Below are 71,925 nucleotides of genomic sequence, written 5' to 3'. Positions count from 1 at the left end.
TGGTGGGCTGAATTTGTGCCATGAGGTACTCCAACCTGGGTGACAAAGTGAGACTCTGTCAAAAATAAATAAATAAAGTAAAACAAAAATAAATAATTTTTTCTTTTTTTCTTTTTCTTTTTTTTACAGGGAGGCAGAGGCCACCATCACAGAAACTTAATGGCTCCTCACAAGTGACTAGGGAGGCCACAGAGAAGAAGTCAGGCAGATCACCCTATCTCAGTCTCACTCTCCCTGGAGCCAGACAGTCTTTCATGTTTGGGTTTCTCTGGGCCTGTGCTTAATCTTCTCTCTTCCTCTCACTTGTTTTTGTTAGTTTACTTGTTTGTTTTATTTTATTTTTTCAAAAATTTTTATTTATTTGTTTTTTTGAGACAGGGTCTCACTCTGTTGCCTAGGCTGGAGTGCAGTGGTGTGATATCGGCTCACTGCACTCTCTGCCACCTAGGCTGAAGTGATTCTTGTGTCTCAAGCTCCCCCGTAGCTGGGATTACAGGTGTTCGCCACCACGCTCGGCTAATTTTTGTATTTTTAGTAGAGATGGGGTTTTGCCACGTTGCTCAGGCTTGTCTTGAACTCCTGGCTCCCAAGGTGTTAGGATTACAGGCGTGAGCCACCGTGCGCGGCCCTCTCACTTGTTTTTATCTGTCTCTTGGCACCTGTCATCAGATGATAGCCCAGTCTCCAACTTCCCCAGTGCGGCTGATTACGAATTGCATGTTAGTGGGAGGAGAACCCTGATTGGCTCATCTTGAGTCATGTGCTCTCTACAATCCAAACAACTGTAGCCAGTGGGCGGAGCCAGCTACTAGAATGAATGTCACCGTCAACCAGGAAGGGGGTCCGGTGGGGACTGTATGACCTGAGCCTTAGGCATCTCTTCTGGAAAGTGCGATGACAGTGCTCACCTCAAAAGGTTACGTGACCGTGAGAGGAGCAAAGGCATGTGGAAGGCCCTGGTCAAGTCTATGGCACTGGCACACACCCCTCCTTGCTGCTGCTTCCCCAGCTCCAGGCGTGCTGGCACGCTTTTCACCCCCTGCCCTGCGGGGAGAGGTCCTGAGCTGAGGGAGCCGGTAGTGGACTGCTTGGGTCAGTGCGGCTTTGTTTAGGCCCTAGAAGCTGTAGAAGAGGGCGGCAGGGTCAGCACCGGGAAGATGAGGGGAGGAAGACCAGAAAGCCAAGATCTGATCTGATCGATCCCGCCAAGTTCGCCCCGCCCGCCCAGCCCGCCTGCCCACGGCCCGCCCGCCTGCCCGCCCAGCAAGCGGCGGGCAGCAGCAGCGGCGGCGGCGGCGGGCGGCCCGCCCGCCCGCCCGCCCGCCCGCCCGCCCGCCCTGGCGGTTTCTTTCTTTTCTTCTTCTTTTCTTTCTTCTCTTCCTCTCATTCTCTCTCTTTCTTATCTTATCTTTCTTTCTTTCTTTTTTTTTTTTTTTCAGAGACAGAGCCTCGCTTTGTCACCTATGCTGGTGTGCTGTGGTACGATCATGGCTCACTGGATCCTTGACCTCCTGGCCTGAAGTGATTCTCCCACTTTAGCTACCAAAGTGCTGAGATTACAGGCATGAGCCACCATGCCTGGCCAGTGATTTCTTTTGAATGGTTTGTGTGCTGTTTGAGCAAGATTTTATTGGGCCCATAATCAAAGAGATTTTCTTCCCCCAAATCACATAGCAGTAAATGGGGGGAGAATAGATTCAAATCCATCCTGTTGGATTACACCACATTCCATTGTCTCCTGTGTTAGTGGGAGAGGCTTTCCCCCTACTCTAGATGTTTCTTTGGTGAAGGTGGCTTAATTAGTGTAACTCTGAGTCCTTTCTACCCCATTTGTTTTTGCTACCCTGGGGAGATGGAATGACTTATTATCTGATTGGCAAATTTAAGAAGAATAAGTCATGTCTCTGTGGTACCTTGTCTTCCTTGGGAGTGATCTGACCTGGATGAGACCATGAGGGCTCTCCCGTGCTATGTGTCTTGACTGGACAGGGCTCCTGCAAAGAAGTCTGCCCTGTTCTCTGTGTGTGTGAGGCACTTAAACCTGGAATTCATTCTCCTGACTGTCATCACTTACTCTAAGCTACATCCTCCAACTCTGCTTCTGTCAGTAATAATATCAACATTTTGATCTCCATCTATTTGTTTTATTTTTAAAAAATTCTTCAGATTAAGTCAAGAAGAGGGCTGCCACTTATTGAGAACCCCCTGGAGATCCCAACAATATTGCAATGGTTACTAACAATATAAATAATAATAACAGTCAGAAACAGTGCTTGTCTATGGAGATTTTACTGTGTGCTAATAGCTTTACATGGATTATCTCAAGAAACACTTGCAACAATCTTAGGAAATAGAAGCTATTTTTTCTCTACTTTACTGTTGAGGAAATGGGAGTTTAGAGTAATTTGGCTATTAAGCAACGTGCCCAAGTCACACAATTAGTCTGAGGTAGAACCCAAATTTTACTAGGCATGACCGAAACCATGCTCCTAACCACTGGGGTATATAGCCTTCTGGAAGCAAAAGGTCTATGGAGATGATGTCATTAGGGATGACTCCCTAGAGGAGGAGGGGACAGAGGCCCTGAGCTGAATCTTGAAGGCTATGAAGATAAAATACGTTGAGCTGTTAGTTTACCAATTCTGTTTTGCTTTGTTCACTGGCAGATCCCAATGGTATGTGCTCCATAACTCTCGGGTGCCTCTCCCTCAAATTTAGATATCATATCATTTGTTTAAATTGCTGAATAAAGTAATTAGTACCTGGGAGCCTGCCTGCCTGGCAGAATATATTGGTGCAGCTAACGAAGTTTATGCCTTCAGGCCGTGCAGTAGAATTTGATTTAATTTGTCCCAAGGTTAGGGAAGACGATGGGAGACTTTGGCATCTCCTCCATCTCCGTCTTGGAGTAATTCATTGCCAGTGTGGAGGGAGGCAGCATTGGGCCGTTTTAGCACTAATGGGAACTCCAGAAGCTTTCCCAGTGGAGTCTGACTTGCTTTATGGATGGAGCTGAGCAGCTACCAACTTCCCTTGCAAGGGAGATGCTGTCTTTCAGAGTCACAGGGACCATACCTGGGGAAGGGACTGTCTTAAGCCCATCCCATGGCGGCGGCTCCTGCAATGGCTTTTGCCTACAAGATTGTGAGGTCCTTGGGGTAGGGATTTTATTTTATTCACTGTCTCTGTTCCAGACAAGGCATTAGGTGGGACTCTGCCATTCACCTTGTCCTGTCCCTGTGATGACGATTCTGTTTGAGAGGGAGAACAAAACTAACCCTTTCCCTTCCCCAAGGCCTCTGCCACAGCCAGCCAACATCCTCCCTGCCTATGGTACACCTTTACCCGTTGCTCCATGCTGTTCTCCCAGACAATGCCCTTTCTCTCTGTCTTCAACTCTCTGAATCCTTCCTACCCTATTAGTCTCAGTTTTACCCTTCCTTCCTCTAGCCTTTTCTTCCCTGGATTGCGCTAGATGGTGTGGCGCTGGGAGACAATGTAATGCAGAGAGTCAGGACTCAAGCTCTGGAGACAGATGGTCTGGGCTCAAACACCGGCTGTATTGCATATTTGCTGTGTGATCTTGGGAAAATGACTTAACTTCTCTTTGGCCTGGTTTGCCCATCTCTCAAATGGGAGCAGATAGGGTCTTTTGAGGATAAATGAGTTAATCTATAGGTAAAGTATGTAGAGCTGTGCTGGTACATGGTATGTGCCATCTAAGGGTTAAACCATAACAATGTTGCTCTCTCCCTCCATGCTCTGCGCCCTCTGGGGACTTCCCACCTTCAGGAGGCTGCTGGGGTGTGCACCTGGTCTTCATCCAGTGACACCTGGGCCAGCACATCCCTTCTCCTGCCTTTGGTTTCCCCAGGAAGCTGAGTTAGGTGCGAGGCTGACCTGTCCCCTTCTTGGCCACACAGGCAAGTTGGGTTGGCTGGCAGGCGGGATGTCTGTGCCCTCCATCAACTTTCACGGTCTGGGTGCTCTGTGGCAGATGCTGGCCTTTGCAAATAGAGAGAAACCTTTTAGAAGTGTGCTGTTCAAGGGAGGAGCCTAGAAACACCAGGGTCCCTGCCCAGAGAAGGGGTGAAGGAAGAAGAAATGATTGAAGGTCTTAACTTGGTGGCAAAGTGCCTCATCTCCCAAGTACAATGAACTGGGGGAAGAGGATAAGGAGAAAAGACCAGCAGACTTGGGGGTGCCATCCTTCTCCGGGTCTCTGCAGAGCTCTCAGGGGAGGAGAGTTAAGGGCTGCTTCCAGGGCACAGCTAGGACCCAAGGGGAAGAGGAGACACAAGTTTTGGCTCAATAACAGGTTGACTGTTCTAGTAACTAGAGCGGGCCATGTCAGGGTCTTTGTAAGGTAATGAGCTGCCCATCACTGGAGAAGTTAAGTACAGCCTGTGTGGGATTTGTTGTGCTGACACATCTTAAGAGCTTACTATGTTCTAAGCCCTGCATTAAGTCCTTTATCATCTCATCTAATCCTCATCACAACCTCATAAGGGTGGGTAAAATATAATATGATTAGCCTCATGTTATAAATAAAAAAGTTAGAACCTAGAGGGTTTGTGGGACATACCCAAGTCAGGCAGGCCACCGAGAGACCCTGGCTTGACCACCTGTTATATATTACTGGGTACATTGCATTTCATTCCTTTAAATTTCCATATCTGAAAATTGGAGATCACAAAGTACTGTACAAGGTAAATACCCAGCAAATACGAGCTACTGTTATTCTCAGACAAGGTCATCTCCTCAGGTGAACACAGCTGGTTTCAGCATCTTTTTTTCTCTGGTCAGGTCACTGTGGTCCTGGGTTGAATCAGACCCCAGTCTCTTCTCTTATTTGCAGCTGAAAGTCTTGGCTGTGCCAACAAACATTTCCTTAAGGAATATTCTTGGGCATGTTTGTAGGTATCCACGAAAAAGGTACCTTGATCAGAGCAGTGCAGGAAACAATGAGTTAAACAAAACCAGCCTGGTTATTTCTTGCAGGGCTTCTCAGAGCATTTAGAATGCTAATGGGCATTGTGAATCTCCCAGAGAAGGCTAAAGTGTGCAGCATTTCCAAAATTTATTTAATCATGAACATCTCCCATCTTTTTATTTTTGGTGTGATTGCCCAGGATTGTGTGCTGACTCCCTAGCCAATAACTTCTGCAAAAGCACATGACTCTCAGGCTATTGGTAAAAGGGCAGGGAAAGTAATCAAGAGAGGAGGCTGTCAGGCTAGCTGGCACCCAGGCTGGTTCACAGAAGTTGCCAGGAGAATGGCCTTCCTTAACTCTTGGTCAGAGGTTTCTCTCATGTGGTGACAGCAGCCGATAGGCAGACAGGTGCTTGATGTGAACTCACTGACAACTGCTTATGACAGTGGCAACCATTGGTGGTAGGAGAAGTAACAGCAGGTACCATGACCAAGACATTCTTGATCACATGGGTTTCATATATCCTTTCTACCACTCAGGTCTGCCCCCGTGTGCTTTAATTCTTTAGCCCTAATTGCAATGCTCTCCCAAGTACTGTTCCAGGATCTCCTCTCAGGTTATAAGAATGTCAGGATCATCTGATCTTTTCCTCATTGTCATTTCTGGGTCACCAAGATTCTTATCACCTGAGGTATGTTTTTCTTGCTTACCAAGGGGTTTATTTATTCTACTGATTCAATACATCCTATGTCTACCAAGAAAAAAACATAATAGATCAAATATTCCCAAGCATGCATAACCACAGCAGAACCTCTTACAAGGTACACTTCCCTTTCTTATTATCTAACCTAATTATTTCTCTCTGTTATAGCACAATACATTGGTCCATTTGGGAATCATGTCTTAAAGACAGCTAGAGGAAAGGGGGTGAGGGGCTTTGCAGGGTGGGAGTGGAGGGCTCTGTCTCCAGGCTTCAGCTCTGGCAGTGCCGAGGGTTACTTGGTGTGGGGTGGAGGGAGTCAGCTTTCAGCCCAGGAAGGGTCCAGCCAAATGGTTCTGACCCTGTGGCCTCTAGGGCCTTTTAAGAAAGAAAAATGAGTCAGCATCAGCTCTGGTGTAGTTTGCTTCCCTCCTAATCGGTGCCAGGGCCCCAGATACCAGGGCTGTAATTACTTATGCTGTCGAGAGAAGGGAGTTCTTAAAGTGATTCATCATGGAGGCGACAGAAAATGACAATTGCTCATCACTTAAAACAATGAGCCTGCCAGATGCTGACCATGCAGGTGCAGGCATGTGGGGTGGCAGCATTCCATCTCTATAGGACTTCACTGGCAGAGTTAATGAACAATTAGCCCCTGAGGGACATTGCCTCCAGGGAGAGGCACCCATGGTTGGGGCTGTGACTCCCATGCAGGCTCTTCTGAGAGGTTTTAAAAACATGTATCACACCCTTACTCTATCAGGCACTGTGATGTGTTTCATGTAGATCATGACATGAGGTGGAAATTCTCTCTCAGGTGTGCTGAGAACCCCAGGGAGGCAGGGGTCCCCATAGCTGGACCATCCTGAAGGGCCAAGAGAGCCAATTGTCATGGCAACTGGCCAGCTAAACTCATGTACCCACTCCCAGGACCAGGGCGGGAGTTGATGGCTTGACCTAATGTTTCAGAGGCAGCAGTGAGCTTTGGGACTTTCTCTGCCCCTGCACTTTACCCCTTGACATCCCCTAGGCATCCTTGACTTCTTACCTCAATGTGGCAGGTGGAACATTCTTTTCTGTCTTTTCTCCCATCTTTGTTTTCCTCTGGTTAGACTCTTGTCCAAGAAAACCCCTTCTGCGCATCACGACCCTCCCCAACCTCTTGTGCATAGACACACACTTCTCCCATCTCTCCTCCTCAAGACGCATTGCAGTGCAGTTGGGTAGCACTGCTGCTGGAGTCTGACTGCTTGTGTTCAAATCCCAGCTCTGCTTGTTAGCTGTATGACCTTGAGCTAATTATCTAGCCTCTTTGTGCCTTGGTTTCCCCACTTGTAAAACGGAAGTACTTTAAACATTAAAAAGATTAATGTACGCAAAGTGCTTAAAATGACTTTGTGTGTCACTGTTACTTACCTCCTTTAATTAATATCTTGAGCCTCTACTGTGTGGTAGTGGTGAGACTGATGCCAGGATATACACAGTGGTCATCCTCACAAGCACAGCTCTGCCCTCAATGCACTTAGAGTCTTCTTGAGCAAGCCGACGGATAATCACACAAATAATTATGTACTTAAAATCGTGACAAATGCGACGTAGAGGGGATACAGAAGCTGGGGGGACACGACCTTGTGTGGGAGATCCGGAAGGCTTTCCTAGGGAAATAATGTTTAAGCGGAAATTTGCAAGATGAATAAGGGGTCACTAGACAAAAAAAGAATAGAAGACAGTGTTCCAAGTATACACACACACACACACACAAAAAAAAAAAAAAAAAAAAAAAAAGAAAAAAGTAAAGCATGTCCATAGGCCCTGGCTGCAAAGAAGCATGGCATTTTTGCAGAGCTGAAAGGAAGACCAGTTTGGACAGGCCACACAGATAGAGTGAATGAAGTTAGGGCTAAAGGCTTATTTTCTTCTTCTGGTCTTTCCTGGCCTCTGTCTGCTCCTTCCCTCTCTCCTCCCAGGGAAGACAAGTGATTATTCTGACTAGTGAGTTTGAGATGAGGTGCTGGGTATTCTGGACTCCGTTAAGGGGTCTCTTGGCAGTAAGCGTTCTGCCCCTGCAGGGTGAAATCTACAGGTCTACTGTTCCTTGAGGCTGGACGTGTGAGGATGCTTGATGATGAGGGTGGACTTAGGAAACCCATTGTTGACACTTAAGCCACAGTCCACAACAATACACTTTCAACAACGCAGCTGATGTCTTGATCTCCATCTGCAGGACTTCATAAGTTCTATATTAAGGCAGGGTAAGAAAGGGGTGTCATCTATTGGGCCCTATGGGAAGGGGCCAGATCGTGCGAGACCTTATCAGCCATCCGCTCTTTCTCCACTCTCTGGCCCAGAGTCAGGTGTTTCTGTTTGGAGGCATGATCAAGTGCTGAATATCAAATATTTTTAATACAACTTTTTTTTTCTTTTATACTTGGTGGGCTAGGGGTTGGGGGGAAGGAGTCCAGAAACCTCTTTAATATCAAAAGGTCTAGGGATTCAATTATACTTTTCTCTGACAGAAAGTCAATTTTAAAGGAATACATCAACAATTTAAATGGTAGTGCTGCTTTTTTTCTGCAGTGAGAAATTTTGAATTCTCTAGCTTGGTCTCTTTGCGCCCAGCCAGCTTGGTAGATTTTGGTCCAAAGCATGAGGGACCCCGTCACCCATTTACCCCCACTTGAATTGCAAATGGCATGCGTCTTTCAATTCTTTTGCAGCTCACTTTTGAAAGGATACACCTTCCATCTCATTTTGTCCTCAGGAGAACCTTGCAAAGGAAGGAATTTTTGTCCCATTTTACAGATGAGGTAACTCATGCTTACACGGGAAGTAACTGGCCCAGGGCCACACAGTGAAACATGGAGGGTCCAGGAATCGAGGCCAAGTCTCTGTGATTTCAAAGGCCCTGCTATCATCTGCTGGAAGCCTTATCATTTTATTAGTCAGGGTTTGCTCATTACTAGCCCATGGGAGGAAAATGGAGTGACTGGGAAAATAAGAGACAAAACTGCAGTTGCAGGAGCCTCAGGCCAGGAGCCATGGACACACTCACTCTCACCTGCTAGCCTCCTTTACTCCCATAATGGGGAGTCATGTTCCACTTGGTGGAGAATGGGGCCACACTTTGTCCCCGGTTCCTATTGTCAGTTCTGAACAATCACTCACCTCTCAGCTTAAAGATTCCTTCCTCAGGGAAGCCTTCCAAGATTACAGGTTTAGGCCTCTCTGTCATTCCCCTCCACGGCACTGATCTCAATTCTTAATGATTGATTAATCTTGTTACTTGATTTGTCCTTTGAGGTAAGTATGACTCTTCCATGAGACTCCAAACCTCATGAGGACATCACCTGATACAACCCTGGCATTCTGTAGGTAGCTCTTGAATGAATTTGTTGAATAAACTCAGCAAGTGAAGAAGAGGGGGAAAAGTGTTTTAGGCAGAGGGGATAGCACTTGTCAAGGCCCAGAGGACGGAACGAATCTGGCACTCTAAAAGCAAGCATGTTGAGTCCAATTAGATCAGACTGCAAGGGGAGGGGCACTGGAGGCATCATGCTACCTGACTTCAAACTATAGTACAAGGCTACAGTAACCAAAACAGCATGGTACTGGTACCAAAACAGAGATATAGACCAATGGAACAGAACAGAGCCCTCAGAAATGATACCACACATCTACAGCCATCTGATCTTTGACAAACCTGACAAAAACAAGAAATGGGGAAAGGATTCCGTATTTAATAAATGGTGCTGGGAAAATTGGCTAGCCATAAGTAGAAAGCTGAAACTGGATCATTTCCTTACTCCTTATACAAAAATTAATTCGAGATGGATTAGAGAATTAAATGTTAGACCTAAAACCATAAAAACCCTAGAAGAAAACCAAGTAATACCATTCAGGACATAGGCATGGGCAAGGACTTCATGTCTAAAACACCAAAAGCAATGGCAACAAAAGCCAAAATTGACAAATGGGATCTAATTAAACTAAAGAGCTTCTGCACAGCAAAAGAAACTACCATCAGAGTGAACAGGCAACCTACAGAATGGGAGAAAATTTTTGCAATCTACTCATCTGACAAAGGGCTAATATCCAGAACCTATAAAGAACTCAATCAAATTTACAATAAAAAAACAAAGAACCCCATCAAAAAGTGGGCAAAGCATATGAACAGACACTTCTCAAAAGAAGACATTCATACAGCCAACAGACACATGAAAAAATGCTCATCATCATTCACCATCAGAGAAATGCAAATCAAAACCACAATGAGATACCATCTCACACCAATTAGAATGGCAATCATTAAAAAATCAGGAAACAACAGGTGCTGGAGAGGATGTGGAGAAATAGGAACACTTACACTGTTGGTGGCACTGTAAACTAGTTCAACCATTGTGGAAGACAGTGTGGCGATTCCTCAAGGATCTAGAACTAGAAATACCATTTGACCCAGCCATCCCATTACTGGGGATATACCCAAAGGATTATAAGTCATGCTGCTATAAAGACACATGCACACGTATGTTTATTGTGACACTATTCACAATAGCAAAGACTTGGAATCAACCTAAATGTCCATCAGTGACAGACTGGATTAAGAAAATGTGGCACATATACACCATGGAATACTATGCAGCCATAAAAAAGGATGAGTTCGTGTCCTTTGTAGGGATATGGGTGCAGCTGGAAACCATCATTCTCAGCAAACTATTGCAAGAACAGAAAACCAAATACCGCATGTTCTAACTCATAGGTGGGAACTGAACAATGAGATCACTTGGACACAGGAAGGGGAGCATCACACACTGGGTTCCATTGTGGGGAGGGGGTAGGAGGGAGGGATAGCATTAGGAGATATACCTAATGTAAATGATGAGTTAATGGGTGCAGCACACCAACAAGGCACATGTATACATATGTAACAAACCTGCACGTTGTGCACATGTACCCTAGAACTTAAAGTATAATAATAATAAAAAAAAGATGATTTAAACCCAGTTAAGGCTTTTGGATTTCCTCCCAGGTGCAATGAGAAGTCTTTGCAAGGTTTTAAGCAGGGGAGTGATGAGATAGATTTTTGTGTTAGCAAGATTGTCTTGGCTGGAGCAAGGGGTGAAGCCGGAAGCAGGGATTTCAGGAAGGAGGCTCTTGGAACAGCCCAGGAGGGAGGGGAGGGTGGCATAAACATCAAGGGCTACTGTTAGTGGTGTGGGAGGGAAATGACACATTTGGATGATGGGATGGGTAGGACTTGGTGTAGGGGGTGGGTTAAGAAAGGTTGGCTGGGCACCATGGCTCACTCCTGCAATCCCAGCATTTTGGGAAACTGAGGCAGGTGGCTCACCTGTGGTGAGGAGTTCAAGACCAGCCTCGCCAACATGGCGAAATCCTGTCTCTACTAAAAATACAAAAATTAGCCAGATGTGGTGGCTGGTGCCTGTAATCCCAGCTACTCCGGAGACTGAGGCAGGAGAATTGCTTGAACCTGAGAGGCAGAGGTTGCGATGAGCTAAGATCATACCACTGCACTCCAGTCTGGGTAACAAGAGCAAAACTCCAGCTCAAAACAAACAAAAAACAAACAGAAACCAAAAAAGGTGTCAGGAAGAGGCTTGGGTTTCTAACTGAGGCAACAAAGCGGTAAGGCTGTAGTTTTGAGTGGACGGTTGTTGGTCCAGGCTCATTCACAGTGGCAGGATTGCAGCCAGTTCCCACAGGGCTCCTGACTTCACACATCTTAAAGAGGTTCTGAGCTGGGCATGGTAGCTTATGTCTGTAATTCCAGTGACTCTGGAGGCTGAGGGGGAGGATTGCTTAGCACAGGACTTTGAGATTGGCCTGGGCAACATAGCCAGACCTCATCCCCCAACCGAAAAGAAAAAAAAAAAAACAAAAAATTCTGAGTCACCCTCAGCAGGTAGAATTTATCCTATTACAGATAGAAATTCTGGTCCAACTGTCTGGGCCACCTGAAATCCCAGCTGGGTCAGCTGCCAGAGCTCAGGAAGCCTTTTCTGGGCTGCCACTCAGAGAAAGGCACTCTCATGTGGGAAACCAGAGGGCCAGCGCCTTCTCAGTCTGAAAAGCAAAACTGAGTCCACATCAGGCTTAGGACGTCTGAAGAGCCAGCTCTGGTTTGTTCATACAATCCCAGATGTGAACACCAGGGGGCTGCCTTGAGTCTTGAGAAATAAGCATAGGCCACAAAAGGAAGCTGGATTTCCTTACCTTTGTCTTGAGAAGAGGTTAATAGGCTCGTGGGACTTATTATCTAGGGCAGGCTAGGATCAAGTGACTGATTTATGGATTGATTGGCAGACACTCACCCAACGGATACTTATCGAGGACCTGCTATATTTCGCTCTGCAGTGCCCTGAGGGTTTGAGGTCTTGGACTTGCTACCAACCTACCAGGTAACCATGGACAAGCCCCTTCTCCTTCTTGGATTGATAATCATAAAAGCCACACTTTACTGAGTCATGAACATGTTCAAGATGCTGATTGCTCACCACTCACAACAGTCCCTTGAGGTAAGTATGGTTACACCCATTTTACAGATGAGGAAGCTGAGTTTGGAGAGATTTAGTAATTTACCCAGGGCCATATGGAAGCAAGGTGGAGCTGCAGTTCCAACCCAGTGCCAGAGGTCAAGGGAGAACGCACTCTCCCATGGGGCATCTCGGTGGTGAGGTGCCAGGAAAGAGTTTTAAGTAGGAGGATGACACAGTCAAACCCTTGTATGGAAGATGGATTGAATGTGGGGTGACCAGATGGGAGGCGTTATAGTGGTCCAGGCTGGAACTAGGGCAGGGACTGGAGAGGCGGGGCTGGATAGGAGTTACATGGCAAAGGATGAATCCCCAGCACATGGGGTCGGAGTGGACAGAGCAGTGGGAGATTCTGAGGTTTTCAGTGGTGTGGCTGGAAGGATGATGGCAGAGACAAGGAGCAGTGGAGGAAGAGCAGGTTTTGGGGGCAGATGAGAGCTTCGCAGCCTAGAGGTAGCCCTATCCTGGCACTGCGGAACAGTCTCTGTTCAGACAGCAGTGCCTGAGAGGGCCCAAGTCGTCCGTGGTGTGGAATTCTATTTTTCTTAATGGTTTCCCAGGCAGGGGCCATATCTTCCTGTTTAGTCTTTAAGAATTACTTAAAATGGAGTGTGTGTGTGTGTGTGTGTGTGTGTGTTTATTTCTCAGCTTTTAACCTTGCCAACTTGTGCCTCTTAAATACTAATTACCTCTTGGGTGCTGACAATTCTGCTTTCTTAAAACAGCCTCAGCAGGCCTCTCCTGCCCACGAAAGGCCAAGAGTGTGGCTGTCTCTGTGCCGAAGGCCTCTGGACAGTGCAGGGCGAGGCTCCAGGATTAGACAAGGTGACTCAGGGTTGGCAGCCACTGCGTCTCCACAGCAGAGCTCTGGTGCTCCCGGCAGGAGATGCTGCAGCAAGCTGCTGGCTGTGCTGCGTTCCTGTCCCCCCAGGCCTAATGAGAAGAGACAGGCCAACCACAGTGCCTGCGGGGGGCGGGTGCTCCATGGGGACCAGCAGGCTTTTCCCAGGACAGGCTTACAGCCGCATTGCTTCCTTAGTGCTGGAGGGGAAATGAGATTCCTCCTGGGGGGTAGTGTCTACCCTACAGTCCACCCAGTCCTCAGTCGCCAAGCTCCCCTCTCCTAGGACCAACCTTGGGCAGAGCAAAGGGATGTGTGTGTGGGAGAGAGGGAGGTCCTTTGAGAGGTGGGCAAAGTCACGGCCTATGCTTTAAGTTACCAGATATGTATGTGAGAGGTGCTGAGCACCACTCAGCCTCTCCCCCACCCTCCGCACCCCATGCAGCATGGTTAAAATTAGTGGTTAAAATCTTTTGGTAATCAGGCAAACCTTGTTTGAAATGCCAACTCCTCTTCTTCCTAGCTGTGCGATGTAGGCGAGTTACTCAGCCTCTGCAAACCTGAGTTTCTGTAAAATGGAGATAACAACAGAGCTGGCCTTCTAGAATGGTAGTTGTGGCTTGACGAACTTGTGTTTGTTTGCTAGGACTGCTGTAACGAAGTATTATAAACTGTGCTTAAAAAAAACCCAAGATTTTAGTGTCTCACAGTTCTAGAGGCTGGAAGTTCAAGATCAAGGTGTTGGCAGGATGGGTGTCCTCGGAGGGCTGTGAGGGAGGATGTTTTCCGGGCCCCTCTCTTTGGTCTATAGATGGCTATGTTCATGCCATGTGGCATTCCCTCGATATGCTCGTCTGTCTCCAAATTTCCCCTTTTTCTAAGGGCACTAATCATATTGGATTAGGGCTCACCCTAAATACCTCATTTTAACTTGATTATCTCTGTAAAGACCCTATTTCCAAGTAAGATCACAGTCACGTCCTGGGGGCTTGGAATTTTGGGGAATGGTGGCATACATTTTAACCCATGACAGAGAGAGATGACATGCAAAACACTTAGTAGGGCACAGAATAAGTGAGCTATAAATTATTATTGTCCTTGCCATAATCCTATCCCTAATCTCCAGCCCCCTTCTGAAATGTGCTCTGTTTCAGCTTCATTATCCTGTCTGTTCCCCAGAGCTTTCTCCCCTGTCCTTTCCCACCCTAACCTCTATTTTCTGTTTTCCCTGATCTGAGTATTCAATCCTCATCCCCAAGATGGAAAAGGATCACTGATAATGGTGTGACAAAAGTTTAGATCACTGGGTGTGTGGACCACATGTCAAGGCTGCTGGTCTGAACCTAGGTCCTGGCTGATAACTGAAGCCCATCTCCTGCTTCTATGATGGTCATCCTCTGGGACTTGCTTACCTTAGTCTCCAGAGAAAGATGTGGCTGAGAAATAAAAATAAAATTTGAAGCCCCATAATTAAGTGACCAGACCCCCTCTTGGCCAAAGGAACCTCAGAGAAACTGTAAAAACTGAGTACCCATCCAAGACAGAATGGGATGGGGAGCCAGACATACCTTGTTATATCCCCTCCCTCACTGCCGTTAGACTCTTCCCTAAAGGTGAAACAGAAACCAGCCCTTGTGAAAGACTTGTCAGACTCCTTCCTTTTTGCAGTTCCGACACAACCAACCAGCATTCCTTCCTGATAAGAGACCGTGGTCTGGGCCGGGCGTGGTGGCTCACGCCTGTTATCCCAGCACTTTGGGAGGCCGAGGCCTGTGGATCTCCTGAGGTCAGGAGTTCGAGACCAGCCTGGCTAACATGGTGAAACCCCGTCTCTACTGAAAATACAAAAATTAGCTTGGCATAGCGGCACGCGCCTGTAATCCCAGCTACTAAGGAAGCTGAGGCAGGAGAATCTCTAGAACCTGGGAGGTGGAAGCTGCAGTGAGCTGAGATCATGCCACTGCACTCCAGCCTGGAGGACAAGAGTGAAACTCTGTCTCAAAAAACAAACAAACAGACAAATAACAACAATAAAAAAACCAAAACTGCTGACCATGGACTGGCTGATTTACAGAGGCTATGCACAGGATGCTTCTGCGTCCTTTCTATGACCTTTTGACATACAGAGCCTAACTTTACTGCATTTAAAAGTTAAGTCTCCACCCAAAGTGATATGGTTTGGCTGTATGTCCCCACCCAAATCTCACCTTGAATTGTAATAATTCCCACGTGTCATGGGAGGGACCTAGTGGGAGGTGATTGAATCATGGGGGTGGGTTCTTCCCATGCTGCTCTCATGATGGTGAATAAGTGTCAGGAGATCTGATGGTTTTATAAAGAGGAGTTCCCTTGCACATGCTGTCTTGCCTGCTGACATCTAAAATGTGACTTTGCTCCTCCTTCACCTTCTGCCATGATTGTGAGGCCTCCCCAGCCATGTGGAAGTGTGAGTCAATTAAACCTCTTTCCTTGATAAATTACCCAGTCTCGGGTATGTCTTTATTAGCAGTGTGAGAATAGATTAATACACAAAGTGAACATGGATGTATGTACCATACATGCTTGTTTATTATGCAAGCATATGCCCCCCCAACATGAATAGTCATAGCTCCTCCTGTAACCCATTAAGTGTGTATACTTATCCAACCCATTGTGCATAAATTACGGTTCCACCCTTACCTCCCTTGTAGTGCTTGCTTTCGGTTTCTACTGGAGGCTAAATTTTCCCACCTGTGGGATAGCCAGCCCACAGGCTGCAACCCTTTATAAGAAATAAAGCTCTTCTTTCCAAATTTATGAATCTTGTGGTTCTTCAATTGATATGGATAATGGCTAAGAATTTGGACTCCAATACCCTTGCTTCCTAGCTTATGGATCAGCAAACTCAGCCTGTGTGTGATATTTGGTCCACTGCCTGATTTTTGTAGATAAAGTCTTATTGGTACTTCATTACATCCTTTCATTTATATATTGTCTATGATTGTTTTCATGCTACAAAGACAGAGTTGTATATTTGCATCAGAGATCAACCATATGGCCTGCAAAGCTGAAAATAATTACTATTTGGTTTATTATGGAAAAAAGTTCACTGACCCCATCTTAGCTTTATGATCTTGGCAACTATCTTTACCTTTCTGTACCATGCTTTCCATTTATTAATTAGAGGTGGTGATGGTACCTTCCTTATGGAGGTGTTGTGTGATTAAATGTGCTGATACATACAGTGCCACATAGGCTATTAGTATTATTATCATACAAGCCACAGCCAAACTCCACTGGCCCGGAGCCATGTGCCCTCAGCTGGGATTGTAATCAGGGCCAAAGGCTTGACTTCACAGCCTTGCTGGAGGAACTCAGCCTCTCTAAACCTAGCATCTTCCTGACCTCCACCAGCAATTTCTATTACTAGTTTGCATAGATGGGCCTGCAGTGCCTCTGTTTTTTATCTCCAGCTGCCCCACAAGATCTCACACTTGTTCCAGTTTACACCATCTCATTCAACAACGATTTGTTGAGGACCTATTAGATATGCAGAGAGTCTTGAGCTGGGCATTAGCCAGGCAGGAGATAAATACAACATCATCCCTGCCCTCATCACATTTATTGTCCTTCTTCCACTCCTTGTGTAATAGGATGCCTGGTAGAGACTCAGACCTTACAGTGTTTGTAGGTGAAAAACTTACTGTAAAAATTTTAAGCAGTTTCTGTCTTTAAGGGTGGAGACTGAAATTTACCTTTAGGGCAGACTGTCCCTTTGTTCTTGGCAGAACCTTTTGAGTGGGCCCTTGTAGTTATGTAAATGAGAAGCAAGTGCTTACCCTGGTTCTCCAAGACCTAAATGCAATTGCTTCAGACTGAGATGTTAGGTGTACTGCTTAGTAATGGAAATCAGGTGGGTATTTTAGCGGAATCAAGCCTCTGCAAATTAAGTTTCCTTTAGAGAAATATTTCCTTTCTAATTCTGGATCGAGACTGCCCCACACCTGTAAATTGTCACATTTGTACTTAGTTGGTGAGATTTTTTCGCAGCAGTTGTTCCTAGCTGTAATCTCGGAGAGCCAGACTCTGGGAAGTGTACCAGGGGATTCTTGTGGGGTTGCCTTGTTATGGACTTCATGCCAGATGTCTCCCTTCTGGGTAAGTGGGGGTCAGATTCAGTGGGGGTTCCCATCTGGGGACAAGATGTGAGGATTTGGGAGGCAGGTCTGGACTCCAGAGTGGGAAGGCTGGTCAGCAGCCAGGGAGGGAACCAGTCCAGTAAGACGTTTTAAGGTGGGAGTTGGGTCTGTGGGTTCAAAGAGTGGCCACTTCTAGTAGCAGTTCTAAATTATTCTTTCGGTTGTACTCCCCTTTCATGAATCCTAAACCTTCAGTTTGGGACTGGGGGGTGGTGGATTGGGAAAGGTAATAACCCACGGTTTAGAAGGAACAGCCAGTTTTGAGTGAAGGCCTCAGATGTGGACATCAGTGGTGGATCAGGAGAGGACAGTTGGGCTCAGTAGCGTGGTGTATTAGTCCGTTCTCACACTGCTAATAAAGACATACCCAAGACTGGGTGATTTATAAGGGAAAGAGGTTTAATTGACTCACAGTTCTACATGGCTGGGAGGCCTCACAATGACTGCAGAAGGTGAATGAGGAGCAAAGTCACGTCTTACATGGCAGGAGACAAGAGAGCTTGTGCAGGGTAACTTCCCTTTATAAAACCATCAGATGTTGTGAAACTTATTCACTATCATGAGAACAGCACTGGAAAGACCCGCTTCCATGATTCAATTACCTTCCACTGGGTGCCTCCCATGACACTTGGGAATTATGGGAGCTACAATTCAAGATGAGATTTGAGTGGGGACACAGCCAAACCATATCACCTGGTGACCTCACCAGAGCCCACAGCAGCAGCAAGCAGACAAGCCAAGGGGCTCATTCTGGAGCATTCAAGGCCGTACCTTTGAAAACTCTCAGAATTAGCTGGAGGACACGTTGAGGGGTACATTTCTAGCAATGAGGAGATGGTTTCATGGAGTATGCAAAAACAGCCACTTGTCAGTCTTCATTATTTTCTTGTTAAACAAAAGCACCTGGTAATTATCTGTACTTCCTTTCATCTTAGAATAGTTCACTGTCACTTCCCCCACCAGTTGACATTTGGGATCTGTGTAAATTTAATATATGTTTGGCCTATTGATATTGGACGGGACAGAGCACACTAAAATAAAACTGCTTGTTTAAGATAACTGAACCCTTTGGTACTTAGGAGCAGGTGCTGAAAATCCCAGATGTCAAGAATTCACAGTAAGGAGATAGGAGAGGACTCCCAGGATAAGCATCCCTGAAATAGGGGCAATGGTTATGATGGCAGGTGGCTCTCTTAGTAATTTGCTGTTGTGGTAGTGAGAGGGACTTGAAACCAAAAGTAATTGTGCAAAGTTGCAATGGTAGAAGCTGGCGTTTCTCTTTCCACCCAAGCATATTCTTAATGTCCACTTTTGAACTCAGTAACATCTGTCTTCTAGATCCCACGATGGGTCATTCACTAAAATCTCTGGGGCTTCCATGAGCTAGATGCCCCTTCTGTGTCTACTAGTGCTAGTACCAGGAATGATCTCCATAGGGGAAGTTGGAGCTGTGTGTTCCCACAGGAGGGAACTAGCTGTGTGTAGTGGGGAAGCAGATTAGAAGCAAGTCCCCTCTGAGAGGACCTAGATAAAAAATGATCGCAGAGAAAAGAGCAAGAAGAGACTCTAAGGAGAAAAACATTTAGTGCATGAACAAATCACTTTGCACACCTTCGGAGCCCTTGAAGGCACCATCACCTTTGCAAAGGGCCTGCACCAATCAAGCAGCTCTTTATTAGATAATTCAGGTCAATAGCCTGCTTTTACACAACTTGGGGTCAGATGCCTCTTGGTACATAATGTGTGGCAACTCATACCTGTATAGGTGATTTTCATAGACAGTCCCTTCCCCTGGAGGGGGCTTAGTGCCCGCTCCAGGACTCTGAATGTCCCTATTCAAGAGGATCCCAAAGCATAAGAGGAGAACAAGACTAACGGGCTACAAGTCACGTGGTTTGGAGAGAGCAGTGGCCTAGTGCAGTGGCTCTCAGGACTGGCTGAGACGGTGAATCCTGTGCTCCTGAGCTGGGATGCCTGCAATTCTAGAGGAAGGGAAGCTGGGCAGGGCCAAAAGGAAGGTTGACAGGTCTCCTTGGCCCACAGGACTGCTGCAGGGCCAATATCCTTTTTCTGGAAATAATGCAGACAGACAGACAGACCCTACAACTTTTCCTTTGAATAGGAATTGAATTTTCCAGGGAAGGACATTTAATAAGTTTCACTCAGGAAGTCTGTTGCCAATAAAGACTTAACAAAGTTAATTAGACTAAACAGCAATTATCATGTCTCCTCATTGTTCAATTATCTGCTGAACTGGTGTTTCCTGATTAATTTTCTGATTAAAATGTATTAAACTGAAAAGACCAGCAAACAGGCCCTGACAGATTCCTAAAGAAAGAGGGAGGCTGCAGTTGCCTGTGCAGGGCTCTAGGCACTGGGGCCAATGAGGTTGCCTTTCACCTTTTCAGTTAGGGGCCAAGGGCAGGTCAGAGGGGCCAGCGAGGTGGGAGTGATGTCTGTCTACCTGCATCCCCACAGACACACCTATCAGCATCTCCACTCAGAGTCATCCTCCCAGACCTGGACTTCCTCCTATATGGGAATGGCATCTTGGCAAATGGTGCCTATAGGTGGGTGGCAAAAACCTGGAAGCTGCCCTCAGTCTTTCTTGACCCCCTCCCACCATGTCATCTCCCCCTTCCTTAACCAGCTAAGCATGATGTATTAGTCTATTCTCACACTGCTATGAAGAATCACTGAGACTGGGTAATTTATAAAGGAAAGAGCTTTAATTGACTCACAGTTCCACATGGCTGGGGAGGCTTTGGTAAACTTACAATCATGGTGGAAGGCAAATGGGAAGCAAGGCACATCTTACATGGCAGCAGGAGAGAGAGAACACACAGGGGAAATCACTGCTTATAAACCATCAGATCTCATGAGAACTCCCTCCCTATCGTGAGAACAGCATGGAGGAAACAGCCCACATGATCCAGTCACCTCCCACCACGTCCCTCTCTCAAACATGGCAATTACAATTCCAGATGAGATTTGGGTGGGGACGTGGAGCCAAACTGTATCAGATTGATTGTAATCATTTCCTAACAAATGTCCTTAACTGTCTTCCAGCAAAACCTCTCTCCTGGCTAACCCTATCTATTAGTCTTCCTGGAATCTGCACCCAGGCCTCTGAGCATTGCTGGAGAAACCCCGTAACTCTGCTGACTGGTCTCACTTTGAATTTGTGACCACAAATCTCAGATGGGCATCTGATGCTGCCCAGCAATGCCACAATCTTTCCTCCCTACCTCCCCTTCCCCACTCTGAGAGGGTAGGCAGTCTCTCTCTGCTCAAACACTGGCCCTCCCTCCCTCACTGTCAGCTGATGACCTTGCCTTATACTTCACTGAGTCTTAGAAGCAATCAGACAAGAACTCCCGTGTCTTTCTATCGCGAAATTGACAAACCTCCTTCTATTACAACGAAGACGTGTCCCTACTTTTAACAGAGGCCGACCCCTCCACTCGGGCTCTGGATCCTGTTCTTTCTCCCCTTCTCAAGGACTTTGTTCCTGTAAATATCCTTTCTCTTTCCTGCATCATCAGTTTCTCCTGTCTCAACTGGATCATCCCATTAGCATACAAAATGCTGTAGCACCTCTCATCTTTAAAAAAGAAGAAAAGAAAAAGTCCCTTTGAACAGCATATATGTACTACAGCTATTCTTTTGAACGTCTGCTACATTTCACAATCATAAAAGTGTAAAACAAAAGTTCCTTCCCTTGACCCCATGCCCCGCCCTAGTGTTGTTCATTTTTTATGTGTTCTTCACAATAAAACTTCTCAAAGGATTTGCTTGAAGCCACTGTCCTTACTTCCACATCTCTCACTCTCCCCTCTGCATACCAGAACTTGGCTGTTGTCTTCACAATGCCACAGAAATTGCTCTTATCATAGCCAGCAATGACCTATACCTTGCCCAATGTAACAGTCCTTTCTCTTCTGACCCATTTATCCTGCAAACGCATTATTCTCTCCCCCTGGCCTCCCTCACTGCTACTTCTCCTCTATTTGCCCTCCTTGCCCTCTCCTCCTCCTCTACACAATGTCTAGACTCTGTGGATTCTGGACCCTCTTTTTCTCCTCTTGCCATGTTTTTTTATAGGTGATCTCCTAAGACCCACAGCTTTCAACATCTTCTATAAGTTGAATGACTCACAGCTTTACGTCTCCTGCCTAGACATCTCCCTGGAGCTCCAGTGTGAATGTCCAACTTAGAGCTCAACATTTCCATTTGGATGTTTAATAGTCAGGTATAAGAAAGGGGAAAGAATCCCCCAGATTCTGAGAATGGTTTCTGCACTGACATCCATCCTCCTGGTCAGTTGATCGTCTGACCCTCTGACTGTGTCTGGCTCATGCCACCAACTGGGCTGCTCCCACTTTCCATCTCATTGGAGCGCTGCCAGAATAAATTGCATAAAGCATCACATGGTGTTTAAGGCTCAACTTTGTTTTAATTTAAATTTTTTTTTTTTTAGACAGAGTCTCACTCTGTCACTCAGGCAGGAGTGCAGTGGCGCGATCTCGGCTCACTGCAACCTCCGCCTCCTGGGTTCAAGCAATTCTCCTGCCTCAGCCTCCCGAGTAGCTGGAATTACAGGCATGTATCACCACTCCTGGCTAATTTTTGTGTTTTTCAGTAGAGATGGGGTTTCACTATGTTGGCCAGGCTAGTCACAAACTCCTGACCTCAAGTGATCTGCCCGCCTTGTCCTCCCACAGTGCTGGGATTATAGGCGTGAGCCACTGTGCCCGGCCTAAGACTCATCTTTGACGTGAATTGGATTGAAAGGGAGAAGTCACCCCTGGGGAAGCTGGTCACCTAGGACCACCCCAGAGCCCTGGACACACAGTGGGTTTTCTGTGAGTGTCTCTGGGGGTCACTCATTGAGCTGCAGTCAGTGACAAATCAACTGGGGCTGGGTGGTCCAGGGACCTTCAGCTGGGATGATGTGTCTCTGCTTTTTGTGGTCCCATCTTCCAGTGGGCTAGCCTGAGTTCCTTCAAAGGGCAATTTGTGCTTGGGTCTTACGTTATAAAGGCGACTAGGTGATGACGTGAGTCAGTGCCACTGCAAGAAAAGTTGAATGTTACTCCCAGTTTCCCTAGAAATAAGAGGCATGGAATAGCATGCTGTGTGGGGCCACAGGGGGAAGCATCAGTGGTGGTCAGGAGGCAGAAAGGAGGGAGCGGAAGCCATGCCCTCTATTGGGTTTCTGCAGGAAGGCAAGGCAGGGGAGGGCAAATGGTTTAGAATTGGCTAGTATGAATAATTTCAGTGGGCTTTGGGGCATTAGGGCTGCTGCTTGCTGTCTGGTACTTGGTCCTAGGTTGATTGAAGGCAGGGAATTGTCTGGTGTGTGAGAGTTGGAGGAAGGAGGTGGCTGGGGGCGTGCATGTGTTTTGGTTGGTCTGTGTACGAGAGGCATGCTCACCGACAAGCTGTTCGCTGTCTCTAGGAATTAGCTAGAGAGGGGTAGTCTCTCCCCAGTCAGCAACTCTCCCCAGGATGTCAAACCATTATAAAACAAAGTGAAAAATATGATTAATACACATGGCAGCAAGAGGCTAAGAGTGGAAGCTGTGCAGTATTGTACTTGAGATCTGGCTTTGGAGCTCCCCAAATAACTTCCGTTGCCTTCTCTTGATCAAAGTAATTTCCTAAGGCCAACTCAGAACCAGGTGGATGGAGAAATAGACTCCTCTTGATGGGGGAGCAGCCGTACCACATGGCAAGGGGGCGAGCTCACAGGAATTGGAGGAAATTGTAGCCATAGTTTGCATCGTACTATAAGCCTCTCGAGTGATGTTTTAAAGGTGGAAATCAAAGGAGATCACTGTTTTATGTAAAGCCCTCCAATAGCTTCCTTCCCACCACTATTGCAGCAGGCCCCTCAGGATCTATCCTTGGCCAGCCTCTGGTTTCATTTCTCAGCCCTATCTTTGTTCACTGCACTCTGGCCATGCTGACTCTGTTTTTTGGATGCTCCTAATTCCAGCCTTGGGGTCTTTCTCTTGTCTGGAACACTTTTTCCTAGAACTGTGCATTTTTGGCTCTTCTGTCCATTTTCTAGTTCCAGCTCAAGAGTAAGCAACCCAGAGAACCTTTCCTTCCCCTGCTAACCAAAGTCACCTTTCCCTAGCTCTAGGATGGAAGTCCTTCCATGCATTTTCCTGTGTTGTTTTTCTTGTTATAATAGCTAATACTTACACAGTGCTTACTATGGGACACGCATTGTTCTAAGCCCTGAACATATATTAACTCATTAAATCCTTACAACCACCCTATGAGGGGGGTTCTACTAATGTCCCCATTTAACAGATGAGGAAACTGAGCCACAGAAAAATTAAACAACTTGCCCAAGTTCATGGCATGGCATATTCTTATCATGTTTCTTTTTGTTTGCTTGTTTATTTATGTAACCTCCACCCTCCCCCAGTGTAAGTTTCATGGGCGTGGAGACATTGGCTCTCTTGTTCAGTGTCTAGAATGGTGCCTCGTACACAGTCAAGGTTCCGCAAATATTTGTTGAATAAATGAACGCACCTTCCAGGCCAATTTGTTGCCAAATCCTGTCTGCCATAAGTATTTCTTAATTTCAGTACCATTCTCTCTCTGTTTCTACCACATAAGTAAAGATCATCTCTTACCTGGCCCTTTGGACCATCCTCCATAGACTCAGTTGCACTTCCTCCAACCCGTGGCAGAGTGAGCAAGCTGAAATAAAAAGTTAGGGCCGGGCGCGGTGGCTCATACCTGTAATCCCAGCACTTTGGAAGACTGAGGCGGGCGGATCACGAGGTCGGGAATTCAAGACCAGCCTGACCAATATGGTGAAACCCTGTCTCTACTAAAAATACAAAAATTAGCTGGGTGTGGTGGCGGGCACCTGTAGTCCCGCTACTCAGGAGGCTGAGGCAGCAGAATCACTTGAACCCGGGAGGTGAAGTTTGCAGTGAGCTGAGATTGTGCCACTGCACTCCAGTCTGGGTGATAGAGTGAGACTCTGTCTCAAAAAAAAGCCACATTTTTCAGCTTATAAACCTTTTGTAGCTTTTAATTATCATCACAGCAAACTGAAGACTCATTAGAACCCACGTGGCCCTTCCAGACCTGGTTCCCTCTGCTTCTTTGCCAGATTCCCCAGTACCAAACTCTCCATAGCTCACCCACCTGCAGGCTTCTTCCCACAGCCATGCGCTTGTCTGAGGTACCTTTCCTTTCTCCCTGCAGACTCCTATTTTACTTTTGAAATGCAGTTTAAACGGCCCCTGTTCAAATGCACGGTCATGTAGTTTGTAACTCATTCCTCTATACCACAGCACTCACTTATTCATATACATCCACCCTTTCATTCATCTATTCTGCAAGCATTTACTGGACCCAACCTTCAGAAGCTCAGCCTTGGGGTCAGAGAGTTGCAGTAGTGATTAAAAAAATAATTTTTTTTTATTAGACGGAATCTCACTCTGTTGCCCAGGCTGGGGTGCAGTGACGTGGTCTTGGCTCACTGCAATCTCTGCCTTCTGGGTTCAAGCAATTCTTCTGCCTCAGTCTCCTGAGTAACTGGGACTACAGGCATGCACCACCACGCCTGGCTAATTTTTGTATTTTTAGTAGAGACATGGTTTTGCCAGGTTGGTCAGGTTGGTCTTGAACTCCTGACCTCAAGTGATCTGCTTGCCTTGGCCTCCCAAAGTGCTGGGATTACAGGTGTGAGCCACTGCCCAGTCATGATTTTTTTTTTCTTTTGCACCCGTTCATCTGTATATTTGTTTCCTCCTTCACACTGAAAGCCTCATTTGGTTTTATATCCCTAATGCCTGGCTTAATAAATGTTTGTTGAATAAATGAAGATAATTATGAAACAACAAGCACAGACTGTTAAGGAGGAACTTGAAGCAGCCCTAACTCAAGCTGAGAGGATCAGGGAAGGCTTTCTGGGAGAGGTGATGTCTGAGCTGAAATTTACTTATTTCTTGCCTTTCCCTCTCAAACTGTGAGCATCTGATGGGCAAATATTCTGTCTTATTCACATTTTTGTCTGGGCTAGCACATAACGTAATGCTTGGTACGTTAGTTAATTCAAGAAATTTTTTTCAGACTGAGTACGGGGGTTCATGCCTGTAAACCCTAGCACTTTAGGAGGCCGAGGTGGGCAGATAACTTGATGCCAGGAGTTGGAGACCAGTCTGGCCATCTCTATTCAAAATACAAAAATTAGCCGGGGATGCTGGCACACGCCTGTAGTCCTGGCTACTTGGGAGGCTGAGGTTGCAGTGAGCCTAGATTGTGCCACTGCACACCAGCCTGCACAATAAAGAGAGAATCTGTCTCAAAAACAAACAAACAAACAAACAAACAAAAAACAGATTTTTTTTTCAACTTTTAAAAATTGTAGTAAAATACACAGAACGACGAAATGTATCATATTAAGTGTATGGCTCACTGGTATTAAATACATTCATTTTTGTGCAACCAACACCACCCTCCGATTTCCAGAATGCTCTTTCATCTTGCAAAACAAGAAATATTTTTGAATGGGTGTCAAATATCATTTTCCTTGCTCCCCATTCCTGCATGCCTACCTCATATTCAGTTTTTGAGACAGTCCAATAATTCAGCTCACCCACAGCCAGCACCTCTTGTTTAACGTGAGGCTTAGCCACAGCACACACAACCAGCCAACACGACTTAGAATAACTACCAGGAATGCTCAGATTTAGATTGGAACCACGGGTCACTTTGCCTTCCAGCTGTCCATAAGGATGCTCCTTTACCCCCAGACCTGGGAGGGCTTTTCCAACTCTGCCACTGCATTGGAATTCTAAATCGGTGCCTGACATCTGAGCCTAAGGGTTCTAGTTGGAACCTGGAGGCTGATTCGTTGCGTGCTCAACCCTTCCCCTACTTCTTTCCTCTCTTGTGTTCACTCTGTAGGCATCTGTCTCACCCCCCAGATTACAAGCTCCTTTGAGACCAGAGACCATACCTTCGGCATGTTTGTATTCCCCACAGTGCCTGCCACATTGCAGGCAGGCATCAATAAAGGGTTGTTAAATAAATAAAGAAATAACCCACACTGAACGATTTATCCTAATTAACTCCTTGGAAGTAGTTCCCTTAGGATGAATTCAATATGTGGTTTCTCCCATCTTCTAAAAGTCTCACCCTTTATCTACAGAAAATTATGGTCATGCTGGTTTCTATACCATTGGTCTTCTCCATAAACTGCCTGTGCAAGTCTCTCCATTGAAACTGCAATGGCCCGGTTGACTCTGTACCCCAGAGCCCTCCTCTCCCGGCTTGATTCCTGGGTGTGCAGGTTTGGTCTCACTGACTCCTGGAAGTAATATTGGGGTATAGCTGAGATATGATTGTGTCATGGTTGTAGGCTAGGAACCCAAGACAACCTGAGGGTATTCTATACACAGAACCCAATGTGGTGCATGAATCAGCAACCTTGGTTATGAGGGGCCATTTTTGCCTTACCTGTGTGGTCATCCATGGCCTAAAATGTTTTGATCTGTTTCATATTCTTTCACCCTAAAAGCTTGGAACCAAGTCTCAACCCGTACCATTTCAGTGGGAGAACAGATTAGTCCAAAGCTTCAATGTTTGTTAATAGAACCAGAAGAAGGGCCAAGAGGTTTTACCTCGATGCTTAGAGCTGGGCTGGCTTAGATCAACCACCAAGATTTTTTTCTCCCAGAAAGTTCCTTTGAGCTCTCTTACCTAATGTCATGGGAGAAGAGAGAACATCCATAAAATGACCACACCGATGTTTACTGGACCCCTTTGGAATCCTATTCAGTGAGACTGTGGTCTAATATGCTGACCCTGAACTTGAGCGCACCTCTCCTTCAGGAGTCAGGGCAGGATGCATAGGAAGGTACAGTTTCCTTGCTCTTTCCCTAGAACCCAGTGTCCCCATTCCAGCCATCTCCAGGCTCTGAGCCCAATTCAGTTCTGGGGAAAGGGAAATTTAAGGAGCCTCTTTTTAAGATCCAGTACCTCAAGGACTCAGTCTAATCTTGAATGTAAGCTTTCTGCTTAATCCTGAAACCAAGTCCTAACTTTGTGCCCCTGATATCTGGGGCTAATTTTTCAGTCCCTCCCTCCCCACCTTATGCCCTGTCCTTGTACTTTAGTCCTCCTAGTATCGGGATCTTACTTGGCTCAGACCATTTTTATGTGTTTGAGATGCTCCGTCTCTGAGCCCAGGGCCCTGGGACCTTATGCTTCCTTACTCCCTACCCTGTTCTTTGCATCTGCCTGTTTCACTCACCTGCAGAAACACCTATTGTCTCCTAAACTTTCTTGTGACTGAACTTGCTTGAACAACTGTTCATTTGTTGACTACTTGTTAACGCGTGTCTTGATCCTGGGGCAACACTGACATGGATTGATTTATTTCAGTCTGCTTCAGCTGGGCTCACCTTCCAGCCTTTGACTCATCCCAGCTTGTGTGCTGGGTCCTCAGGCTCGAGGATTTCCTAGTTTCTCTTAAACCTCTGCTACTGAGTTCCAGGCTACTCTTTTGATTGATCTTGCATGAAATTTAAGTAAGTTTAGACACAACTACTTCACTCCTGATCATCACTGTACTGTTTAGTGTCACCTGAAAGCCATTTAAAATAATGAAAAGCTTTATTTTTTCAGCATTATTGATTTACTATCAGTCATTAATCCCTAAAGAGAAAACATTTGAAAGTGGACTCAGACCAAACTATAATAGGAGAGGATAGTAATGGGCCCATGTTAAATGGAATAAAATATGATTGCATGCTGTTTTATGTCTAAATAACCTAATTGAATTTTTAGATGATCTGGGTATATTTGCTCCTGACACAGCAGTTCTGGAGACAAACACATTTTCTTTGTTGAAGACTGGTTTGACAAGTCTAAGTAAGGTTTAAGAAATGGTTACTTAATTGACCCATGCATTCATTCATTCATTCATTCATTCATTCATTCATTCATACATATGTGCATGCATTTATGTGTTTGTTCATTCTACCAAACACCTCTTGAGTGCCCAGCATGTCCCAGACCCTGGGGCAGGTGTTAGAGGTTAAGAGGTAAATAAACAGGGGTCTCAAGTTCAAGGAATGACTTTTCTAGAAGAAGAGGCAGATTATTACAATGCAACAGGTATGGTAGGCTGCCGCCAAGATAGTCTCCAGTAGCCCCCACCTCCTGGCATTCATGCCTTGGTGTGTTTTCCTTCCCTTGCATGAGAACTGGACCTAGCAAATCATTTCTAATAAATAGAATACTGTGAAAGTGGTGAGATGTCTCCTCCAAGATTAGGTTACAAAAAGACCCTCTGGTTTCTGTTCTGGGCTGCCCTCTTACTCGCTGGCTTATTTGTTTTGTGGGAAGCCTGTGACCATATTGTGAGTTCTTATGTGGAGAGGCCCATATGGCAAGAAACTGATATCTCCAGGTGATAGTGAGGACATGAGGCCCGCCAACAGCCATGTGAATGAGCTTGAAAGTGGATCCTACCCTCCTTGATTACAGCATCATGAGGGACTTTGAGCCAGATGCTCTGAGCTAAGCTACACCTGAATTCCTGACACATAGAAACTGTGAGATAATAAATATTTGTTGTGTTAAGACGCTAAGTTTTGGGGTGATTTGTTACACAGCAATAGATAACTAATAAAACATGATGCTTTGCTGGAAAGATGAACCATGCACTGTAGGGGTAGAGAGGCAGGGGTGATCAAATCTGCATAGAGAAGTTGGGCAAGGTGTCCCCAAGGAGGGTATGGTCCTCTAGCTAGAGAAGAAGGCTACTGATAATTAGTGGTGATCCATCCTCCCTTTCTCTCTCCTCTTATTACCATGGAACAATCTTCTAGCTCATCCCCTAGAATCCATACCTGGCAAAGAATCTGCACCATGTTGTTCTATAGATCTGGGCTACTGCACCATTGGTAACGGACTAAAAGAGATGCTGGTGGTTCCCTTCCTCTCCCTATACCTCTCTTTCGGACACAGTGGACTGACTGTGTCCTGACTATCTCCTTTGGATTACTGGGAGTCAGTCTAGATGCCTTTTCCCCCAGAAGGGGCCTCAGACATCCCATCTTGCATTTGCAAAGTCTCCATTCAGCACAGCTCAGCACATCTCCCTGTGCCCTCCTCAATTAAAAATGACACAGAAGTAAAGGAGACACATAGCTCTTTGAAAAAACTTCCAGATCCAAAGTTTTTAATGAAGACAGAATATAAAGAGCCTGTCTTATCTCTCCGATGTGACTCCCATGTGCTGTAATCAAGCAGAATTAATTAAAAGCAATCAAGTGGCGAGTTGGCATAGGGGCCTGCGGCATGAGTCTTTCATCTTAGCCACAAGAATGCTCTTCCTGAGGGGGTGGGGTTGCAGGCAGAGAGTTGGGTGAGCCCGTTGCTAGAGGGAAAACCAGCTCACCTAGCAAGTGTGCAATGCCAGGGCATGACCCATGCTGCTGGAGGGAGTTTAGTGCAACTCAAAGAGGTGTTTCCACATTGTGTATGAAGGGTCCAGTTCAGGGCTTCTTAAACTCTCAACCTATGGACATTTGGGGCTGGATAATTCTTTGTTGTGGGAGCTGTTCTGTGCATTATAGGATGCTTTGCAGCATCCCTAGCATCTACCCACTAGATGCCAGTAGCAACCCCTGCCTAATAGCAACAACTAAAAATGTCTCCAAACATTACCAAATGTCCCCAGGGTAGGGGTTGGGGAGCAAAAGTGCCCACAGTTGAGAACTACTGGCCCAGACTAGAGTTTCCTTCAATAAAGGTGTACCTGGACTAGGACACCCTTCAGTCACTGTGGCCCCTGGGACCCTGGGGTAGCTTAAAGATGACAATGACCCTCTAGCTTGCAGTAAGTTGGAAAATGTTATTATCCCGGTGGGGCAAAAGAGCCAGTCACATGGAGACAAGCAATGTGAAGCCTCGAGTCTAAAGGGGAATGATTCTTCCCCAGACTTACACAGGATGCAAGAAATTCTTCCCCCAGGAAATATTTTACAACCACTGCCAAGTATTGCACAATCTCTCCTAACATCAGCCACCTCCTCATACTGTGATATTTCCCAGTACAGAGTGACAAATGGGGGCAGGAAAGGGGTTGTGGTGGTGGGATATCAGAGGACTTTCATCTCCAATTTGGTGATACTTTTTCTCACTGGTCCCCTCTGTCTCTTTGCTGACAAATATCTTATAGAATCTTGGAATATTTGGCTTCTGTCATACTCAAAGGATATGAGCTTTGCTAGACTTTTCAACAACAAGAGTGTGACTTAAACAGCCCCGTCTTGGTCCAACAACAATAGATTAGGTGAATGATAGCATATCCTACATAACAACTAGGAGAAAAGTGGAAGGCATGCTAAGGTGCCACGGGAGTGCCAGCTTTCACCCAGTGGCCCCATTTATTAGATAAAGAAGGACAGAGAGTTGAAAGATTGCTTAATGCAGGGTGGCAGGGGCTGAAGCATTGCTGGGTCCTAAAGAACAAAGGAGGAGGAGTTTCTGCCTGAGCTTGTTTGTGCAGCGTAAGTAGAGAGTCCATTAGAGCTCCCCTCTTCCCATGATTATCTGTCTTTTTCAAACTCCCTCTCGGATTGGATGCCTGTAGAATTGGGGAGGTGTGGGGCTATCCTTCCTGGATATCCACAGAAGGAGTGGGTGACCTTTGAAGGTGGCCAGGAGAGGCAGAGCATGTCTAAAACCCCTGTTACGGGCCAGGCACAGTGCTTATATTTCATTTACCCGAACAGCCCTGAGAGAAAAATAGCATTACCTCTTTATAGTGAAGGAAACTGAGGCAACTAGAAAGTGGCAGAGCCAGGATGCAAACCCAGTCTTCTGACTCCAAAGTGTATGGTCTTTCCCCTCTATCCGCTGCTTTCCTTAAGCTCATAAAATAGACTTAAGGATATGGGTCTTAGAGCATTGAGGTCAAGGGGTGCTGATGTGCAATATCCCAATTCCAGAGGGAGGAAGCGGGAGCAGAAGTATACCTCTGGCTCTGGTCCCTTCTGAGTTTCCTTGGGGGTCAGGGCTTCATTGCAAAACTGGGGTACAGCTTAAAGAGCAAATTGATGGGCACCTTTGCCCTTCCTGACACCTCCCTGGGCCACACTGCCATTCCTCATCTGCTACTTTTATTTCCAAAGAGTTGTTCCTTCCAAGAGTTACCTCCAACTCACCCTTCTTTGGTCAGGTCCCAAAAAGATACCTTCACATCCTAACCTGGAACATGTGAATGTGACTTTATTTGGAAAAAGTGTCTTTGCAGATGTAACTAAGTTAAGGATCTCAAGATGAGATCATCTTAGATTATCTGGGTGGGCCGTAAGTCCAATGATAAGTGACTCTATAAGAGACAAAAGAGGAGAATGCTGGCAGAGAAGAGGAAAAGGCCACATGAAGATGGAGGCAGAGATTGGAGTGATGCAGCCACAACCCAAAGAATGCTAACAGTCACTGGAAGCTGGAAAGGGGGAGGAAGTACTCTCCGCTAGGGTATTTGAAGGGAGCATAGCCCTGCTGACAGCTCAATCTCAGATTTCTGGCCTCTAGAACTGGGCAAAAATAAATTTCTGTTGTTTTAAGCCACAAAGTGGCGTATGTGTTACAGCAGCCCCAGGAAATCAATATAGGTTCCCAAAGTTAAATACGAGGTCATTGCAATTTGCTACTGCTCCAACGGCCTGCATTGATGGGATGCCTGGCACACTTGTGGCCTCCTCCCCCAGCTGCAATGAGGGGCAAGAAGGTGCCCCCGAGGCACTTGGAAGCCATTCACAGCCAGAAAACACAGAGTATAAGCTTATATGAGGCTAGAGAGGTAGCCTAGGGCTTGATCCCAAAGGGCCTTGAAGCCATGTTAAAGATTTGGAATTCATCTCTAGGATCTTGAGAATCTCTTGCAGGTTTTAAGGTGTATAATGAATCAATGAGTGTGTGTTTTAGAATGCACATGCTGGGTGCTAGATGGGAGACAGATTAGAGCGGGCAAGATTCCCATGAGCCTCCATCCAGCTCGCTTTTCACCTCTTACTCCAAGTGACAGCCCCTAGGTGGGCGGTCTCTGCTTGGTCAAGGAGACACACTTGGGAGAAGAGTTAGCCAGCTGGAGGAAGTCAGGTTCAGAGTGGTGGACTGTTGAAGCTCTTCAGGCACTAAACTTTTACTCATCACCAAGGTCTCTCAGCTAGTAGTCTATTTCCATCATCACAAGAATTTTTTTTTTTTTTAAATCAGGCCAATTAAATCAAACATCTTCCTCAGTATCATGGAGAGAATGGAGGTTAGAGACTCTAAAACCATCCCTGGCTTAATGACTTTGGGATCCCTGGGCCCCTCCATGCAGCAGAAAGGCAATTAACAAATGTGGGTGACTTTCGTTCTGCTTGTGTTGACAGTTGGAAACAGAAGCAGCTTTTGGGTCTGGGGCAGGAACTAGAACTGAGTCAATACTATAGTTTGCCCTACAGAATGATAGGGCTGAATGGGGGCTCCCCACTGCCTCTCACTTCCTCATATCTTACACTGTGTTCCTCTGCCATGGCTCCTTTATTCCCGGGCCTCCTTCCAAGTTCAGTTACTTGTCACCTGTCACATGAGTCACCCTGGAGCCTCACAGCTGATCTTCTGTCTTTTCTTCCTTTGTCACCCATCCTGTACATCAGCCATGGGAAGCTCTCTCTCAGGCTCCAGGTAATCACGATTCCAACACACATCCTACTGCCAATGGGTCCAACCCTAAGGTCTTTAGCCTGATGTTCAGCCTCATCCTTCACTCTTTGTCTTCGGCTCTCTGCTTCCCGACATCTGCTGGAGCTGACAGTGTGCCAAATCCTGTCCAGGACCTGCTTATTTCCATCATTGTCTTTGTTGGGTGTCTGTGCTTGGGGCACCTTCCTGTTTCATCTCCATCCAAGCTTTGAGAGACTTTGTAGTATATTCATTAGGTGTGTAGTCCTGGAATCAGACTCTTTGAGTTTACATTCTGCCTCTGTCATTTACATGAAATAAAATATATAAGCTCTTGGCTCAGACCCTGACATAAAATAAGTATTCAATAACATATTCTTGACAGTATTATTTCTCCTGCACATCACTTCTGTTGAATCCCAGTGTTCACTTCTCTCAGGAAGTCTTTCCTGTGTAACATTAACCTGGGCCTCCCTGACCGTGCTCACTCACAGGCAATAAAGCCTCCCCTGGAAGCTCGAATCAGGGCAGGGGTCCCTTCAGCATGTCTGACCCCATGGGTGGTTCTGGAATGACTAGAACTTTGTGATTCTCTTTGGTCCAGTACATATTGGTGAGCCTTCATTGAACTGCTCTGAATCAATGCTTTCTCTTAACATCAGTCATGGACCACCCATCCACCCACTATCCATCCATCCACTCAGTCATTCAGCCATATTTTGAACACTTATTATGTGCCAGGAACTGTGCTAGGTGTTGGGTATACAACGGAGGACAAGGCAGACTCTGCCCCACCTTCACGAAGTCATTGTCCAGTAGGGAGACAGACACTCAGATAGGTAAATAACACAGAGGGGCCAGTGTTCTGATGAGGGAAGCACAAGGTACTGAGACAACCTGAAAACCCTAAGGAGAAGCTCTGCAACCCCGCCTTAGAAGGTCCTTGGAAGTAATCCAAAGGAAGCAAGTCTAAGCTGAGACCCAAAGAATAAGAAAAATGTTAGCCAGGTGGATTAGAATTGCTGGTGAAAAGTGTTTTAGTTGAGGAAATTGTGTGAAAAGACACAGAGGTGAGAGAGGGAATGGCATGGTAGAAAGTTGGGTGGGGTGGTGCGTGTGCACATGCACCGTGCAAGTGTATGCATGGGTGCCTGTTGGAGGTGAAGGTGAGATGAGGCGGGAGAGGCAGGCAGGGGCGAGGAAATGCAGGGACTTACAAGCCATGTGAAAGAGTTTTGACTTGCACATCACAGGCATGGAACAAATGAGAAAGTGAGTGGGAGTTTCAGTGGGGAAATGACATGATTAGATTTATAATTTAGAAAAATCACACTGGCTGCAGTGTGGAGAATGGAGGGAGGTTGGTTTATGAGACTCCATGACAAAGTCTGCTTCATTTTTTTCCCCAGGCAACCGGGATCCTGCCTGGGCTTGAGCTCCAGCTGAGGCCCTACCGCCTTGTGTGGTTCTTGCTAGGTCCTCTCCTGAGGGTTGGATCTGTCTCTAATTCTCAGCTATTGACTCAGGTCCTGCTCACAATGGACAAGTGACCACCAACCAGGATCCTGTCACTCCAGGTAAAGTCTCTGCATAGAGGGGACACATGTCCACATAGATTGGGTCTCTTGCATTCTGATATACTTGACTACTGGTCTGGGCCAAGCTTGAGATGGCTGGATATCTTTGGAACAATACAGTTTGGACCTTTGGCTATCACTTCTTCTGTAGTGGCAACCTTATTCATCTACTCATTTGTCTCAAACATTTACCAATTATCTGCTATGTCCCCAGTGCTGTGCTAGGTACTGGGTACCTGGTGGTAAGCAAAGCCAAGATGGTTTCAGTGCTCATGGCATTGTGAGAGATGGCTCTTAAATAAAATAAATACATTTCTATTAAATAAATAGAAGTTGTTCTAACTGAAATTAAAGAAAAGAGTAAGGTTCTGAGAGGGGATGTGCTTTAGGTTTGAAGGTGCATCTGGCACCTCCATTCTGCTCCTCCAGGTCCTTCCTCCACTCTGGTCTCTGCCCTGGTGGGTCCACATCAGTGAGTTCTCTTATGTCTGACTTCTAATAGTGTTCAGCCAAAGCAGGTGGTCAGCCAGAGATTAGAGGGTGAGAGGAGAGTGAGGTTGGGATATTTATTCCCCTAGCTTTCTCCCTGGCTGGTTACCCTGGGCTGGCCACATTCTTCGTCCTCCTCCTTCTTGCTTCTGGGCTAGGGGTGGTTCTGTCCTCTCCCTGGTGGTACCCCTTTGTCTCGCTTCTTGCCTTCATGCATAGTCCTTTTAGAAACCTCCTTGAATTATCCTAATGTGAATGTGCCATTGTTTCCTGCCAGGACCCTGATGGATACAGATGGCAATAGAAAGCCTCTCTGAGGAAGTGACATTTAAGCTAGACTTTCGGGATGAGCGGGAGCCAGCCATGTGAAGAACGGGGGAGGAGAGACACTCCAGGCAGGAGGAAGTCGCGTGTGAAAACTCTGAGGTGGAAAGAGCTCACTGTTGTGTTCAAGGAACAGAGAGAAGGGCAGTGTGTCTAGAGCGCAGCCCTTGGGAGAGACAGCATGAGACGAGATTTTCTGAATTTCATCCCGACCACACAGCACACAGCAGAGGAAGTGGTTGGCCTGCCCCCCGGGTCACCTCTCTCCTCGTGCTGGCCCTTACAACAGATAATAATACTGATAACTAATGCTTATTGAACACTTACTATGTTTCAAGCATTGTTTTAAATCAATTTCTATTAAATAATAATTGTTCTAACTGCAATTAAATAAAGGAATAAGGTTCTGTGAGGATGACAGCAGGAATGTGCTTTAGGTTGGATGGTGTGCCCAGCATCTCCATTCTGTTCCTCCAGGTCCCTTCTCCACTCTGGTGTCTGCCCTGGTGGGCAGACCTAGATGGTCCATATCAGTGGGTTCTCCTATGTCTGGCTTCTAGAAAGGTTTGACCAAAGGCAGGGTCAGTAGGAGAATGTTTTGCATGCATTGATTCATTTAATCCTTCAACAACCTCAAGAGGAAGGTATTCTTAGCATACACATTTTACAGATAAAGAAACTGAGGTTCAGAGAGATTGAGTAACTTACCCAAATTCCATAGCTTCGAAATGGAAGAGCTGGGACTTGAAATCACATAGTCTGGAGCCAGGATGCTACTCTTAATCACCCGCTATAAACACGTTTGCTAAGTCCTCAGCCCCCACTAGTTCTTATCTGACATGCCTCAAACATGCAGTGATTTCCTGTATTTATCAATCAACTCTAGTGGTTTCCTATACCTGTCAGTTGTTTAATAAATTATGCACTTTTTTTCTGTCTTCTCAAATGTATCATAGCCTTCTCAAACACCTGGACAGAGTCTTTTAATTCTCCACTACCTGTAAAATCTTGTAAAGTGGTGAGCACACAAAAAAGTACTCAATAAATGCGTTTTGGATTCCTGATTTAAATTAGACAGTGGGTGTAAAGAAATAGTGCCTGGGAAATAGAAGGTGTTTAACAGATGGAACCTGTCACTGGTGCTTACAAGGAAGGAAGCAAAAAGGAAGAAAAGTTAGTTTCCTAGGCAATCAAACATGAGATTGTTGGATGATCACACTAGGTCATCTCCTTGGTACCTACAGTTCAGGATCTTGTCTTAATCTAGGGCACTAGTAAATTAGGGGAGAACAGGGTTGTTCTCCTAGATGTCAACTTAATGTCATCATTTTTCTTTCAATAATCCAATTTATATCTGCAGGTTTTGGGATCTTATTCATATTTTCAGCTGCATCTCCTCTTGGGTTGATGAATTCTGTAAATTCGTTCCCTGCTGTGTGAAGGAGCACTTCCTTTTATTGATCCAGAATTTACCTCCTGCAAGTTTCAAGTTTCAAGATTCCTTCCCTCCCTTTCCTTTATCTTTCCCTGGAACAAGTACCTGGGAATAGGTGAGTAATTCCCTGTGCTTAACTCCACCCTATACCTACCTATTCTTCATCCCAAGAAACCTAGTGGTTTTCTCTGTTCTCACTGTCCTCCAAACTTTTCCTTTCATCTCTTCTTGGCACAGTGAAGACAATAGATCAAACTTCCAAAAAGAACCTTCTTAAAAATGAAGGCAACCTGGACAGAAAAGAAGCAGACCATACACACACTGTTGGAACTGTCTGGTGGCCCAAGCTTAAGCCCCTTCACTGAAGCAGAGAAGTGCCTCCCCAGATCCCTGGTTCCCAGACGCTGAGAACACCATGCTTATTTTTCGAGTGATTGGCTTGCTCTCCACCTGATTTCCCTGCCTGTCCTTTGGCCAGGTGGTTGTCAGGGATCTTACTGTTTCCTTGTATAGCAAAAGCTCACCAGCCATCTTGCCTCCTAAGAGAGATATTTTGACAGAAGAGACATTTTATGTTGATGATTTTGATGCTGCTGGATCATAGTGGCTAGGTAAAAAAATTTTTTTAATTGTCAAAATACTGTGTATTTTAGATATCTTTGAGCCTCTCTGCCCATGTCTCTCCCCATTCCTGACTTTTACCTGATCTGACCTCTACCCCAGAACTCTGCCCCTACGCCAACTGTCTACCCTGTAAAATCAGCCAAGAGTGTGGAGCGAGGGAAGGGGAGTCATGGGGTGAGGCTGCCCCTTCCAAAGGGTGTGGGTAGCGTAGACAATAAAATAAGTCGTGTGTGTGTGTGTGTGTGTGTATGTGTGTGTGAGTTTCACACATTACTGGATTAAAAGAACAGAAGAAAGGCCATTTTTTTGGTTTGGTCACATGAAGATGCCATTGGCACCTAAATGATTGTGTCCAAGTACCCACATCAGAATGTTGTTCACCATGGAACCAGCGATTCTCAAACCCTGGCTGTGCATTAGATTTTGTGGGAGCCTTTATAAAAAACAAAGGAAGCCACGCCTCTCTCCTTTCTGCTCCCGTCCCCCTGCCCTCTGCCTTGAACCCAAGTAAATCACAATCACTTTCTGAAAACTCCCCAGAGGATTCTAAAGCACAGCTAGAGAAAAGAAGCACTGTCCTGATCACACATACAACCTCTCAGCACCCACACACTGTCTCTCAATCTGTCTTTTCCACAGCCACAGTGACAGTCAATGGGTGGAGCTGAGAAGCCACGCTGAAGATTTGTCCAGAAGAATATTGATCTTGGGGCGCTGATCAATGAGCTCTGTATTATCACAGTGTTTTTTTTAAATTACTTTATTGTATTTTTAGTATCAAGTTTCATTTTCCAGTCTCAGGAACATGCCTGGTTTATACCTGAGTTATAGGGCTCACTACAACTTATTTATTAATCCACTCATTTATTCATTCATTCATCTATTCACTCAATCACCCAGCCACTAATTTACTTATTCACTCTCCCACTCACTCATTTATCCCTCTGACCATCATATACATCTGTCTGTTTATTTACCCATTGGTTCATTCACGTATTCATTCATTTCTCCTGTTTATTCATTTGTTCATTAGTCCATCTGTGTACCATCATCCCACCCATTCATTCATCTATCCATTCACTCTTTCGGTCATTCATTCAATCATTGTTAATTTATTCACTTTTCCGACATTTTCTGACACTTCGTAGATGAAGGCTCCTGAGCCTGGCTCTGGGGAAACACAAATGAATTACACTCACAATAAGGTTGCATTTGGAGGCTGAACTTATTTGTTCTCTGGAGCCAGAGAAGCTTGGCCTTTTGCTTTCTTTTGTGATTAGACGCAGTGACTTTTGGTGGGAAACACTTCACCATCTTAGTGAAAAGTCTTTACAGTCTAGGGACTCTCCCAGGACAGGACCAGAAGGCTTCCTTTGGACAGAAGAAATTGCTCTGTAGTGCTAGCTGGTGGGGAGGAATGGGAGAAGATGGGAGTGACACCTGGTGTTTCCAGTTTAGGAAAAATCAGCTGCTTAGAGCTATGCCTTCTTATAATGAAATTTTCTTTTGAATAGGAATAAGGAAAACAGGGAGAAATATAATAAAAAGAACTAAAATCGGCTAAAAATGGCACAATGAAAGAAAAATAGAGAAAAGATAAAAGCAAATTGTTGTAGTAAATATAGCATATAAAATAAATAAATACCAACCCTCAAGAGACCAGTGAGTCCTAGTGGGTGAGTTAAGTGTGACAAACCTGAGGCAGGTGAGGGAGAAGCTGGGCTATCTTCTAGAAGGGCCAACTTGTAGATTTGGGTTCCCTTCGATATTCTGTGGTTAGAGATTCTGGCTGAGAGTTCTTCAGAGAAAGGTCCTAACTCTTAATGCATGTGTTTCACAGAGAAATTCATTCATTCTTTCATTCTACAGATGTTTACAGAATGTGTGGCCCACTGTCTCCTTGCAGTTTGCCATTCAGTGGGGGAAAGCAGACACCTGGACAAGTAGTTACATGTAGGGGTGATGGGTACCATGAGGATGAAGTACAGGGAGCTATGGGAATGTCTAATGGGAGAAACCAATCTAAGGAGTCAGGAAAGTTTCCTGGAAAGTGGAGGTCTAAATGGTGACTTGAAGGTGGATGTGTGTTATGTAGTGAGGAAAAAAATGTGTGAAGGCTGAGGGTATGGGAAGGCATGGAATGAAAGCTCCCCTCTGTGGCTGATATGTATGGTGTAAGGGGAGAGGGGCAAGAAAAAAGGCAACAACTAGAAGTGTCGTTCATCCAGCAAACCATCACTAAGCATCTACTTCTGTATACTCCAGAGCTAGGAGTGTAGAATGTAAGGACAAGGGAACACAGTTTCTGTCTTCAAAAGCACCTGTTGTTCAGGGAGCTCAAATGGAACGGAGAACAAAGGAAGGGTTAAGAGAAAATTGTTGAGGTTGCCATCCCTGCCAACACACTGACTTTGATGCATGACTCCCTGCTGTGGTTGAGGGAGGCACAACTTGCTTTGTTTCTTGGGTGCATTTTGCCTGGGTGGAAATGCCTCGACACTGGACTTTTCCAGCCAAAGTGGCAGTGTTTTCTAAAGAGCAGCTGACTAGGCAACGTCACTGTGTGGTGATTTTGTCATAAGAGGGAGCAGCAGGAGGAGGACTGGGCATGGAGGGCATAGACGAGTTGTCCAGATCGGCTACATGGGCAGTAGAGCCTGGCAGGGCTGATCTCACCAGGAGTGGCCATATGGAGACACAGAAGGACTTCTGGGGTGTTTGAATGTTCAAGTGTGTGCAAAGTTGAGGTGCCACCAGAGAAAACCAGGTGGTCTCTTTCCCCCAAGGCCTTACAAGGTGCTGTTTTTCTTGGTGAATTCACCCATGCCCAGGCTTCATCTAGCCTTACATAAACAGTTTGGTCCACGCCCCAGAACTGATCAAACTCAGGAATGAATTCCAATGTACTTATGCCAGTGGACTTCATAAGGGTCTGGCGTGCAATATCAGACCTCCTTGAAAAATATTACCACGTGGGGGAATGGTGTGGCTACTCATGTCCTCTGAACACTGAGCATTCTCTCTTTGTGGCCATGCCAAATGAGTAAAGTTACAATCAGAAGGTGTTTTCATGCATCACTCAGGGTTTAATGCTGGACACAGGAACTTTGGATATTTGAAGAAGAAAGAGATTTATTTATGATGAGGAATCAGGTGCTTCCAAAGTAGCTAGATGGCTTGGAGGACAGACTCTAAGTGGGGCCTTCAGGAATGATTCCTAGCAGAAGGGATCCATTGGGGGAGCTGTTACATTTGATGTAATCTGGATAGCAAAAGATCAGGAGGTTGAGCCTGAAATAATTGAGGTCAAATGTACAAAGCTATAGCTGTGATCTAGGGCTCAGGAGTCTGCCTGTGGTACCACCACAATTGCCTGGATGCTGAAACGTGAAGTCTGATGAAAGCCTACTGGTATCTCTACTCCCTTGCTTGTCAAAAGGAAGACAGCCCCTGCCTCACTGTTCCCTGCAAAATTTCACCTAGGTGCCTTTGAATGATGAAACTTATTTCTCACCGAGAACTCAATCACTCAATCTCCAAGGGAGTCTTGGAAATGCAGATTTAAAAAAAATCTTTCCAGTATAGGAATACCCAGTAGAAGGAGGTGGGAGTGGATGCTGAAAGTCAGTTGACCATTTCCATCACTCCTAGTACATGTGCAATTAGAACAATAGGATTTAATTACGCAACGTGAAGCTGTGACACCCTAAAGAATCAACCTGTACCTATGTTGCAAGTATGTCACAGGAAACTGAAGGGGTCAAGGCCACAGTCCATGGTGACCCGAATCCTCAGGGCTGGGATGGACAGTCCAGTGGTCTTCTAAGTACCACTTGTTCTGTGCCTGTGGCTGACCACTTCCCATTTTGATTCACAAATAATTTCTTCAGCTCTAGCACTCCTGTCAAATCTTTTACATGACTTTGCTGATCTCAGAAAATATGTGTAGATTTATTTGTGCCATTATGTTGAAGGAGTATGACTCGTGAGATGCAGTCCTAAAGCAATTTTATTTTTGTCTCCCATGGTCGCAGTTAAAATACATTCTATTGGCCTCCTTCTTCTCTTATCTCTGGATAAAAACCCAGCTGGGCTCTTAGCATCTATGATTGTTACCATATAATAAAAAGTCCTGTAGATACTTTAAGTATCTAATTTAGTAATTAAAATATGCAGCCCCACAGTCTTGCCTTGAAGGATAGAGTTCTCGACTCAGCCTGTTGCACGCTGGAAGCTGTAGGGGAAGGAAGATGTATGGTTGGTGCTTTCTCTCTTTCTTCATTCACATAGTACTTCTACTCTTCTCTCATCTTGTTAGCCATGTTCATGATGCCTCCAGGACTGGATGAGGGAGTCATAGAGGAGGTTAGGGGAGGAAGGATGACTTCACTTGACTGTTATCATAGTGGTGACCAGCTTCAAATCTCTTTGGACTTGGCAGATGTTTAAAATGACTTCTTCCTCTCATGGATGCTTTTGGGAGACTTCAGAGATGCCCACCTTCTCACTGAAGATCTCTCACCTGCAGTCCCTGGTCTAGACCACATGCATCTCTATTTCGGCTGTTTGCATTCTCCTGAGAATCCAGCAGTGTCTCTGCCTTCTCTCTGCTGAGGTCTGTTTGCTCTTCCATGTGGCCTTCCTTGATAGGACCTAAGATGACCCCCACCCTGGCTTTCTCTTGCACTTGACTTATATCAGATTCATGTGAAAGTCTTGTTATTCCTTTGCTCTGGCAAACTCTGGAAGAAAGTCACTTTCCAGACTGTAGCCCTCAGCTTTGCATCACAGGCTGCGGCAGCCAGCCTCTTGACATTTGGATTTCTCAAGTGAGACTACAGGATTCCCATATTACATTCTCCAAGGGGTATCACAAAGCCAAAGTCTCTTGATTTGGGGTGAGGGGGTAGCACCTGTGCACTCACCAGGCTAGGCTAGATAATGCTGAGCTAACAAACAGACCCCAACCAAAGTGGCTTAATACCACACAAGTTTATTTCTTGCTTTCAATCCACTGTGGGTCCAGATAACACAAAAGGGCAGTTGTCCTCCAAGTGTTGACTGAGTGCTCCAGGACGCTTTAATCTATGGCACCCGGATATCAAAATGGTTGTACAAAAAATTACTGCAGGTGGATGGCCACGTTGGTTGCATAACAATGTGAATGTATTCAATGCCACTGAGCTGTATACTTGGAAATGGTCAAAACTGTGAATTTTATGTTTGCATATTTACCCACAATAAAAAACCCTGTTGCGGGATGAGCATGGTGGCTCATGCCTGTAATCCCGGCACTTTGGGAGGCTGAGGTGGAAGGATCACCAGGTCAGGAGTTCAAGACCAGCCTGGCCAAGATGGTGAAACCTCGACTCTACTAAAAATATAAATATTAGCTGGGCTCAGTGGCAGGTGCCTGTAATCCCAGCTACTCTGGAGGCTGAAGCAGGAGAATTGCTTGAACCTAGAGGGCAGAGGTTGCAGTGAGCCGAGACTGTGCCACTGCACTCCAGCCTGGGTGACAGAGTGAGACTCCATCTCAACAACAACAACAACAACAACAACAACAGCAACAACAATAACAACAACAGCAACAAAAACCCTGTTGCATGAGAAAAAACAACTATTTTTAGTTAACTTTTACTTCATATGAGAAAATAATTTTTATCTTAAGTAGCTGCTGAGTAGGCATAGATAGTCACTCAGATATTATTGATAGAACCTAAGATGACCCCCTCTTTCTTTTCAGTTGTTGTTATAAATATTCATGGGCTATATAACTTTAACAAAATTAAATCATTTTAAAAAGTGTTTCTACAATTGTCACAGCAAAGGAAGAGAGGGCAGCAGGGCTGAGTCCTGTCATGAAATGCTTCTATCTGACAGTGGCACATTTCAGTGACCAAAGCAAATTATGCCATCCCTGACTTCAAGGTAAGGTAGATGAAGTACAATCTCTTTGATGCCCACAAGTGAAGAAAAACCAAACACCTGTCAATACAGTTGTACTCCCACGGCCTTCCAGAGCCTCCCACTCCTCCCCCCTGGGTAGAGGTAAGATTAGTAGCACAGCATACTCCAAGAAATTCTCTGCTAAAATATTTTTTGTTTCCAAATCCAACTCTTGACCTGCACATACACTGGATGTGAAACTGATGTTTACAACCTCCTTTGCAAATTGTGCATACGGTCTACTACCTCCTTTGACATATGAGAGCTATTGTCTTTTGGTGCCCTGGCTAACAATTGCATTTTAACATTCTGTTATATATTTGTTCATGTTCTGTCTCTCCTATCTGAATGAAGGCCCTTGAGATCAGAGACCACATCTGTCTTGTTTCTGGGACTGTCTGTTAGGCTGTGTGCCTAGCACGGCATTGGGCATGTTGTAGATTTTTCAGAGCTATTCTGGACAGGGAGGAGGGACAGAGGAGAGAAGGAAGGAAGGAGGGAGACACGGAGAGAAGGAAGGAGAGAGGAGGGAATGAAAGGAAGGAAAGAAGAAAAGAGGGAAGGAAAGAAGGAAAGGGGGGAGGGAGGAAGGAAGAAACAGAGAGAAAAATAGAAAAATGATAGAATGGAGTTGAGTCAGGAAGCAGGGTCAGCAAAAAGAGTTCGTGGGAGAAGATACAGGCAGAAAACCAAATCCCAGCATGGAGCCAAAAATGGGCAGAGACCCAAATACTGGGTCAAACTCAGATCCAGTATTCAGGGGTGAAGCACTTTAGCGACAGAAATCAAATTTCAGTAGAGTGGCTGGGATTCAGTGCCTGATCGTGGAGTGTGAAGCCCAGTGTCCCTGGAGGCTTCATGTTCCTCATTCTCCCTTATGGGAAGGGGGAAGAAAAGAGAAATGGCACTTTTTGAATGCCAGGTACTGCCTAAAGTTGTCTTACCGAACTCTCATGGTAACCCTATTATAAAACTGGGAAACTGAAGCTCAGAGAAGTGAGATAACTTGCCCAAGCTCACACAGCTAATTAGTGCAGCTGTAACCCAGATCTGGGTATCTTTAGGATGTGGGCTGTCTTCATTGCACAGATCCTTCTTAGTCCTTCTCTGAGGACAAATGATTCCTCTCTCTCTCTCTCCTTCTCTCAGAATTCAATTCCAGATAGCCACTCCGCTAAGTGGACAGCATGAGATGCTCACTTTTCAATTTCCTGACTTCTGAGATGTTGGTAGCCATTGTGAGAGGCATAAAACAACTTCAGGGTAAACCTGCCTGCCTCCACTCCATTTATGTCTGGTTTCAAGATTCCTCCCCTCACCCAGCCCCTGACCTGCCTCCCACACAAGATCTCTGAGCTCTCTAAGTAGACTGCTTAAAGTGCTTTCTGTGGCACAGCTCTATTTTAAAGAAAGATCCAAGTGTCTGTGTATTTGTGTATAAGCCCGTGTGTAGAATTGCTGATGATGTGCTGTCTGGGGAACCTCTTTGAGGGGTGCAGGTGTGATGCGGTTGAGGTGTGTAAAGGCTATATGTGCTGAGTGTGAGGTATGTGTGTACACAAAGTCACTTACAGTTGCCATTGGCTGTGGTTTAACAATGGCCTGGAGGGCTGGTTAATGTGCCAGGTGAACTGTGCTGTTGGGGATCTCTCTTGGGTGTCATTGAGTTCCCGACTGTGGCTTTGCCTCGTGATCTAGGAAAATGGCATGGTGGCCAATTCACCTGAGGGTTGGTGATGATGGGAATGGTGTTGAACTGTGGCTTGTCCCTTAGGACATTAGTAAGACTTGCCTGCATGTGCACGCATGTCTGTGCTTGATGACTACATTTGAAGTCACCCTGCCTGCTGGTACTGATGATCTAAGAGTTCTGCAGGGAGAAAGAGTCCGTGAAACCTTCCTGGGTATGCCATGGGGGTGGAGGGTGCACCAAGATGTTGAAAAATGCATTGACAATAGGCACCAGAATCCTTGAAGAGCTCTGCAGTGACTCATGTGTAAGCTGGAGATGGAATTAGGATCCTTGATCTCTGTGGAATAATGGGGTCCCAGTGCTGTTGAGGCCAGATGGTGGTGCCGAACGGTCAGAGACAAGGAGTGTGTAACTTCTATAACAATCCACAAGCAGAGACACTTGCTTTGAACCTTCAGCAGACTGTTTCACCTTCCTATCAGGCCAGCTGCTTCTGGGAAGTGGGGCAGGTGATAAGCCCAGTGATTTCCATGAATCCTCTGCCTCCTTGCCAATGCATTTCCTAATACTTTGGTGAAGCAAAGCCCTCCCATGGTACATTATTTGGGCATGGATGAGTAGGTTGTACATCAAATATAGGCTTTCTTTTCCCGCCCAGCTGAAGTTCAGAACCATCATTTCTGGACTTATCATCCCCTTGGTATCCACACAGTAATACCTCCAACCAGGGCACACTTTTTAAGGCAAAGGAGTAAGGTACTGAACTAAAGACAACACACACTATTCTAACCACATGCCCCATCACCCAGAAGAAACTGACTTGATAAGGTGGAGGAGAGGTCTGCTGAAAGCTCAGTTACAACTGAATAGCCTCAGTTGATGAATAGCATCTGTGAAGGTGAGGTTGGATTCTGCAGGGTATGGTGTATGCCTTAAACCAGTAGTCAATATCTGGTGCTGTTTCATAGCCAGAGTGAACGGATCTAGGCCCCAAGGAAGAAGTGGAAGTAGTTCTTTCACAATTACACTTAGTAACCTACTTGAAGATTCTTTCACTTGCTGTCTCCTTGACCTTGGGCTTCCCGGTAATTAGAAGCTGAGATAGTCCCCTGGCCATTCTGGGATCCCTGTGTGGCTGAATCACCACGCTAAAGGGGGCATCTCTGTGCTGACCAGGATAGTTGATCCTGGTTGCCAGGGGAAATTGGTTTGTTGCCACACAATGGGGGCAAGAAGTACCCTCCTCTGGAACCACAGGGCCACTGGAACATATGTCAGTACTCACCTCTGCAATAGTCCTGACCAACGGAAAACTGTGGCAACCTAATACAGACAAGACCACTGAGGACTTGGATCTCACAAGAATGAAGGATTAGGTCACTCCATTGGGCAATAAGTCCCATTCGGTGAAGGCATTCCAAGAGGCCAAGGGGTACATGGACTGGGCGGTAGAAGAGGGCACTATGTTTACCTACTTAGGTCTCATGTTCAGCTGTAAAAGCATGGAGAGTAGCAGCTAAGCTTTATGCCAGTTATTTTTCTCTTTTTCTCCTCCTCTACTACCTTATATGAAGAATACTGGTGGTATTCCTTTTTTAGGTTTCAGTAGAGAGTTTGACTGAATTGACATTACCTTGTAATAATACAGAAGAGATGGACTTTGTGTGTTCTTTGTATTGATGACATGAACTTTTTACCCTGAGGAATGACCAAAGTAGATGCTGAGATGTAAAAAGGGTGGCTTGTGCTAGATATTGTTATTGGCTTCTTCAGATTATTTTGCCACCATTCTCCACTCTGTTCTGTGTCCCCGGGGGCTGGCCTTTCCCCACTAGATCAATGAGCTCCTTGCCCTTTGGGTTTCAGGTGGGTGTGGTCAATGAGGAGTGTTGTAGGAGGTTAGAAAGAAGGAAGAGTGAGGTCAGGGCATTGATTTTCCTAGATCTTTCCCCGCAGGATCACCTTAGACTGACTGACTGTGACCCTCCACCAAAAGTTATAGCTCCTGTAGGTGGCCCTCCCTCTCTGCAAAACTTTCTTTTCTTTCTGGGTTCTAGTAACCACTCTGTTCCTTGCCTCCTGCAGGTGGGCAATCATGGCACTTTGCTATTACAAACTCCAGAATGTTGAACCATTCCTTCAGTTTCCCTACACCCTCCTCTCACCTTTGTAAATGGCCCCTTTATTAAACTCTTCTCAAACCCTTCCCAATTCCTGCCAGGACCCTGATTGATACACTGAGCTTGGCCAATCAGTTGTGCTAGACTTTCAGTATGGAGCACTTAATGAAAAAACTCCCACCAACGGTTGGGAATTCATTTGTGGTAACCTTTGTAGTGCCCAGTGGCAACAGCAATTGTGGCTAGTGTCAGTGTCTTTCTTCTGTAGTAACCATAGCATCCTAGCCAGATCATTTCCTGTGTTTTGGCCCTTGGGGGAGCCCTTGGTTCTTGCTTATTTTTCAACCCTGATACCTCAGCCTCATAATAATTTTGTGAGCCTCTGATATCATTCTAAGAAATTCTCTCTCTCTCTCTTTTTTTTTTTTTGAGATGGAGTCTCGCTCTGTTGCCCAGGCTGGAGTGCAGTGGCATGATCTCAGCTTACTGCAACCTCCACCTCCTGTGTTCAAGCAATTCTCCTGCCTCAGCCTCCCAAGAGAAATTATCTTAAAAATTAATATAGCCAGAGATGTTTCCAGTACCTTTAACAAAAACCCTGACTGATACAGTCATTGATGCAGATATTTGATGTCTGGTCCAAAGCTTTATTTTTTGGCCAAATTGAAACTGCATGGAGTTCTTTATAATGGCAGATTCAGTTAGCATGAACTCCTTTTGTTCATTGCCCTTGGCATTTCCCCTTCCTTTTACCTGGAAAGTGGGCTGATGTTGGAGGCACTGTTACCATATTGTAACCATGAGTTAATCATAAGGAAAAGGCTAAGAATGTGGTAGAAGTCTTGGCCTAGATGTCCCTGTGCTTTTGGGCCAACATAGCAACAACATCTTCCAGAGGCTTTCTTCTTACCAGAGAAGAAAGAAAAGCCCTCCTTGGCTTAAGTCATTGTTTCTCATTTTACTATTAACAGAACTAATTCCTTCTGTTATAGTGTTATTTCCTTCTATCTGTAAAACAATTCTACTTGAGATTGAATTATCTGCTTCTCAGGTGGAGAATCAGAGGCTCAGAGCAGTCAAGTGACCAGTCCAAGTACACACAGCTAGTACTGGGGAAGGGACACAAACTGAGAACAATGCCGTGAATATGTTTTGGCCCATTCGTTTGATAAGAATTTCGTGATTTCTTATCTTGTGCCAGGCCTGGGTGCAACATTTGAGATACAAAGACGGATACAACAGGGTCCTTGCCATTGAGGTCCACCAAAGTGGGCCAAGTGAGAGATGATGGGAAGTTGCACAAGGAAGATGGAGAGAGCTGGGTAAATTTAAGAGACATTTAGAAAGAAGAGTCAGTAGGATTTGGTGATGGATTCAAAGGAGAGGATGGATATTTAAGTTTGTGGCTTGAACACTTGGAAGAAATGTGTGGTCATGACTGGTATAGAGAATGTGCAAGGAAAGGCAGAGGTGGTGGGAGGCAGGTGGGAGAGAGCCTGGAAGGCAGGCAACCAGAGGCAGAATGGATTTTTGAAGCAGGGTAGCTCTGGGGAAGCAAGGGCTCCAGGCTGTTATCATGGGATTGGTGACTGAGTTAGAGTGGAGGTGAAAGTTGAGGCTGGCCTGAAAGCCTCAGCTGATAAATATTAACGCCATATTCACTATTCAACCCCTCAGGGCAGCCTGGGCAACTGAAGCCACAGGGGAACAGCAAGAGGAGGGCTGTGCTTTCACATTCGACCCTTACAGAGGGCCTTGGCAGGGCTCCCCTTCCCTCCCCAGCCATTTTCTGGGCTTGAATTCAGCATTCAGTCGATCTCCTCATTAGAAAGAGTGGCTCTGTGGGTCTGCAGGATCACTCAATACAGTAAGTGAGCCAACCCCAGGGGTTCTTTCGGGTAACGAGTACTTAAGCCTGCCATTAGCCACCATTAGGGATGTCCGTACTGCTTAATGATCTCCAGCTACAGGGCTTGGTGGGGCTGGACAGATGGAGAGCAGGGAGGAGCTTCCCCACAAAGAGGCCATTCCAATGTTCTTCTCCTGAGACCCCAGAATTGAGGCTACTCTGCCCTCCAGGCACACGATTATTTACAGGTCACTGGCTTGTCTCGGTTAGAATAGGCAGAAATCTATGTTTGATGAGTCTATGGAAAGAAGGAAGGGGATGCTAGGAGAAGCCAAGGCTCCTGTTTCTTTCTGATGGGTGGGATCTAAGGGTATTTGTGCGCTCTCTCTCTCTCTCTCTCTCTCTCTCTCTCTCTCTCTCTCTCCCCCCCCCTCTCTCTGTGTGTGTGTGTTCATGTATCTGTGTGTGTATGTATTATGGGGAACTTGTTTTCTGCTCTGAGAGAGTCTGGGATTCAGGGTTAGACATCCCACTTTATATAATAGAAATTTCCCCAGGATCCACCAGTCCATGGGTATCAATGAGATCATGGGTAACAGGAATGACTCAAATTTCACTGTCTTGTGTCCCCACCTTACCATCCTCTGAAAAATCTCGTAGTTTCCCAAGAATTCCTGGGATGTCTCTGGCACTTCTGGACACTTGCTGCTGTTTCAGTGAGCACCATGTTGCCCTCTAGGGGGTGCTGCTGCTCTGCTGGGCATGGCTCTGCAGACGTCATGGCTACTCTGCAGGTGCTGGGAACTCCGGGCACTGCTGCTGCTCTGCTGGGCACTGCAGCCTCTCCCTCTGCACTCCTGGGCAACCCCTCGAGCTCTGCTGCTTGTCTGCCAGGCCCAGAAGTGTCCACCAGTCACCACTATTGGCCCACTGTTGCTTCACTGGGCTCTGTTATTGCTGCCATCTCTCAAGGGACACAGTTCAGAGGGCCAAAGCTGAATAGTGGTCTGTTGCAGGTGGGGAGGAAGGGAGAAAGCCTCTCGCCTCTTGTGCTGCACTATCTTGGAGACATCCCAAACTTCTATAAAGTTGGATGACACAGGCCCTCCTGTCTTTACTTAGGTATTTTATCGTTCAGCAAATATTCATTTTCTCTCCCCAAACCTCTAGGAGAGAAATGTACTTACCAACCGTTAATGCTGAGCTTGGCCGCGTGACTTGCTTGGGCTAATGGAACGTTAGCAGATACAAAGCAAGCAAAAGCTTGGAATGTGCTTGTGCAGTTGGATTTGCCTTCTTGGGCCTTTGCCATTGCCGGGAGAAGAACATGCCCTCCAGATCGAGAAACCTGGGGAACAAAGCCAGATACAGCAGGCCTGTGGCTTGAGGCAGAGCCTCCCCAGTAGACCTGCAGATGCCAGAGTAAGGAGTAAATGCTGACTGTTGTATGCCACCAAGTTTTGGATGGTTTGTTACGCAGCATTGTTGAGGCCACAGTTGACTGAGGTAAGCTCACTCCACTCCAAGATCCAGATGCGTGTCTATGGAAATAGACTAAGATGAGCTGGACTTACAACCATCAGGTAGTAATGAGAAATTTCCTTTCATTGATTAAACTATCCAGCTGGGTCAGGTTATTTGAGTTTGATCCCTTCTTTACTTAGGATAAATTCTCTCAAAAGGCTCTCAGGTCTCATGCAAATGAGCTTCACAAGGGCCATCTATTTGAGTATATTAGTCTATTTTCATGCTGCTGATAAAGACATATCCGAGACTGGGAAGAAAAAGAGGTTTAATTGGAATTACAGTTCCACATGGCTGGGGAGGCCTCAGAATCATGGCAGGGGTGAAAGGTATTTCCTACATAGTGGCAACAAGAGAAAAAATGAGGAAGAATCAAAAGCAGAAACCCCTGATAAACCCGTCAGATCTCATGAAACTTATTCACTATCACGAGAGTAGCACAGGAAAGACTGGTCCCCATGATTCAATTACCTCCCCTTGGATCCCTCCCACAACACTGAGTCATGTGTAGACTCAAGCTGTATATTTCTCTATTCGCAAACTTTAAATTTATTAATTTTTATAAACACTCCAGAGCAGGGGTTGGCAAACTGTTTCTGTAAAGGTCCAGATCATAAATACTTTTGGTGTTGAGGACCATACGGTTTCGGTCACAACTACTCCACTCTGCCACTGTAGCTCAAAAGCTGACATAGACAGTACTTAAATAAATAGACATGGATGTGTTTCAATAAAACTTTATTTATAAATACCTAAAGCCTGTTGACTGCTGCTCCATGGCAAAAGCACTTTAGCTCTTCCTGCTACCAACAGATGGCGGTAGCAGTTGTGACTCGTTGTCACCTGATTTGTTGGGGCATGTTTGCACTGTCTGTGTTACACTGAAAGTATTTTATAAATGTTGTTATCATCATGACCAATAAGTGGAGAAGTGGCAAGTGAGCTTATTGAAAATGCTGGTTAGAAGAGACATATGGTAGCCGGGCGCGGTGGCTCACGCCTGTAATCCCAGCACTTTGGGAGGCCGAGGCGGGCGGATCACAAGGTCAGGAGATCGAGACCACGGTGAAACCCCGTCTCTACTAAAAATACAAAAAATTAGCCGGGCGCGGTGGCGGGCGCCTGTAGTCCCAGCTACTCAGGAGGCTGAGGCAGGAGAATGGCGTGAACCCGGGAGGCGGAGCTTGCAGTGAGCCGAGATCGCGCCACTGCACTCCAGCCTGGGCGACAGAGCGAGACTCCGTCTCAAAAAAAAAAAAAAAAAAAAAAAAAAAGAAGAGACATATGGTTACGATACAATCCAAAGTGGAATAATAATTTTAAAAATTGAAAGTGGTGAGAAAATGGATGTTGCAAGTGAAATGGGGGTTTTTTTTTTGGTTTTTTTGTTTTGTTTTGTTTTGTTTTTTTTACAGTGGTGTGATTGTGAAGGATGGAAAGTAAATCAGGCAACATGTAAAAAAAAGTGCTGCACCCATGCTATTGACAATAATCAGCAAAACGTAATGAGAAGCAATTGCCAAAAATCAAAAAAGGAGAAAAACTTTTGAGTGCATGGCTAGAGAGGAGAAGTATCAGTGGAGCCTCATTAGCCTACTATGAGTTCAGGAAAGGATAGGAGTCTGTTTGAGAACTTAAAGTCCATGGTAAACTGTTGCTTGTTGCAAGCCATAAATGATTTTTCAGGCTCAGGGCCCCTAAAGTCTATACAAGGTCAAAGAGATGTTGACACTGTAGCCGCCAAGACTTTCTCTGTAGAGAGCTTTAAGGAGGAGGTTTACTTGCCTTAACAGATTTTAAAAGTGGGAGAACTAGGGCTGTTTTGGAAAAGACACATCAGAGCAAAACATATTATGTGAAGCATCAACTCACTCGTCTATCTAGTGGAAACGGGTCTGGGGATTATAAGCTTAACCTTCATGAGGTTCTTTGCAGTTGCAAACAAGCAGACTTACAAACAGCTGTTTGGAACTGAACTTGTTAACACACACACATGCATGCACACACACACACCCATAAAACAAGGTAGTAAAATGAAGGGTAAAATCTGTTGCTTTGCAGAGCACAATATGGTCGTAAGTCACTTGATGACATTTTGGTCAGTGTTCGATCACGTGTCACAAAAGATGATAATACCATCTTTTTACTGTACCTTTCCTGTGTTTAGAGACACAAATACTTGCCACTGTGTTACAGTTGCCTACAGTATTCAATGCACTAACATGCTATGCAGGTTTTAGCCTGGGAGCAACAGGTTATACCATATAGCCTGGGTGTATACTAGGCTATATCATCTAAGTTTGTGTAAATATTCTCTTTGATGTCCGCACAACAACCAAATTGCCCAAATGACACATCTCTCAAACGTATCCTGGTCTTAAGTGATGCATAACTTACTCAGTTTGGATGGGGGGATGGCAGGGAGGCTCTTAGCTCAGCTGCTGCCTCCTCACTCAGAGGCACATGGGCTTAAGGAGATGGTTTGCGGGGGAAACACAGCGTTACAGTGGAATGAATATGGGTTTTAGAGCTAGGCAGCTTTGGTTGGTGTCTGAATGGTGTCTATACTAATCATATAATCCTGGTTGCTACTGTGAGAAGCTTTCTACCTCCCTCAAAGGAAGTGGAAGAGAAATGTGTCCTTGGGAAAAAGGGGGGTGGATACCTCTGCTATGGAGACAGAGGGGTTAGTTATAGCCCTGACCAAAGCGGGAAGAATCAAGGCATTACAGCAACTTGTTAGCTTATAGGTTGAGATGGTATGTAAAGGATCTGGGGAGAGGGGAAATATTGATCAAAGGGTACAAAGTTTCAGTTAGGAGGAGTTAGTTCTCTGATCTATTGTACAGCATGATAGCTTTAGTTAATAATATGTATTTCAAAATTGCTAAGAGGCTGGATTTCAGGTGTTTTCACCACAAAGAAATAATGAGTATGTGAGGGGATGGATATGTTAATTAGCCTGATTTGATAGTTTCACAATATAGACATATATTGAAACATCATATTGTACCCTATAAATATAAACAATTATTATTTGTCAATTTAAAAAGTGAGCTGAAAAACAAATTAATAAAAGGGCAAATCCAAATAACTGTAGGACAGAAAGGAGAGAAAGGAGGGATTAGGGTGATCCCCACCAGAGGAGTGGGAGGTGGCCTGGCTGTGGCCCTCCTTTCTTTGGGGTCCAGCATGAAGAGAGAGAGGGTAGTTAGTAGTGACTTGGGGGATGGAGCTGTCTACTTCTGTTATCTCAGGCTCAACGAGCTGTATTAGTTAAGGTTCTCTTGGTTGCACGTAATAGAAACCAATTGGAAGTAGCTTAAGGTATATTATATTTGATTTATTCGAAATATATTGCAGTGTCTCATGGAATTCAAAGAAACAGTTGAATAACCTAGCTGAGGGAGGAACTTAGCAGTAGGAGTTCGTAGACTTCCTTCCCTCTAGGGCAAAGCTTCTTTAACTTCAGTAGCATCAGAATCACCAGGAGGACTCCTGGGCCCAAACTCTAGCAGGAATTTGCTTCTTCTTCTTCTTCTTCTTCTTTTTTTTTTGAGACAGAGTCTCGCTCTGTCGCCAGGCTGGAGTGCAATTGATCTCAGCTCACTGCAACCTCCAACTCCCGGGTTCAAGTGATTCTCCTGCCTTGGCCTCCTGAGTAGCTGGGACTACAGGCGTGCACCACCACGCCCAGCTCATATTTGTATTTTTAGTAGAGATGGGCTTTCACCTTGTTGGCCAGGATGGTCTTGATCTCTTGACCTCGTGATCCACCCACCTCGGCCTCCCAAAGTGCTGGGATTACAGGCATGAGCCACTGTGCCCTGCCTAGGAATTTGCATTTCTAACACATTCCCAGGTGATACTGCTGCTGCTGCTCCTGCTGCTGCTGTTAGTTGGCCCAAGAGCACTGCTAATAGCATGGCTCAGTGATCAGCTCCCAGCCCTGTCCCTCAGTTCAAATGACTTGGGCCATCCTGGTCAAGTGTTCTCCTCCAGTCCAATCATTTATGGCCAGGGGATGGAGTTACAGGGTGTAGACACAGCTGCCTGAGGGCTGCCCCCACTGTGTCATGAACACTTCAGAAAAAAGAAGGCTTGGTGGATACACTAGAAGGTGTCTGTGATTCCACTTCTCACAAATTAGCTGCATTCAGGAATCTGAGTCTTGAGCTCTGAAGTTCATTCTGTAGGGTTTATCTTTGAGCTGCCACTCTATCCCTTGGGATTCTCTCCACCAAGATTAGCCTTCAAGTGAGACACTGCCTTCCGGGCTCTTTGCTTTCTAGTCCCTTTAAACAAGTAAGGAAGGTGTTTACATTTTAGTACTAATCCCTACTGGAAAATCTAGAGGGGATAATACATCTAACTCACTTGTGAGAAGTTACACAAGTTTTGAAATGTTCTAAATCCCTTATAGTAGCAGGGTTGAAGACTCTTGGTTCTCCTCTGAGTGGGTAGCCTGGCTATATCATTGCTCTCCTCTGCCAGGAAGATCTCTCTTCTTAGCGGTAGGTCTGCCTTTGCTACCAGGGCAGAGACACAGAAGCTTTATTCTCTCAGTGGTTTATTATAATATATCTTTGGGAACAGCCCTAGAGTGATCCCCACTGGGCATTTCCCCAGGAAATAAAGTCCTGAGGAGGGAACTGCAGATGCCTGGATTCCTGCCTTTTCTGCTTACTTACAACATCTTTCTTTATTTCTTGGAGGATAACAAGCTTTCGTAAAAAAATAAATAAATAAACTAAACCCTAGTTGTGTTTAGAGCAGAAAGAGCAAGGGAGGTATTGCCTGCCACTGGGGAGGGAAAACATACACAGGAAAATAGAGAGAAAGCAGACTTATGCTGCCATTTGGCAGAGTATTTTCTGCCAAAGAAATGGATACTCAGAGTGGTAAGGGCACATGAAGCTTCGGCAGGGGAAGCCCGTCCTAAGTGGAGAGGCTAAAAGAGAGCACAGAATCACGGACACAGGACTGGGAAAGATCTTAAAGGATGACTTCCCTCTACAACCTCTCCACCAGGTAGTTATCCAGGTTTTGCTTGAACCTTTCCAGTGACAGGGAGCTCACCACCTGTAAAGTCAGCCTACTCTTTCTTGGGGTGGTTCTGACACTTAGAAAGTTGTTCCATGTAGTGGTCTGTCATTTCTCCAGGCTGACAATGACAAGTTTACCAGGTTCCTTTGTGGTTGGGTTATTGCACTAGCCTTGAGCCCGAACTGTGGAAAGTATGAGAATCAGGCACCAAATCAGAATCCCAATTCAGAAAAGGAATTAGATTTTGCCTGAGACCCTTCATATCTAAAGCAATACAAAGATGAAATGTGGGTGGTACTGAAACTCCTAGTGATAAGGCCCCTTGTGGAGGAGGAATGGAGGAGGCTGAGTCATTGCAGTCCCTTCTTTCCTGTCCTGAGCAGTTCAGCTCTCCCCTAAACTTGCATAGCCCACTGAGCAATCCAAAAGGGCTGCAGTTAACCAGACTGAGCCTCCTTACAAGGCAGCAGGCCACCTATTATTTCTTAAGCATGTGCTTTGAGGCTTTACCTCCACAACTGGCTTAGCAGAGTCTTCTTTTCCAAGAACAGAGAGAATATTCTCCCTGAGAAGAGTTCTGTGAATACAATTTTCTCCATATCCTTGCATATATAATAATATCTCTATGTCTCTAATGCATTGGGCTAGATTTGATTAATCCATGCTTTTTTTTTTTTTTTTTTTTTTGTGATGGAGTCTTGCACTGTCACCCGGGCTGGTGTGTAGTGGCACAACCTTGGCTTGCTGCAACCTCCGCCTCCTGGGTTCATGCTATTCTCCTGCCTCGACCTCCTGAGTAGCTAGGATTACAGGTGCCCACCATCATGCCTGGCTAATTTTTTGTACTTTTAGTAGAGACAGGGTTTCACTACGTTGGCTAGGCTTGTCTTGAACCCCTGACCTTGTGATCGCCCGTCTGGGCCTTCCAAAGTTCTGGGATTACAGGCATGAGCCACCGCGCCCGGCCTCCATCCCCCTTTTTATTCACTCTTCTCTACTCTTCCTAGGATGAAGTCTCTGGTGTTAGTTTTGGCCTCAAGCTCTGTTTTCGAAGGACCTGGGCATGCTCCATTTCTTTTCTTTCTTTCCTTTTTATTTTTGAGACAGAGTTTCCCTCTGTCGTCCAGGCTGGAGTGCAATGGCGCCATCTTAGTTCACTGCAAGCTCTGCCTCCTGAGTTCAAGTGATTCTCCGGCCTCAGCCTCCCAAGTAGCTGAGATTACAGGTGCATGCCACCATGCCCAGCTAATTTTTTTGTTTTGTTTTGTAGAGATAGGATTTCACCATGTTGGCCAGGCTGGTCTCGAACTCCTGACCTTAGGTAATCTGCCCGCCTCAGCCTTCCAAAGTGCTGGGATTACAGGCGTGAGCCACTGGGCCCTGCCCCATTTCTTTAATCATTGTATTCCCAGTGTCTGGCCCACGTGCTAGGAAACAATAGGCACTCAGTGTATTCTTGTGACTATGATCCTCTTTCAATATGGAGGGGTCAAATAAATACTTTAAGACCCATTCTGGAGGCTGCCAGGGTCTGGACAGAAAAGCAGCAGCAGGTGCCCTCTGGGAGGGAAAGGGGTGAAATGGAGCTCAGAATTCCTGATTAAGGCACATTTCAAAAGGGATTGGTCATGAGGAGACCTGCTTCTAACCTTCAGGTGTCTCCTTCCAGCCCCCACCAGGCCAACCCCGTGAAGGGGGATTGATTAGTTTACAGCGTCCTTGCTTGCTCCCTTCTCCTTAGCCTGCAGAAGGCTTCCCAGAACCTGTTCACCTGAGACAGCCACTCAGCCTCACAGCACGAACAAAGGGCCGTCTGGGCCTCGGCTCTCAGCCAAGGATGCCTTCTAGGTGTTGTCATGGCAATGTCGGAGTCAGGGGTTGCTCGCCACAAATCTGCTTTGATTGTAAAAAGTAAATTCCTTCTTCCTTTTCCCTGAAGTGTCAGGTGAAGCCTTTCCTGCTGTGGGGTGAGGGTGGGGGAGGCCCCCCTGTTGGAGCAGGTGCCTGGATGTGAGTCATCTCTGAACCAGTGGACTCCCAGGGAATGAGGTACTCAGAAAGCATCATATGTCAGAATCAGGGAACTGGAGATCACACAGCGGACCAATCAGCTCCTTGTCCAGACTGGAGACAATTCAAATGGTCAGTGCCTACAACCGAGGACATCTCTGATACTGGGGTGACTTAGGAACTTATAGGATCAGCTTGTCTATTCTGGGCTGGTGAGGATTGGTTTGGGAGTTCACTGGATGCCCTTTGTTAACAATGAGAATGGCAACAACATTTGCTAGCCCTTGTGTAATGCTTACCATGTACTAGGTGCTGATCCAAGGAACATGGTAAGGAGTTTGAATTGGCTGCAGGGGGGCATGTCAAACGCCCAGCATAACACCTGGCATATAGAAGTGTTCAATAAACAGAGCTGCTATTGTCATTATCAGATGTTGTCATTATCAGACTCTGATGCCACTTATGCCTTCTCTAGTAGGTCTGTTTGACTGCTGAGGTCATTTCAAGGTAGCTGGAGGTCACATTGCCCCTTGGATTTAAGATGTAATTGTCAATCTGAAGAATCAAACTACACATTACATTTCCTTATTCCTAGTTCTCCAGAGCCCTGCCCTCGCTCCAGCTAACCCTATTCTCTTCTGTGGAAGTTCTAATGTGTTCCTAAGGGGCGAATGTCCACAGACCCTCTGGGCTGGACCCCTGTTCTAGTGGTCAGTTTGGCAAGGATCCAACTTAAAGAAATCCCCAGGTTATGTATGTGTCCTGCTGCCAGGTTCAGCATAATGGCCTTGACAGTTGAAGTAAGCAATTGGCCAATTTTCTTCAGGAACGTTTGAAATAAAAAGCAGTTTGTCTGAGTGGAGGAAATTGTGAGAGTCCCAAATGGAATTGCTTAAATTTATTGCTGGAGAGTTTTTACATATTGAGCCAAAGGCATATCTTTTTGCACTTGGTCTTGGGTTTTCGGGAGTGCTGCACTGCATCGGAGATGGAGAGGTCTGGGCTGGCTCCAGAGTTGGCCTGTAGGAAGATCCATCTCATCCCCAGACCTTCCATGAGCAGTCTTAGGTCTGCCCATTCTGTGGGAAAGATTTGAATGCCAGGATGGGAAACACTCCAGGCTTTTCCAGTGGAAAGCAAAAAGTGGTACCTGCATCTCAAAATAGGACGTTGACCAAAACTTACCATCCGTAGCATCAGCCATGACCTTTAGCTACTGAGTGGATCAGAGGCTGCAGCAGATATGACTTTTCAGGTGGGTCTTTCAGCCATTTAGTGGATGAGCACAGCAAGCAGGAAATGTGGGAGCTTCCAGGAAAGAGCACCTGTAGCAGTTCTTCCTGGTTAGGACAGACACAATTTTGACCTCAAGTTCTGGAAGGCACTGGGGACTTCAACACAAGTCAACACTAGAATAAGATGGAAATTATTTGCAGGAACAGCAGGAAAATACAGTCGAAGGAGGTAGGCCAGATTATTACCAGGCCAGAGATCTGGTCTGACTTGACAGTAATTCACTGTGTGACCATAGGCAAGCCACTTTTCTTAGGACCTCAGTTTCCCTAAATGTAAAATGAGGTAGTTAGACAGAATAATTTGAGGCCCTGCCCAGCTCCAACATACTGTGATCTGTCTCCTTGTGGATCATACCTCAAAACCTTCCCTCTCTTTACCTGTCTCTCTCTCCAAAAATGACTTACATATTTTATTTTAAAAAAAATTTTAAATATTTATTTATTTATCTGAGACAGGGTCTCTGTCACCCAGGCTGGAGTGCAGTGGCCCAATCTTGGCTCATTGTAACCTCTGCCTTCTGGGTTCAAGTGATTCTCCAGCCTCAGCCTCCCCAGTGGCTGGGACCACAGGCATGTGCCACCATACCCAGCTTTTATATATATATAAATATATATATATATATATATTTTTTTTTTGGTGGAGGCGGGGTTTTACCATGTTGCCCGGGCTAGTCTTGACATCCTGAGCACATGTCATACACCTGCCTTGGCCTCCCAAAATGCTGGGATTACAGGTGTGAGCCACCACACCCAGCCTGACTTACATATTTTATACACATCGAAGACCCCTCATGCAATATTGACCTCAGTGCATTTAGATATACTGAGAAGAGGCATCCATCCTGGTGCAGGGAAAATAGTGTTGCCCCAGGAGTCAGCCAGACTGGGTTCAAGTCCTAGGTCTCCCTCTCATGTTCTGTGACCTTGGGCAAGTTACTTACCTTTTCTGACCCTCAGTCTCTTTCTCTAAGCCTAGGAATAATGTTGTGAGGATGAAATAAGACAGTGTCATAAATCATTAAGGATTAAGCTGGGCAAACATACATGCTCACCCAGCATGAATTTCCTTCCTCTTCCCATGTTCAGACCCACGTAAGCTGCATCACCTACAGTACTGCTGGATAAGGGAGGACCCCGCTTTGATCTGTGCATTGGTTTGTAACTCTAAAGGGGAAGTGTTATCTTTCATGTTATCCTCTAAACAGCTGGAATGAAAGATTCTTGGACCAAATGATAGATATTCTTGGAAGTGCTACTTTGATAAATGGCTTGAGCTGGGGATTGGGTGAGACTCCTGGGATTATCCTTAAGTAAAATAGATGATAGCAAAACTGCCTTCTAAAGAAGGTAGGTCCTATTAACTGCAGAACTTTTGCTGAGCAAAGAGATTGAATGAGGGATGTGAATCTAGGAATGGGGCTGAATCACTCTGGGCTATAGAGGAGAGGGACATTGGTGAAGCCAGGGGAGAGAAAAAGAGCCAAGTGATGGCACACGAGAGAAGGGACTTTGAGGAAAAGTTGGAAGCATTTAAGGGAGATTTTTAAAAAGCAGCAGGCCTACTCATATCATCACACATACACAGAGATTTACCTGTATCAGAGATGTTACAGAGAGACACAAGTATGCTCACATACAGACATGGTGCTGTCTATAGGCATGTAAATAAATCTCTATGTATGTACGTGTGTGTGAGACAGAGAGAGAGAGAGCGCACATGTCCACGTGCACACATGCTCTTTGGCACTGGAGACAGCTGTGCTTTAAGCCTTATGGACACTAGTCTATCTGTATTTAGTCTGTATTAAGCCTTCTCCCTTTACCTCCTCCCATGCCATGAGGCCTGGCTGGGGTCAGACTGCTCTGTTCATAGAAGTGGTGCTCAGAACCCTTCATTGGCTTACTAGACCGAGCAGGATGGTGGGGTACCTGGAGAAAGTGACATTTCTCACTCTCTCACATTTGGTGGTCCGAATAATAACATATTTTTTTGCTTGTAAAAGTAATATGCTCTGTCATTACTATGTGCCAGGTGCTATGCTGGGCACTAGGAATATACTAATGAGCAAAGGAGGCATGAACCTGACCTTTCTGCCCTCATGTAAGATGAGGGGATGAACTCAGGCCTTGAGGACCCGAAAGAAACTCAGGAGTGCTTGGGGTGTAGATAAGGAGAGGGAGTGCAAAAGAGGATGAAGCTGGAAACGGACACAAGCCAGATCACAAGGGCTTGTAAAATATGTTCAAAGATTTGAACTTGATCTTCAGGGCCACAGGGAGCCATTGAAGAGTTTTTAACTTTGCTTTCTAGAAAGATCACTTTGGCTTCACTGTGCATGCTGAGTCCTTTCCTTAGAGCCAGGCCCTTTAGAGCCTCTATGATGAAAGGCAGTAAAGTCCAGCCAGGACCCAAGATCATGGGCCTGGGTGAGACCTGGCCATACACCACGGGCTGGATTCTCTTTCCAGTCACCCTGACTCATGTGCACAGTCTGAGGCTTCATGGTGGCAACATATAGTCAATCATTTTCAGATATTCGACTTTAAATAACACTTACTGAGTGTCTAAAATTTGCTCCTTTGGATTGCATCATTTCATGCTCACATTCGCCTTACAAAGCATGTGGAACAACTTTCATGTTAGAGGACGAGACAAGGGACTGATGTTCGCTGTGGAGTCCTATCCATATTCCAGGTATGGAACTAGGGGTGGCCTTGCTTAATCCCATCTGAACATCTCTGATATTAGGGCTGTTATTTTCATTTTAAGATAAAGAAGCTAACATCACAGGTGAAGCAGTTTATCCAAGAACCTCAAGTAAGTGGTGCAACTGGGAATTTTTCCCCAAGTTCTTGAGCTGCAAGTCAAGTTCATTTTGCTAGGTTATTTCCTGAAAACTTAACAAAAAATCTTCTCTTGCCTAGCAGAGTCATCCTCAGTCCTGTGTGCTGCTTGGGGAAGACACAATGGAGCGAAGACAAGGGCAACTGCAGAGGCTCAGGGCATCCTTGGGCTGGCAGACTGAGAGGGTGAGCTTGCTGCAACTCCCAGGGGATGGCACAGATTCCCACATCCTCCTACTGCCCCACCAGAGATGTAATTCAGGGCTGAAGGAGGCAGGGGTCAAGGGCTTTGCTGTACACAGGCTCACATGCTCAGTTATCGCATGAGTTAAGCCTCTCAGGGTCAGCCAGTTGTGGGAAAAGAGTCAGGCAGGGATAAATGGCACGCAGCAGCACAGTGTGGGACCATAAGTTTGGAAGTCAGAGCTCTCTGGGTTTAAATGCAAACTCTGCTATTTAGGAGCTATGGAAACTTTGCACTATACCGAGTCACTTTGAGGCAGCTTCTTTGCCTGTGTGACTTTGGGCAAGCCTGTTTGTACCTCCGTTTGCTCATCTGTAAAATGGAGATTATAACAGTTCTTACCCCTCTGAATTTTTGTGTGGATGAATAAAATAATGCAAGGCATTAACCCAGCACCTGCATGTTCTGAGTTCACAATAACTGCTACCTATTACTGGCAGCCGTTGACTAATGAGCCAAATCTGTAAGATGAGAATTAAACTCTTGGCATAGAGTTTGGGTGGTGGTATGTGTTAAATGACAAAATGTTTTTTGTTTGTTTGTTTTGAGATGGAATCTTGCTCTGTTACCCAGGCTGGGGTGCAATCGTGTGATCTTGGCTCACTGCAACCTCCACCTCCTGGGTTCAAGCAATTCTCATACCTCAGCCTCCCAAGTAGCTGGGATTATAGGCACCCACCATCATGCCAAACTGATTTTTGTATTTTTATAGAGACCCAGTTTCACCATGTTGGTCAGGCTAGTCTTGAACTCCTGACCTCAGGTGATCCACCTGCCTTGGCCTCCCAAAGTGCTGCGATTACTAGTGTCAGCCACTGCGCCTGGCCCAAATTGCAAAATGTTTTAAGAGTACCCAGCATAGCGATGACTGCCAGCACAGTACCTAAGGGGTGCCCAATCCTTGTGTCTGTCCTGGTTTCCCTCTTCCTGGGTCTGTGGAAGAGAAATCAGCAGATGTTTTCAGTGACTGCAAATATTTACTAGAAATCTTCAAGGCTGGTCCTTTGCTTTGTCAATCCTTGGGGGAGTAGCTTGGACTGTGTTTGCCGCCACACACCTCCTGTCTGTCTGCACGCTGGGCTGCCAGGAGAGCTATGAAATAATAAAATTATTCCTCTCCCCAGATGGCAATCCCCCCACATTACTTCACTTTATCAATTGCACACGTCTTTTGAGCAGCGTTTTCCCTGCCCTGATCACAAAGGGTAATGAGGGGTGAGGCTTGCTCTGGCTGTAATTCCAATGCAGAGCCGTACTCCAATTAGATTTCCAAGTCACTTCAGCAGCTTGGGAGTTTTGAGTTCTGCTAGGAATCATGAGGTGGGAATTAGGGAGCTTCCCATTGCTTTGGTGAGCACATTCCCCCGTGTTCCCAAAGGTGGCAACAAGGTGATTAGAGCCCTGCACTCAGTGCACATGTATCAAGTCAGGGAGCCTCATGGTTTGGAGATTAATTACCTTCTACTCCAGGCAAGTCCCTTTTTGGTTGCCAGGAACAGACCTTGACCTTCACATCTCTCTTTATTTTCATCCCATTTTCCTCCTTCTTTTCACAGCAAAACTCCTCATGAGTCACCTATACTTCCTCTCCTGTCCTTCTCTCCTGGCTCACTTCAGTCCCAGAGTCTCCACTGAAATGACATTTGTCAAGGTCACTGATGAGCTGTGTGTTGTTACATCCCATGGCCAGTCTCAGAGGCTGGTGGTTCTCAGTCATACTCGCCCCTGCTGAGCACGCCTCTTCCTTGAAACACTTTATTGGCTTGGCTTCTGGGTCATCAGTCCCTCTTGCTTTTCTATTTCATTGGCGTCCCCTTTTCAGGCTCTTCTGGATTCATCTCATCCTCACAACCTCAAAGACTTCTTCTCATTTCTTTCTTTTTTTTTTTTTTTGAAGAATAATGTAGATTTTGTTGCGGATTGTTACCTGGAATATGACATAGAAGACTTCTACAAATCCTTCTTCGACGCCTCTTGTGCTCATGTTTTTCAATGGATAGTGACTGTTTGGATCTCTCATGCTCCCTCCTGGTGCCTGATCACGTACCCATTCATTTCTTCATCACTTTCATCAACCACCCTCCCAAGAGCATATTCCTAGTCCCCCTAAGAAATGCTGTTTATTTTCAGCTCCCTTTGTTACACTTACTCCCTACCTGGGTTACATAAACACACTCAAGCCTCCTTCACAGACTTCCCAGCGTGCTGGATCTCTTGCTTTCTCATCAATACAGATTAACCTCAGCGTTCATTTCATATCATGCTGAAACCTGCATGGAACACCTGTCTCATCTGAAACTATAGTTTAAAGAAGATTCGGATTTTAAAGGAAGCTCAACATCACATGATCGCCTCTGGCAATTAATACGTGGGCAAACTGAGACCCTGAGAGAGGAGCATGTTAGATGCCCCAGAACACTGTTGTTAGCAATACCATGCTAGGAAGAGGAGGAGCTTCCTGTGAATTGAGTACAGCCCCTGCATGCTTCCTTCCTGCCTGATGTTGCTTTGACCTCACTAATCCCCACCTGGGAGAAGCCCCGCCTGCTGAGGTGAGTGACTCTGCTCAGGCCCACTACAGCACCCTGTGACCCCTTAGCATCCTGCTGCCCCAATGGGTTGAATCCTAACCATCCCTAGTCCGTGAGTTCACTGTCATGGGGATGATGCCATTTCTATTGGTGAGCTCCAAGCCCTTATTAGGAGTTGACATATTTGTAGAACTCAGACTCAAACCAAAGCTTTAAATCCAGCTTCTTCAATAAATGAACCTTTAGGTTTTTACTTAATTTTTATTTATTTATTTGTTTATTAATTAATTAATTAATTAATCAATTAATTAATTTTGAGATGGAGTCTCGCTCTGTTGCCCAGGCTGGAGTGCAGTGGCACCATCTCGGCTCACTGCAAGCTCCATCTCCTGGTTTCATGCCATTCTCCTGCCTCAGCCTCCTGAGTAGCTGGGACTGCAGGTGCCTGCCACCACGCCCGGCTAATTTTTTTGTATTTTTAGTAGAGACAGGATTTCACCATGTTCGCCAGGATGGTCTTGATCTCCTGACCTCGTGATCTGCCTGCCTTCGCCTCTCAAAGTGCTGGGATTACAGGTGTGAGCCACCGCATCCGGCCAGGTGTTTACCTAATTTTTAAACTTTTATTTTAGATTCAGGGATACAAGTGCAGGGTTGTTATGTAGGTAAACTTGTGTTGCAGGGATTTGTGGTACAGATTATTTCATCACACAGGTATTAAGCCTAGTAACCAACAGTTTAAATTTTTTTTTTTTTTTAGATGGAGTCTCACTCGGTCACCAGGCTGGAGTACAGTGGCGCGATCTTGGCTTACTGCAACCTCTGCATCCTGGGTTCATGTGATTCTTCTGCCTCAGCCTCCCAAGTAGCTGGGATTACAGGTGTACACCACTGTGCCCAGCTAATTTTTGTATTTTAGTAAAGATGGGGTTTCATCATGTTGGCCAGGCTGGTCTCGAACTCCTGAGCTCAGATGACTGTATGATCTTTTGAAAACAAAAAGTGAATCATGTCATTCCTCTCTGCTCAATTCCTGCAGTGACTCCTCATCTCAGTTGCAATAAAATACAAAGTCCTTGTCATCATCCACAAGCCTAGCATGGTCTAGCCTCTTTATTTCTGTCACCTCCTTGTCTAAATCCCTCCCTTCCCTCTGTTGACCTTAGAGCACCCTCCTTTGTTTACTGAGCACATTAAGCACACTCCTGTTTGCACTGGTCATTCTTTCTGCCTGGAACGCTCTATAGACAGAGGTCTGCACAGTCATTTCCTCACATCTTCCATCTCTGCTCAAATACTAACTTATCAGAGAAGCTCCCTTGATCTCCCCTCTATAAGATGACTCTTTGCCCTCCCTAGCAATTCCTAAAAATCTGCCTGGTGGTGGTGGTGGTTTTTTGTAGTCTCATTGTTGCTCATTTTTGTGATTCTGTCCTGCACTTCTTTAAGCATTTCATATAAAGTTGTTTTCTATTCTGTGTCTCACAATTCCAGTATCCGAAGTCTTGGGGGTGAGGGGCGGATTAAATCTATTGTTTGCTGATTCTGTACTAATTCATGGTGCTTTGTTTCCTTGTGTGTTTGGTGATCATTGGATGTGAGTTTATATATGGTTGATCTTAATGTATGGAAAATCTGGGTTAATACATCAAGGATGCTTTCTTCCAGAGAAGATTTATAGTTATCTCTGCCAGGCACCAGAAGGCATGATCAACTGGAAATCTTTTTAGCCCTCTTTAGAATTCCTGGCTAAATCTGAGAGTCAGGCTCAGGTCTCATACTGTGCTGTGCTGGCTCAAGGCTTGTTTCTAGGTTGCATCTCTCCCTGAAGCCTCACAGCTCACTATTGCTCATGGTTCATGGCCTCTTTCTTCCAGCCCCTTGGAGATTTACCCCATCTCTCCAGAGCCTAATAATGTGGTTAAAACTGTGTTATGTGCAATATACAATTATGCTTGAGTAGAAGAGCTTCTCAAAATGTCTTGGCCATAGTTCCAGAAGTCAAAGCATCTTTTCAGTATCTTGAGCTCCTTATTTAGTTTTAATTTTTAAAATAGCACTTAATCACAATCTGACATATTTATTTATTTGTTTATTTTTTTTTTGAGACGGAGTCTCGCTCTGTCGCCCAGGCTGGAGTGCAGTGGCCGGATCTCAGCTCACTGCAAGCCCCGCCTCCCGGGTTCACACCATTCTCCTGCCTCAGCCTCCCGAGTAGCTGGGACTACAGGCACCCACCACCTCGCCCGGCTAGTTTTTTGTATTTTTTTAATAGAGACGGGGTTTCACTGTGTTCACCAGGATGGTCTCGATCTCCTGACCTCGTGATTCACCCGTCTCGGCCTCCCAAAGTGCTGGCATATTTATTTATTTATTTTATGTCTTCCCCACCAAAATGCAAGCCCCAGGAGAGTAAGGATTTCAGCAATTTGTTCATTGCTATATCCCTGGCACCTAGAACAACATATTGTGTGTAGTAGGTGTTCATTAAATATTATTGAATGAAAGAACACAGACTCCTTTACATTGATTCAAGCAAAGGTGGTTATTTTAAGAATGCACATGGAGAGACGGGAACTCCCAAGACAATCTGAGAACAGGAATAGTAGCTGGGCTGGGCTTCACAGGGTGGGAAGCAGTGCCCGCTTTCGATTTAAGGTGGTTCTGGGTTCTTCCAGCAGCAGAACCCCCCTCCTGCTCTGCTTCTAAGGTATATCAGCTGCTCCCACCCCATATCTATTTCTTCTCTTTCCTTATAATTTTCTGTTGCATTTGACCTTGATTTGTCATTGTCCTAACTTAAGACACCCTTTTAAATTCTTCTTTCGCTACTAACTGGAAAATTCTTTTTTCCTTGGGCCATATTCTTAAGAAAAAAGATTGAAAGTTGATCCAGCCTCTTTTTTTCTTTTTAAAGCCAGGCCACACAGTCTTTGGCCAGGCCATGGATTTTAAGAATGCCCATAGAGAGATGAGAACCCTCGAGCCAATCCAAGAACAGGAGGAGGAGTGGGTGGAGCTCCGAATGGCTGGGAAGCAGTGGTTGCTTCTGGGCATAACCAGATTATAGTTGTGGGTTTTGGTCAGGTGTCCACCCTCTGACCCAATCAAATATGGTAGATAAAAGTGATGGTCAGGTAAGAAAACGTGGAAGCGGGGCAGTGGGGTCTGAATGAAGTAATTTCTTTTAAAAACGGGTATGGGTGGGGCATATAAGGAGACTGCTAATTCGTAACAATCTCTGAGAGTGAAACTATGGAAAATTAACATTTGATGGAATAAATCAGCATCTTGAGAAGGTAGAGACCCACCTTGAGTGATGACAAGAGCCCCAGGTTCAATTAAGGAAATAGGGCAGTAGTCTCAGGAAGGTGAGATTACACTGAATAAAGCTGTAGCCTGATCAATGACACTGAACCATGTTCCAAGTGGTCAATCAGCGAGCAAGAAATGGCAATGTCTCTTCTTGCCCTTGCCCAGGGGAGAGAGGCTAATGCTGAAGGCAGCCTGGTGTTCAGTTGATCTAGCTAGTCTAGTAAAGAGTGTGAATTAAACAGTTACCCACATACACAAGCTAAATAGTGCTTAGAGCTATGAAGGAAGAGAACAGGGGCCTACGAGAGTTTGGGTTTGATCTAGGCTGGGGGTGTGGGAAGTGGTTCAGAAAAGTCTGCTTGGAAGAAATGAACTTTGATCTGACATTTAAAGGCAGTTTGGAAATTTAATAGGCAAAAGTTGGGGATGGGAAAAGTGTTACCTCAGGATAAAATAGCCCTGAGGTTATTTGCTGTTCTTCAGACCCGTCTTCAGCACTTTCCTGCGTAGGTCTTTGCATTGGCAGTTTTCTTTGCCTAGAAAGCCCTTCCTCTGGATAATCTGATGGCTCACTCTGTGCTCAAAGATCCCTTTCCGGCACTCTAGTGAGCACAGCACCCCTCAACATTCTGTATCCCCTTTCCCTGATTGATGCTCCTTGGCATCACTTGTTCACCGCTTGATTTTGTGTTGGAGAGTACTTTGTTTATGATGTATTCCCTCACTAAAAGATAGGCTTCATGAGGGCAACAATTATGTCTCTTTTGTTCATTTCTATGTATCCACACCACTGTCCAGTATATGGTCTGCCTCAATAAACATATATTAAAAGATTAAACTAAAAGGAGCAAGGTGCTTCTAGGAATGGGAGGAAGGCCAGTGTGGCTGGACTTCAATGAGTAAGAAGGAGGATAGTAAGAAAGGAGGCGAGAGAGATAGGCGGGGTCCTCATCGCAGGATAGTGTGGACTTTGTTCTAGAGTTTAGGTCTCATTTTATGAGCAATGGAAAGCCCCTGAAGGTTTTAAAGAATGGGAGTATTGGAATTAAATTTCTATTTTGAAAGACTTTTTGGCTTTGGTGGAGAGACTATATTGTTAGGGGTAGGGAAATAGGGGGGTGTGGAGACCAGTTAGGAGGCTATTGCAGTTTTTCAGCCTGTGGATAATGTTGTCTCGGACTAGGGTGATAATGGTGGAGATGAGGAGAATAAGGTGAATGTGAATAATGTTTATGAGGCAAAATTAGTGGGATGTGGAGCTAGATTTCGAGGTATCAGAGGTGTTTGAACCAGAATGACTTCATCTTGAATAGGGGCTGGATAAAATAAGACTGAGACCTACTGGGCTGCATTCCCAGGAGGTTAGGCATTCTAAGTCACAGGATGAGATAGGAGGTTGGCACAAGGTATGGGTCATAAAGACTTTGCTGATAAAATAGGATGCAGTAAAGAAGCTGGCCAAAACCCACCAAAACCAAAATGGTGATGAGAGTGACCTCTGGTCGTTCTCACTGCTCTTTATATGCTAATTACAATACATTAGCATGCTAAAAGACACTCCCACCAGCACCATGACAGTTTACAAATGCCGTGGCAACATCAGGAAGTTACCCTATATAGTCTAAAGAGGGGAGGAACCCTCGGTTCTGGGAATTACCCACCTCTTTCCTGGAAAACTCATGAATAATCCACCCCTTGTTTAGCATATAATCAAGAAGTAATAATAAATACAAGCAACTGGGCAGCTGAAGCCACTGCTCTGTCTCTGGAGTAGCATTCTTTATTTCTTTACTTTCTTAATAAACTTGCTTTGGCTTTATGGACTTGACTCATACTCTTTCCTGTGGGAGATTCAAGAGCCCTCTCTTAAGGTCTGGATCAGGACCCCTTTCTGGTAACAGAGGTATATATAGAGAAGGAGGTATCAAGGATTAGCCCCAGGTTTCTGACTTATGGAACTAATGGAGGGCAGTCCATTTACTCAAATGGAACTTTGGAGGAGTGTGTGTAAGGGAAAGAGAGGGTCAGAAAGATTGGTAAAAATCAGACTACACCAGGAGCTGAGATACTGGAGTTTAAGATTTGGAAGGTGGGGCAGGTCTAGGGGATGGCCATGTCTGGGGAAAACCTTGGGATTTGGTGGATTAATTCACTGGAAAAATATTTATTGAACATCTGTTATGTTTCAGGCACTATTTGGACCATGAGCCTAGCCTACAGGGGCAAACAAAAACTTTGCCCTCAGCTAGGAGAGTCAGATTGAACTATTGTCCACTTCTTAAAAACCTTTAATTCCAGATGGTACGAAGAAAAACAAAGCAGAGTAAAGGGACAGAGGGTGGAGTCGGGGTGGAGTGTATCTAGGCAGGATGGTCAGAAAGGCCTTCTTGAAGGTAACATTCAAATGAAGCCTCATGAGATGAGAAGGAGCCATTTGCACACAGATCTATGGGAAGAGCATTCCTGGTAGAGGAAACAGTGAGTGCAAAAGCCCTAGGTGGGAAAAGCTTGATGTGCTTAAGGAAGAGCAAGAAAGCCAGTATAGCAGAAACGAAGTGGCAGGAGCACTTGCAGAAGACAGGGTAGGAGAAGTAGACAGGGAGCAGGTATACGAAAAGGTGCTCCACATCACTAATCACCAGAGAAATGCAAACTAAGACCACGGTGAGATATCACTCCATATCTGAGAGAATGGCTATTATCTTTTTTTTTTTTTTTTTTTTTTTTTTGAGATGGAGTTTCACTCTTGTTGCCCAGGCTGGATTGCAATGGCACAATCTTGGCTCACCACAACCTCCGCCTCCCAGTTTCAAGTGATTCTCCTGCCTCAGCCTTCCAAGTAACTGGGATTACAGGCATGTGCCACCATGTCTGGCTAATTTTGTATTTTTAGTACAGACAGGGTTTCTCCATGTTGGTCAGACTGGTCTCGAACTCCTGACATCTGGTGATCCACCCGCCTCGGCCTCCCAAAGTGCTGGGATTACAGGTGTGAGCCACCACACCCGGCATTATCAATAAAATTAAAGATAGTTAAGTGCTGGCAAGGATGCAGAGAAAAGGGAACCCTTGAGCATTGTTGGTGGGAATGTAAGTTAGAACAGTCATTATGGAAAACAGTATGGATATTCCCCAGAATATTCAAAATGAACTACCATATGATCCAGTAATCCCATTACTGGGTGTAGGTACAGCCAAAGAAAAGGAAATCAGTGTGTGGAACAGATATGTGCACTTCCATGTTTGTTACAGCACTGTTCACAGTAGCCAAGACATGGACTCAACCTAAGCACCCATCAATGGGTACATGGATAAAGAAAGTGTGGGATACATACACAATGGAATGCTATTCAGCCTTGAAAAAGGAGGAAATTCTGTCATTTGAGACAACATGGATGAACCTGGAGGTCATTATTAAGTGAAATAAGCCAGTCACAGAAAGACAAATACCACATGATCTCATTCGTATGTGGAATCTAAAAAGGTGGAAAGGAGAATGCTGGTTACCAAAGGCTGAGGGGGTGGGGTGTGGGGCTGGGGAGGTGTTGCTCAAAGGATACAACATTTCAGTTAGGAGAAAGACATTCAAGGAATCTATCGTACAGCAATAGATTGACTATAGTTAATAGTACAACAATAGGTGACTATAGTTAATAACAACATATGCTTGAAAATCATCAAGAGAGTAGATTTTTAGTGTTCTCACCACAAAAACGGTAAGAATGTGAGGTGAGGCTTGTGTTAATTAGCTCAATTTAGCCATTTCACAATGCACACATATTTCAAAAGGTAATTGTTGTACACAATAAATAGGTATGATTTTTATTTGTCAATTAAAAAATATAAATAAATTAATTTTTCAAAAAGAAGAAGTGGGCAGAGCAGGTCAGGTCAGCCCTTTTCTGTCCATGTTTAGGACTCAGAAATTATTCTAATTGCAATGAGAAAGCGTCGGTGGGTTTTAAGCAGGGAGTGTCTTCATCTGACAAATGTTTTTAAAGGTCACCCTCACTGTCATGTGGAGAATGGATTGGAAGAGGCAAGAATAGAGAAAGGCAAACCAGTGAGGATGTTCCCACTGGGATCTGGGGGAGAAGGGATGGTGAACGGGTTGTAGGGATCAGGT

General features: G+C 45.4%; 2 long non-coding RNA genes across 6 annotated transcripts; both read left to right on the top strand.

Moving 5' to 3' along the window:
• Window positions 1-33,221: 33,221 nt before the first annotated feature.
• LOC110743418 lies at window positions 33,222-41,881 on the top strand. The gene is made up of 2 exons (XR_002522412.2): window positions 33,222-34,507; window positions 36,681-41,881. It is a non-coding gene; the product is annotated as an uncharacterized LOC110743418 (long non-coding RNA).
• Window positions 41,882-42,982: 1,101 nt separating this feature from the next.
• LOC103883497 lies at window positions 42,983-65,287 on the top strand. 5 transcript variants are annotated; one of them, XR_001903362.3, is made up of 6 exons: window positions 42,983-46,453; window positions 48,819-49,008; window positions 50,161-50,496; window positions 61,794-61,895; window positions 63,851-64,505; window positions 65,245-65,287. It is a non-coding gene; the product is annotated as an uncharacterized LOC103883497 (long non-coding RNA). The 5 variants fall into 5 exon arrangements; XR_004184059.1 differs by lacking the exon at window positions 42,983-46,453 and adding an exon at window positions 47,615-48,463; XR_645734.4 differs by lacking the exon at window positions 48,819-49,008 and having other exon boundaries at window positions 42,984-46,453.
• The last annotated feature ends 6,638 nt before the right edge of the window (window positions 65,288-71,925 follow it).

Source organism: Papio anubis, chromosome 1 (genome assembly GCF_008728515.1).
Source record: "Papio anubis isolate 15944 chromosome 1, Panubis1.0, whole genome shotgun sequence".
Taxonomy (NCBI): Eukaryota; Metazoa; Chordata; class Mammalia; order Primates; family Cercopithecidae; genus Papio; species Papio anubis.
Note: the sequence above shows the minus strand (reverse complement) of the source record. Positions and strands in the feature narration are given on the sequence as shown.